Source organism: Elgaria multicarinata, chromosome 10, assembly GCF_023053635.1.
Source record: "Elgaria multicarinata webbii isolate HBS135686 ecotype San Diego chromosome 10, rElgMul1.1.pri, whole genome shotgun sequence".
Classification (NCBI taxonomy): Eukaryota; Metazoa; Chordata; class Lepidosauria; order Squamata; family Anguidae; genus Elgaria; species Elgaria multicarinata.
Window position 1 is genome coordinate 38,926,297 of NC_086180.1, and position 60,948 is coordinate 38,987,244.

Below are 60,948 nucleotides of genomic sequence, written 5' to 3' on the forward strand. Positions count from 1 at the left end.
TATCAGGAAAGCAGGTGAGTCATTTGGAGAAGCTTGCTTTGACCAAGATTCTACAACAGGCACAAGACAACTTGGATAAAGGTCATTGGAAGGTTTGGACTTTGTGGTTGTGGCAATGGCAGCTACTCATTATTATAAAGAAAATTAACTTACTTAAAAAGGAAATACTAGTGAAAGAACATAAGGCTAGCAGATTCTGCCTTTGAATGACCACTGAGCAGTCAGGATTTTTTTTTTTTTTTTTGTCTGTATCCTCTAGTCGACTCACAGTTCTGTATTGACAAGGAAATAAACAATTACTTGGAATTCATAGAGACCTTTTGAACTCTTGTTGAAATGAGAACCTTCACAATAAGGCAACTTTTAATGCTTGAGTTAGACCAGAGGATTCCCTCACTTCATACCTTCTGGAAGTTTCCACTGACATTTAAGAACCTTGTCATTTTCCAGTATTTTTCTAAATATCTGCTTATAGAAACATTTTCCACTCAAGTGACTAACTCTGGGGTGGACATCTTCCCAGATGGGTTGTGGGGGCACATTACCCCTCCACCACAATTGCTGCTTCTACCATCAAAATTGCTGCTGACTTTACATCCCAGCAAGAAACGCAACACTTTTGCAAGGAAACAAGGTGCAAGGTAAGCACACACCTTGTTTCCTTGCAAAATTGCTGCATTTAATCACTCATTCAAGTAGGGTTGCATTTTTCATCTCCTTATCTATGAATGAGAAGAAGCTGCAGTCAACGGTCCTTGAGAGTGAGCGACGCCACCAGTCAGCCTGGGATCCCAACCAATACCCTCAGAGCCCAGATCATTTCACCAACCATTTCATGGTGTCCTATACTTTGGCCTGACGAATCGTTCCCTTCCATTCTCCCAGCGTTGAAAATCAATCCTCAGCCCCTTCTGTGGAAACTTAAAAGGAACTTGTAATTTGGCTGTATTTTTTTAAAAAAAAAGTCTTTCAAGATTAAACTTGGCAAACATGCTCTTCGTTTTAGATACTTCTTTTCATGTGTGTAAGTGTGTACGTCATGTTTGTAATCGTATAAGCGATTACAACGTATATACGATTACATGCAGAGACACACTTGCAGCTCATTATACAGAGTACAAACAACATGCTGAACTCCCATCTTAAGGGAAGAAATTCAGCTGACCTCCACCTTCTTTATCCTTAAGATGGCCATTTGTTTGTTTATTTGTTTGTTTTGCTTGTTTGTTTTGTGTATTTGTTTGTTTTGTTTATTTGTTTGCTTTGTTCTGGGGGTGATGTTTAGGCTCCATCACATCAACACAGGATCATCAACTGTGGACGCAGAGTGGGAAGCAAATCATCCCTCCAGCACTTTAAGTGGAAGAGCCTAGAGAAGTGGTGAAGTGGAAGCAGACTGGGTGGGCTGGCTGCTGATTGGAGAACAGCTGCCTGTTTAAAATGTTGTGTCTTCTTTGCTGTTTCAGCCCTGTCCTGTTAAGCTGGAGGTAGGAGAACACGTGATCAAACTGCTCTTGTGTAGGACCGGGCTGCAATGAAAGGGGGAGTCTACACCAGCCATTTATTGCAGGATTGTATCACCCTCATCGCTAACAGGGCACACGACATTCACCTGCTCCCATGGTGATCAATTTTCCCAGTATATCCCTGATTGCTTTTGTCACGTTTTTTCCAGCTCTCTCGCTTCCATTCCAAAGAAAGTGTGCAGTGTGCCCTCCACCTTTGTGATGTCATTGCTGTTGGCCAAAAGTTCCAGGCTCAGCAAACAGCTGAGCCTGCCAAGTGTGTGTGGTTTTTAATACAAACATATCTCTGTGAAGGAGTGCATATTTGACAGAGTTCCTATCCCCCCTATGTATGTATGTATTACATTTATATCCCGTCTTTTTTCCTCCAATGAACCCAAGGCGGCGTACATAATCCTCCTCTCCATGTTATCCTCACAACAACAACCCTCTGAGGTATTATTTTATTTATTTATTTATTTATTTATTGCATTTATATACCACCCCATAGCCGAAGCTCTCTGGTAGAAAGAGGTAGGTTGGGGTGAGAGTACATGACTGGCCCAAAGTCACCCAGTGGGTTTCCATGGCCGAGTGGAGACTAGAACCCAGATCTCTTGACTCCCAGTCCAACACCTTAGCCACTACACCACTCTGGCTCTCATGTATTGTTGCTGTGCATCTGCATTCATGCGCATGCCTCACGAGCCATGAAAAAAATCTCTGCCCCGTAGCTGCATCATCTGCCCAGCACCGCCCACTTCTGCCAACCCACATGCGCAAGCAGCGTAATGGAGCACACGTGCTCCTGCAACAGCACTCCTGAAATTGTGGTACGCAGCAGTGCTGCGTGCACCGTGAGTGCCAATTGCGGAACCGGGGGGCATTCGGAAGCATCTCTCTTCCGTACCAAAATGCCTTCAGGTGGAGATTAACCCAAAGAGAGCTCTGGAAAGGTATAAGTGAAGTGAGAGAGAAATCAGATTTTTTTTCTTTATTGGTGGGGAGAAGAATTGGGGGAAGTTTGTGTTTAGGGTAGATGAACTGAGGGGTGGGAAGAGAAGAGAAGATCTGGTGCCCACAGACATGGTGGGAGGCATGCCGGGGTGGGGGGTGGCTTGAAAATCCGGAGCTGATCTTGATATGGAGTACTGTGACACTGCCATGTGAGTAAAATTCATCCCCTGTTAAATCTGCTAAAATAAATAGAACCAGCACTTGAGGGAATGTTGCCCAACCAATGAATAATTCTGAGCTCACTGGGATTCCACTAACATGAGTGGTTCCACTTCTTTAAAGACCACTGGCCATGATCCAATGCAAAATTAGGCACACTTAATCCCACTGTGTGTTGGATTCAGAGCACAACTCAGGAATACCATTCAAAGAAAGTTAAGCATGCTTAAGTCCCATTGAACTCAAGGAAACCTGAGCACTTCACTGCACACTGAAATTGTATAGATTTCAATAGGACTAAATCAGACTTATTTGCCGGGCTATGATTTGTGTGTTTACACCCAGCCACAAACTAAACACTGTAATTAGACAGTGTAATGAAGTGGCTTACACAAATGGGTGATATTATCAAAAAGGTCCAAATGCCTACTGAATGGAACTAGAATGTGAATATCTGCTAATGAGCTCTTGGTGTACGAAAGTCTTCCTGGCAAAGCACAAAAGTAATCTCCAAAAGTAAAGAGACTTGGAGGCATTGCGTAGTGTCAGTCAATTGAACCTAGCAAAGCCAAGGAGGAATGACAGGGCAACACTGAACAACCCAGAAAAACAGGGTATCTTTTTAAAACAGCTTGTTGCACAAAGCTCCTGCTGTGTTTGATTCCACAAAACAAAATACAATAGCAGAAGATGTTTGTGTGTGTGCTGCAGGCTTTTCAAACCTCCAAGGCCAGATCTACACCTTGTATCTTATCGACACAATCCCATTATATCCCTCTTGAGCATTTATATCTCGTTGCACACAAAGTGGTATGGAATGTGTATTGTGCCCCAGTAGTTATCAGTGCACGTCAATGCTGATAAAAAGCACTAGTGTAGATCTAGCCCAGATGTGTTGTACTATAGCTCCCATTGTCCCCAGTGCCTCAGGGTTGTGGGGGTTATAGCCTAACACATCTGGAGGGTATCAAATTGGAGATAGTTGGCATGTGGAGTGCGCATATATGCGAGCACACCCACGCACACCCACACCCTTGTGATAGTAAAGAAATATGGAAACATATCACATACACAGATTTCAGGACATAGAATCATAGAATAGTAGAGTTGGAAGGGGCCAATAAGGCCATCGAGTCCAACCCCCTGCTCATTGCAGGAATCTTTGTTAAAGCATCGCTGACAGATGGCTGTCCAGCTGCCTCTTGAAGGCATCTAGTGTGGGAGAGCCCATGACCTCCCTAGGTCACTGGTTCCATTGTCGAACTGCTCTAACAGTCAGGAAGTTTTTTCTGATGTCCATCCAGAATCTTGCTTCCTGTAACTTGAGCCCATTATTCCGTGTCCTGCACTCTGGGATGATTGAGAAGAGTACTATATGTGATATTATATGTAAACTACATGTATATTGTAACAGCAGCTGATCCAATAAATGCTAACTCCTGTTGCATTTTGCACCTCACATAAAATTGGTTTTTAAAAAAATATTCTTAGAAATAAAATTAAAAATCCCCTTGGAAGGATCCCAGAGGCTTCTGTGTATCCAATGTCCTGCCATGCTGCTTCCAGCAGGGTGGGTGGAGCAACAGAGCCAATGTTCACCTCTCCATCCTCCTTTTGTTTTATTTCCCCCCAGGTGGGCCTTTGAACTCTTCTGGATAGGCTGTGCTATCAGCCTGTGCTGGAGAGGCCATAGGATTTCTCATGTCCTGGCTTGTCCTTTCCCCACCCACTAGAATGCCCCCTTTTCCTTCCCTCCACGGCCACATTTGCAGCCTCAGGAAGCAGCCAATGACGTTCTTTCTGCAGGGACTCTGAGGGGGTCAGAATGCAAAGTCTCCCTCCCAAGGTCGTGGCAGAGGCTGTGGCCTTGGAAGGGGGACTCCGGACAATCCTGTGACCCCTGAGGTGCTCTCCCAAGGCCCTAGGATTGCTCTCTTAACTTGCTTAGCTTACATTTTGTACATTGTGATTTAATCTTTATCAGCCCAGCAGCCTATGGAATGTAGTAGTTAAGGAGTTTCCATGAAGGCATACTGGACAACAAATTGTCTCAAGAAATGCATATTCCATAGGGTCAGGGGAAATATTTTCACTTGTAAAAAGTTATTTTGAAAGTGTCTGTGTCACCTTTCTGGAATTTGGTCTGTTTTGTTCGTAAAGATACTTATCTTGTAACTTTTGATAAATAAGAGATTAGGAATAGTCTATATTTATTTGTACTCTAATGATTATCTTTATTTCTCCCTCTTTCTTTGAAATTCGAAGACTCTCAGGATTAAAAAAAGACTTTTGTTCCTGGCAACTACCGGCATTTGAAGAATTTAAATTACCAGAGTGCCCTCCAGTGGTGGAACTTTCTGTTCCCTTCCGCAAGAGGACGAAAGGAACAGTACTGATGTTTTCTACTACATGTCGCATTATTACCTTAGCACACATTTAACCTTCTTGAGGCTACAAAAATATTTAATGTACTGAAAATGCTAAGTCTTTCCAGATACATTCGGTTGCTTCACAGTTAAAGAACATAATTCTTAAAGTGCCATCAAAATATTTGGACTGTTCAGAACCCATCTTCCACCTTTGCTGGATCTTTGTCCTCCAGCAAAGATGTGGCGAGGGGGGGGGGGTTTGCTGAGAATGCTTTTATCATGCAAGCATCCTGCTTCATTCGTGGAATTTTATGGGGGGTTCAGATGACATTTTCCATTCATAACCTTCCTGTGTTTTCCCCACCACTTCTTAGTATCATAGAATAGTAGAGTTAGAAGAGGCCTATAAGGCCATCGAATCCAACCCCCTACTCAGGGCAGGAATCTTCTTTTCCTTACTGCAGAAAATCCATTAAAGAAGAGGAGATGGAATAGCTGCACAATGACTTCTAAATGCTAATGTTAAAAGGAACTGTTGCAGGGTTTCTGTGAATATTGCAACCCACTTGATTGGGTAGGGTGCTCACTTTATGACAAGCAATGGTGTAGTGATAAATTTTGAAGTGCATGTGCTCATCATGACAATCTCCATAGCACATTTCCAAGGAGAGTCTACAAATTCAAGCAGCTGTGTAAGTCCATAAGAACACAAGAAGAACCGTGATGGATCAGACCAAGGGTCCATCTAGTCCAGCATTCTGTTCACACAGTGGCCAATCAGCTGCCCACGGAAAACCCACAAGCAGGACATGAATTCAACAGCATCCTCCCACCCATGTTCCTACCAACTGCTGTACACAGGCATACTGCCTCTGATACTGGAGGTAGCCTATAGCTATTGATTGCCTTCTCCTCCAGGAATTCGTCTAACCCCATTTAAAGCCATCCAAACTAGCCACCACTACATCTTATGGTAGCGAATTCCATTGTTTGCCTATGCGTTGTGTGAAGAAATCCTTCCTTTTATTTGTCCCAAATCTCCCACCAATCAGCTTCATGGGATGACTCTGGGCTCTAGTATTATGAAAGAGGGAGCATAATGTCCCTTTTGCCACACCATGCATAATTTTGTCCAGCTGTCTCCACTCTAAATAGCCCTAAATGTTGTAACTTTTCCTCATAGAGGAATTCCTCCAGCCCCTTGATCCTTTTAATTTACTGCCACTCAGTGTCAACGGTACTGGGTGAGATGGGCCAGTGGTCTGGCTCCATAAAAGGCAGCTTCTTATGAGGTTTTTGCTCTTGTTATTCACATGTCATAAATGGAAGCCAGATTTCAATCAAATCATCATATTTCACCATCCCTCTCAACAGTCTACTGTGTTGTTTAAGGCATCCATCTGGAAAGATCTGACACAGAAGACACAAGAAGGCAAAGGCTAGAGGAAAGTCTCAGACTGAGAATCCAATATGAATGCTACCAGAGTTGCCTGCTGTGTGCCATTTAACTTAAAGAGCCTGTAAGCAGCATGTATTGTCTATTGCTTTCTCAACCAATCCATAGTTACAAGGAGTCACTGTAACGCCATTGGCCTGCTGTTATAGTTTCCTATGCCATGCTCATTACCTCAGTTTATTTTCACATACAATGCTCATGATCTCACAATTTCATTTGTAATGTCCCCAGTTTTCCGCTAAGCAGCTAATTACCCTACCGTTAGGCAGAGCAAAGCAGACACCTCAGGCAACTGAGTTTGTGTATCCTGAGAGGGCAGCAAACCTTTGGTTATTTAGGTGCAATCCTATCCCGTTTCCTGCATGTATGCCCCAGTGACCTCAATGGGACTTATTTCTGAGATGTCATATATCAGATTGTGTTGTTGTTTTTGTTGTTGTTGTTGTTGTTATTTTACTGCCAGGGATGGCAAGAGGCCATCCCTTGTGGGATTTTCTGCTTAAGCATCAAAATAATTTGACAGCATTAGGTACTGTGTTCCTTGACTTGTGGGAGAAGGAACCATTTGCTGTTCTGTCTCAGAAACTAAAATGTCCTAGGCCAACCCTGTTACCCAGGCCAATGCAGCCTAGAGTCTCCATAATATAAGAACAGCTAAACCAGTGGCGGTCAGAGGAGCCATAACCCCCTTGCCAATACAGGCTTGCTGGGATATCTAAGCCAATTCAGCTAATGGTATGGCGAGAGGAAGGGCAAGCACAAAACACAGAGACCAAAGAGAAGACTCAAACATGAGGATAGATAGGGGAGTAAAGGGCGAGATACCGGGGGGGCCAAGTGTCCTCTTTTACAAATCACTGCCTTTTTCGGAGATTCATAAGTGGCCAACCCTTCTAAACACTCATAGCCCATCTTATTGTGAGAGTATTTCTTATTTTATGAACAGCATTTATAGGCTGACCTGGAATGGTGTTCCTAGGGCAGCTCACAGTGCAGAGTAAAAGCAAAATGCAATAACAATAAAACCAGATAACAGTAAAAGATGACTCAGCCTAAAAAAAAACAAGTGGCAGAGAGCAAAGAGAATTTAAAGCTACAACAGATTTACAAGGCTTGGGGAAAACAAAAAGATCTCCCTCAGAAAAGAGTTGAGTGTCTGGGGCAGGGGGAGAGGGGATACCAGCTTGCTGTCTGGTTAACATCAGTGGGACTATCACCATAATGCATTCAGTTGTACCACTTCACATGTCAAAAGCTGTCATGTCCCTGCTAGAGGAATCCTCCTCAGGGGAGGAAGCAGGGACCCCAGAAACCAGGGAGACACATCAAGTACTGGCACCAGACCAGGAGGAGCCTGGGCCTTTGGGGGAGATGACTCCAGGGCCTTCCCTGACAGGAGGAGGGCACTCTGACTCTGGAGCAGAGGCCGAGCAACCCCCTGACCCTCAGAAGCGCTGTCACCTCAAGCAACAAGCCAGTAGGCGTCCTCTAAGAAAGAGTGCTCAGTTGCAAAAACAGTCTCCTTGCAGAAAGCAACACCTCCTGAGTAGGGCTCTAGCCAGAGAGCTCTCATGGACAGCAGCTGTGCCTGGGTGGGGTTCAGGAGCCTTTGTGAATAAAAGTCAGCAATGACAGCTTGTTGGTTGCTGGAGGAGATCTACACTACTCAAGTTAGAATGTGTGTTACCGATTTTAAGTGCGTGTTTTGTAGTATTATGCCACATGATGTATAGTTTGTGATGTTTATGTTTTATTGTTGTCTGTTCTCTGGTTTTTATTTTGAACTTCTCTGAAATAAGTTGTTCTATTTGGTATGATGTGGCTGATTTCATTGTATTAAATGGGTTTCCTGTATTTCTTAATTAGCCAATCACATTCCTGGGGGTGGGAGGGTTATGCAATTTCTGTGCCCAAAGTTGGAGCTGTTTTTTTTTTCTTTTCTTTCAAGCCTCTTTTTTGCAGCCACTTCCAGTTTCACTTTTGGGAGGCATCTTGGTGGATTGTTTGTAGGTGGAGGGGCAATTGAAGTGGGGAGAAGAGGAAGTGGGAGGGGAAACTGGCAGATGGGGAAACAGAACAAATGGATTTATTTTCTTAGTGTGGCCAAAAAGAATGCATTCCCACGGAAAGAAAAAATGTAAGTAAATGTTTTAAAAACTACTACATTTTAAATTGTTCAAAAACAAAATGTTCAATGACTGCAAAAGCAATGTTTCATATACTAGCGTAGATCCCCTCCTGGAAACAATGTCTCACTAGCTTCTCTTGCCTCCTGACCTGGCCTTGTACATGGACCTCTGTGCTATGACATGGGACCTCTGCTACCACATTATGTATGTATCGGACTACCTGACTGTGTTTGACCCTTTGCCTGTTTGACCCCTCCTGCTTTGCCTGACTCTATATATTGGACTGATTTCCTGTGCCTTGACCTTGTTTCTATTACCTGGACTACTTCTGCATTTGCCTGAATTTTAGAGCTGGAACATCGATCTGGGGGTATTACTTGGCTGTATAACCAAGAATGCTACAGCCAGTGCAGGACAAAAAACACTTGAGGGAATAACAGGACTGAACAACCTAGCTCTAGTGACCAGGCATAGACACTACTGGTCATACATTTGCCAAGCATGTGAAGCAGTCCTGTGTGCATACCAACCTAAATGCATAGAGCACTTCCATGCCAGGAGAAATCCTGAACCCACTTTATAAGATTTCCTTAAAGCACAGGCATAGAACCTGAGGCCTGTAGGCCAAACCCAGCCCTGAGGTGTCTCCCAGATGGCCATGTTCTATTCCCTAGATCCCTCTCCTTTTCCCAAACTACCGTTTGTTCAGTGGTCTCCTAACATTCTCCATGACTCTCCTGGAGTTAGGGAGGAATCTTCCCAGGCACTTATCGAACAGGATGCCCAGGCTCAGAGATAGTCTTCCCCCTCCCCTGGGAACTCAGTCTTTGTTAGAGGGGGAGGGAGCATCAAAATTGGCAGATCCCAAAGTCTGCTGCAAGAATCGAGCAAGAGGAGTTCAGAGGTGGTTTGCCAGATTAGCTGCATAACAGAAGTTACGTGATGAGGATTTCGGTAAAAGCCTGTCGGGCATGGTGGGAAATCATCCATTTAGTTAATATGGAACTGCCTTGCTTTGTTAGACTAATTAAGCTTAGAGGATAGTCCCTACCATTCACATGTCCTTCAGGTGTGAAGAGGTGTGTTTTTTACTGAACAAAGTTTTTGTGGCTTGCACAGTGGACCTCTTTGTTGTCTACATCTCGGTGGGAGGGTTTGGAATCACAACTCGTCCCATTCTAGAAGATTGAAATGCTTCTCCTAAGGTTTAGTTCTCCTAAGGTTTAGTCAGAGTTTTAAGCTAAGATATACTGACATTTGTCATACTTTGGCTCTGCCCCTTTTCCTTTGACCCTGCTGCTTTTCACTTCAGGCCCACCCACCACCAAAATGTGAACCCTGACAGCTTCTCCAAAATGCCATTTGGCCCACGGGCTGAAAGAAGTTCTGTGCCCCTGCCATAAAGCCTGGTCACATTTTGGGCCTTGACAAAAAGAATGTTGGTGTCTTTTAATGGTCCAAGATTGCCAGGTGATGACACTCTGTGGGCGCTAATTGTTAGTAGATGTTTCTTGATCCAGAAATCTCTCTAGGATGTTGGAAATGAAAAGAATTTTGGGAAAGATGTGTGTGCAAAATAACACAAGAAGCCATTTTTTGTGTCACACAGAGCCTGGGTGGAATTCTAACTCAAGAAGAAGGTAGGCTTCCACATATTGTATGAAACTACACTATTACTCTACCATAAACCATACCAATCTAATATGGCACAGGTACAAAACAAGATCTGGAAATATGCACAGAGCCAATAATTCATTAAGCATTATCCATAGACGACACATCAAGACAATAAAAAAAACATGCATATAGATAGTATATTGCCAAGGAATGAAGCATTTGCAAAATGAGTAAAACAAAAATCTAGCTGCAGAAAAACATTTATTTTACAATATTTATATACCACTCCCCATCCAAAAGATTTTGGAATGGTGAACAACAAACAGAATAAAAGAATAAAAACACAATTTTAAAAATTACATTTTTAAAGAACAATTACATTTTTTAAAAGAACACAGTTCTGGTCATTCAAGGAAACCTTCCTGAAACAACAATGTTTTCAGGAGGTGCCAGAAGCATTACAAGGCAGGGAATTCCACAGGAAGGGAGCCACCATACTGAAGGTTGTTCTCCTGGTGGACTCCAGTCGGACCATAGGTCCACATGGAACCACTAGAAACATGCCCTCGGATGACCTCAGTGACCGGGCAGGTTGGTAAGGGAGAAAGCGCTTTCTCAGGATAAAAATAGCCATTTTAGAGAGGTGAAATGCAATGTTCTAAATGTTGGTTTTGTTTTCTGTTAACCTAAAGCAACTAAAGGGTTAAACCCTAAGACCCTGACATAATAGTTGGAAAATTGGATCTAAACCAAGGGTGCAGAACCCCAGGCCCATGGACCAAATCTGGCCAATGTGGGGTCCCAATCCAGCTCCTGGGGTACCCCGGAAGGCCACATTCCTTTTCCATTGACTACTGGTGGATTGGTGGTTTCCCAGCTTTTGCACAGTGTTCACCCCTTTTCTAAAAGGTTGAAATGCCTCTCCTAAGCCTCAATTACTAGCAGTAAGAGCTTTAAACTAAAATAGGCTGCTATTTTTATATCTTGGCCCCACTCCATTTTGCCACCGGCCTTCACCACCACCGGAATGTGGTCCCTGAGAGTTTCTCTGGAACTGAATTTGGCCCTTGGGTGGAAAGTGTTTCAACAGCCCTGCTTTAAAACAACAAAGAAGACTGGCCCCACCCACCCCTCCCCACTGAATCCCACCCCTGACAATCAGAAAGCCAAAAGAGAACGCTGTGAGCAAAACGGCTCGAGGCATCTTGGAAGCAGCACTGAGCCTCTCTCTAGAGGTATGAGATAGCACATCTGCAACCTGACAGGAGCACACTGATGCTTGGCTCTACTTGTATAGAAACCAAATATTACGAAATACCGTCTGTCTCCAGTGCTCTCGCTTCCAAAGGAAGCCAAACCAAGGTAGGGCTGCTCCTGGGACATCTCTCTGTTCAGGAAATGGGGAGCATGTAACAATACTGTGATGGACCTTCACTATCGTCTGTCTAATAGCCCAGCACCATTATATGCTGGTATCCAGTGGTGTAGTGGAGCCAGGACTCTTAGGGGCAAAATGGCAGGGTGTTACGACTAGCAGGGGTGAAGTATTTTGAGGTGGATTGGGGGGTGTCCATACACTGTATTAACCCATGGTGGCTGCATAGTGGTGCTGCATTGTTTATATGATGCCATCATGCAGCCACACGCATCAGGCCTTTCCCTTCCCCCCACCCAAAACTGCACGTTTTCAAAGTCTTGATGTACTGTGACTTTTACCTTTGCTCCGAGGTTACCACATTGTTTCCCGGCTTTGGTTCTGGTTATCCATTGGGTGTAGGTCTGTAAGCGCAGGAACACAGGGCAGGGGGCGGGCTTGACAAATGAATGGCTACCAGCACTGCGGTTTTTCCTGGCCAGATGGCCCATGCTCCCTCCTGCCCCATCTAACTTTTTCAATTTTGCTTCACAGCAGCGATGCTGCAGGCTTTCGAGCCAATCACCTTCCAACGCTGCAACATATAGACACCCCCTTGGTCTTGAAAGGCAGTTCAGACCCAGTAGCTTTGGAAAAACCCTGCTCCTGGTGAAGGTGAGAGCTGGGTTATTTCTGGGGAAAACAGCTGCCTGCGTGGCTATGAGAATGTCATGATGAGCTCCTGCACTTCAAAGATTACCACTACACCACTGCTGGTAGCAAAAATCTGAACTAAAACAACTTTCCTTTCAAGGCAATTTATTCTGCCCCTATCCCCAATATCCATCTATAAAGAAAGCACTTTCATTAACATGTCCCTGAGCTTTTGCCTACAACATGCCACATATTCTTCATATTCTAGAGGAGGCGGCATTAAGGGTAAACACGATTGGGCACTTGCCAAGGCCCCCACACACCACCAGGACCCACTGACAACAGCCTCCTGGGCTTGCTTCTCCCCTTCACCATTACAACCTGCTTGTTCACCTGCTTCCCACTCTGGCTCAGACAGCAGTAGTGAGAAGGAGAAGACGGAGCTGCCACTGCCTATCTACTCCGTGGTTCTCTGCCTGTCAGCAATGATGAGAACGAGGATGAGAAGCAACAGCAGCCGGTGACAATGGGTGTGGGAAGGTAGCCTCACTGAGGAAAGGGGGCCATTGAGGGTGTCTGCTCAGGGGACCTCCAAAACCTGGAGCAGGCACTGATGATAACTTTCAAGCACTGTAAGTCCATTTCCACCAAATATAAAGAAACACGATCCTGAAACCAGCAAGGAGTTACAAATAAAACCTCCTCCTGGACGAAGGGGAAATTCAAATGAAATGTAAAACTGAATCTGACTTTAGGGAACAACACTGTCTGAACCTCAAACCTTCCAGTCCCAAGTGACCTTTCCAGTGGAATTACAAACCACTGATTTCATATGTCATCTATTGCCAATACTTTTTCAGGGGGAAAGGATAAAAATACCTTCTTGAGGTAATTTGTGTGCAAGTGGAACAGCTTATTAGAGATTCTTTCACTGAAAAGACGTAAACAAGGGTCTTGGCCACATAGAAAAAATTTTTTCCCAGGGCAAACTTTATGGTCTAGTTTCTCAGAAATATACTGGAAACTTAACAACAACCCAAAAAGGAGGGCAGTGCCTCACAATGCTTTGTTTGCAGTCAGGAAATACAATACAGGACCACGCCCAGCAAATATTTAACCAGACTGCCACATATTCCTCCAAAGAGAACATTCAGATCCCCAGTGTAAAGAGAGCAAATTTAATAACATCTAAGAACAAGCAAGCAAGAGTACGAGTCCTTCACGTACATGTGTCAACTTTTACTCAAGATTGTTTCTAATAGTGTAATCCTATACATGTCGGCTCAGAAAGAAGTCCCATTGAGTTTAATGGAACTTATTTCCAGGTAAGTGTGTATAGGACTGCAGCCATATTCATTTACTTTTGATAGAATTCAGACTCAAACACCTCTGTTCTACATTTTTAACCCTCACTTCCTCTAAGGAGCTCAGAGCTTCTCCATTATCTCCTTGCAACAAGGCTACAATATAGTTTAGGCTAAGAGATAGTGGCTAGCCCAAGATGAGCTGTGAGCTTCACACATGAGTGGAGATGTCAACAAGGGTTTTCCTTGTCCTAGGCCAGAATGCTAACCACTAAACCACTCAAGCTTTATATGAAATGTTCTGTATCAGCCTGGTGTTTTGCACTACAACTCCCATCAGCACCCTAATCATGCTGGCAGGGCTTCAGATTCATTGGAAGCTCTGCTGTCAGAGCTCTCCACAATGAAAAGTGGGATTGGTCTCCCCAAGACATAAATTGTTTAAAAGCCCTGGGTTAACAAGAAGGTTTTTACCTGGAGGAATTTGCAGTCCAGAATAAGTAAGGGCATGGTTAGAGAGAACTTTAATGAATTCAAGTCTCAAGGGCCAGATGAATGACATCTCTGGGTAGTGAAGTAGCTTGAGGACATTATTTCAGGGTTGCTGTCTGTTATCTTTGAGAAGTCCTGGAGGTGCCAGAAGACTGGAGACAGGCAAATATTGTCCCAATCTTCAAGAAAAAGGAAAAGATAGATCCAGGAAACTACAGGGGGCGGAGCCGGACGTCATGACGGGTAAGATCTCTGTTTGAAAACTCCCGAGAGGGGGGGATCTGGAAAGCTTATTATCTCACTTAATGAGGCGTGGATTATTAATCAAAGTGATGGACGATGCTTATGAGTATTGAGTGAAGATGAAAATCCTGTTTTTTGTGAAAGAAATCACAGATTAAGGGGTGAAAATTAGCCTGTTCCTGGCTGTTCTCTGACTGTAAGCAGACGGAAGGAGGGGGGAGCAAAGCAAGTTTGGAATGTTTGGAATGTTGGAGCTCTCCTGTTTTCCAGTCTGATAAATGCTGATTTATATACCCCTAATCTGAGAGAGATGTTTTGGCAGTAAATTCACCCTTCTTAAGGAAAAAAAAAGTATTGAAAAGCAGGACTTTATTGGATAAGAAGGGGGAGACGCGGTGGATTGAAGCGGGACTTTGACGAAACGTAAACATAATCCATGCCGTATATTAGAAAGAAAAAAACCCCGGGAAAGGCTGCATGGCAAAGAGCACACCCTTCTAATCATAATTTGGCCCGTCTTGAGAAAGTGCCTGTCGGAAAAGATTTACAATCCTCGGGAAGCGATTCAGCTTCAGGCTCTGACGAGTCGGTGAAAATGGCGGAAGGTTCTGGCAAGGTGCCAGCTTCTTCTGTTACAATGGATGAACTTAAAAAGCTGATTCTGGAAACCAGGGCTGCTCTCAGCAAGCAGATCGCTGATAATGAAAAGAAGGCAGAGGCACGGATGGGGGCGCTAGCTGACAGGCTGGCTGAGAATGAGAAAGAGATAAAGGAAGTTGGGGTTGAAGTTAAAGCTCTTGCAAAAAAACAAGAAGTATTTGAAAAATGTTCTGAGGCAAAGTCAAAAGATCAAGATCTACAGCTGATTCGGCTTCAGGACGAGCTTCGACGTTGTAACATACGCATCAAGCAATTTGCTGAAGAACCAGGAGAAGATTTGAGGAAAGTAGTTCTGAAGTGGTTCAACGACATGATGCCAGACGCGGATATAAACGACAGCGATTTCGAAAGAATTCATAGAGTGGGAGGAGCAAAGTATAAGGGATCATCTAGAGACTTGCTTGTGAAATTTGGCAGTTATTATAAGAAGGAGTTAGTAATGAAGAAGCTGAGGGCCATGGCTATGATCAAATATAAAGGCAAAGCAGTGCAAGTTTACAACGATCTTTGTCAGCAAACACTCCAATGGAGACGCAGCATCAAGCAAATAACTGAGACATTAACAAAAAATGTAGTGAAATATGCTTGGGGTTACCCGGTTTTCTTAAAGTTTTTCCATGCTGGGAGTGAATATAGAGTAACCTCTTTGGAGCAAGGAAGGGAGCTGCTGAAGAGATTGGGGTTAATGAAGAATGGAAGTGTTGGGGCTGGGGAAGAGAATGGAGCAGTAGCAGGAGCATCTGGGACGGGGTAAAGAGAAATGTTTTATGAGATAATTGATATGATAACAAATTAATACAGAGATTGGGTCGTCGTGGCGGGGCACCGCCTCCCCCCTCTCCCCTAATTAGGTGGCCGGAGTAATAGACTCGCGGGGATATGGGGAGGGGGAAAGTAGGGGGGGGAGAGGGGGTGGGGGGGAGGGAGGGAGATGATGGGGGGGTTAGGGTTTATTGTTATAATTGTTGTTGTATTTGTTTATGAGTCACAGAGCACGCGGGATCAGAAGGAAAATCAAAAGGGAGATTATGGATAAGAATATTAAAGTATCAACGCTCAATGTTAAAGGTCTGGGGGCAGTCGTGAAAAGGAGGAGAATAGAACAAATGTTAAATAAAGAAAGATCAGATATTATTATGTTGCAAGAAACACACCAAAAATCTGATGGAGTAAATGAAATCCGGACAAGATGGTCTGTTTATTATGAAAAGTCATTGGGGACGTCAAAGAAAAATGGAGTAGCAATTTTGATTTCAAAAAAAAGTGGATTTATACTGAAAACTGTTAAAAAGGATGATAATGGTAGATATCTTATGATAAAGGGGCAAATAGAAAGTGAACAATATACATTAGTAAATGTTTATGCTCCTAATGAGAAACATAGAGAGTTTTTTATGAAATTATTTAGTGAAATAGAGGAGTTTAGGGAAGGATATTTAATTTTGGCAGGGGATTTTAATATGGTAATGGACAATAGAGTGGACAGATCAAACCCCACAAACGTGGAAAAAAGAAATAACATTACTATATTGAATAAATTAGTAAGAGAAAAAGACTATGTGGATTGTTGGCGTTTACTGAATGGCGTGAATCCGGGATTTTCTTTTTACTCCCCAGTTCATCAGACATATTCTAGAATAGATTATATATTGATTTCAAAAGAGTTTGCAAGTAAGGTGTGTAAAATGGAAATGGGAGTAATAAAGGTAACGGACCATGCAATGTTAAATTTAGAATTTACAGTTAAAAAAAATTACAAGGAAGCGTTTAGGTGGAAATTAAACACAAAACTTTTAAAATATAATAAAGTGGTAGAAAAAATACAAAGTGAATTGACGGAGGCTTGGGAAATTAATGAGAAAGGAGGAACATCAAGGGCAGTAGTTTGGGATACCATGAAGGCAGTATCGAGAGGGATATTTATTAGAGAAATGTGTAATTTGAGAAGACAACAAGTAGCAGAGCAAGAACAATTGGAGGAAGAGATTAAGAAAATGGAGAAAGATTATTGGCAAAATAAAAATAAGCATAAATTAATAGAAATACAGGCAAAGAAAAAGCAATTAGAAAATTTAAATTTAGAGGAGGTCCAAAAGAATCTAATATATATGAAAAGGGAGTATTTCGAAAACAGTAACAGGAATTCTAAATTGCTAGCCAGACTCACACAAAAGGAAAAAGCAAGGAATGGGATAGGGATTTTGAAAGATAAACAAGGGAAGTATTGTCATACAATGAAGGATAAAATAAAGATATTTCAGGAGTTTTACCAGGATTTGTATAAGGGAAAGGATACTCAAGAACAAAAGTTGGAAGCTTATATAGAAAAATATACAATGAAGAGAATAAAAATAGAGCATAAAGAGTTAATGGAGAAGGTAATAACTCAAGGAGAAGTTGAAGAAGTAATTGGGAATTTGAAGCCGGGTAAATCACCGGGGGTAGATGGTTTAGGACCAGAATATTATAAGGTTTTTAAAGGAATTTTAATACCAAAATTAATAAATTTGTATAATTCCATATTGGAAGGGGATAAAACGCCAGAATCATGGGAGCATTCATTAATAATTTTAATACCAAAACCAGATAAAGATTTGACTGTTCCTGATTCATATAGACCGATTTCATTAATAAATCAGGATGCTAAGCTTTTTTCAACTATCTTAGCAAGGAGGTTGAATAAATTTATAGAGGAATATATAGGGGAGGATCAATGTGGATTTGTGGTAGGTAGACAGATGCCTAATTTGGTGGGAAGAGTATTAAATGTAATTCAGGTGATAAATAAGTCGAGGGTTAAAGCGGGAATTCTGGCATTGGATATTTTCAAGGCTTTTGATTGTGTGAGCTGGCAAGCCTTAAAGATGGTTTTAAATAAAATGGGATTTGGAAATAAATTTAAAGCGATAATAGAACAGTTATACTCTCAGAATACAGCCGTAGTGGTAGTGAATGATGGTGTGACAGATAAGATACGACTAGCCAGAGGGACAAGACAAGGATGTCCGCTCTCACCAGTCCTATTTGTAATGGTAATGGAATTATTGGCGAACGCAATACGAGAGGATGAGGAGATTGAAGGAATTGGTAGTATAAAAAAAATTAAATTGCATATGTTTGCAGATGATACGTTGTTGACGATTAAGAATCCAATAGAGAAGATGGGGAGAATTAAACAACATTTGAGAGAATTTGAGGCTGTTATGGGGTTAAAAATAAATTGGTCTAAATCAGAATTGATGTTATTTAATTATACTAAAAAAGAAGAGAAAGATTGGGAAGAAAAGGGAAGAGAAATGAGAGTTAAGACTCAGATTAGATATTTGGGAATAAAAATTACGCAGAAGTTAGAGAATCTAGAGAAAGAAAATTTAAATGTTTTAAAAAAAGAGATTTTAGTAAAATTGGAAAAATATAAAAGGTTAAATTTATCCTGGTTTGGAAGAATAGCATTAATAAAAATGAAGATTTTAGCAAGGATAAATTTTGTGTTTAGGATGCTACCAATAAAAATTTCAGAATTAGAGTTAAAAAGTTGGCAAAGGATCATAAATAATTTTTGTAATGGTGATAAGAAAGCGAGGGTAAATAAAAGTAAATGGTATTTGAGTCAAAAAAAGGGAGGATTGGGTCTCCCGAATATTATATTATATTATGCAGCCAATAGATTAAGATATATAATGGAGGCAATTTTAGGATTAGGGAACTTAGATTGGATGGAAGAAAAAAACATGAGTAATATAGAGACTAAATTAGAAAATGTTTTTTTTATGGAAGGGAAAAAAAAATGGGTGGAAGGTATAAATAACCCACTTTTGAGGACTCACTGGGAAATTTGGAGTAAATATAAAGGGGCGCTGCTTCCGAGCAGCTCTCCCTTGTCACCGGTAATATTGTTGAAGAATTTCCCGGAGGAATTAAAAAGTAGATTAAGTAAAGTTTTAATAGAGAGAAATAAAATGAAATTAAGAGATTGGTTAAGAGGAATGGGTACAAGAGAGGATATAGAAGAAGTCTTGAAGGATAAAAAGTTAACTTGGTTAAACTATACGCAATTAGAACAATGGACTAAAAAGTGGGTAAGAGATAATGGAGAGTGTAGAGAATTAACAAGGTTTGAAGAATTAATAGATAAAAAAGATAAGGAAAGGGGGAAAAGAACAGTGTTAAAAGGGTTGATGAGCGAAATATACAGAATATTGGTGGAGAAAGGGACAGTGGATAACTCGGGTAAAATGGTTTGGGAGACAGATTTGAAGGTACAAATAGGACAACAGGGTTGGGAGGGATTATGGAGGCAAAGAGCGTTGAGAAATATGTCAGTAAGAATAAAAGAGAATTATTATAAAATTGTATGGAGGTGGTACCTAACTCCGGTTAGATTGAATAAGATAAACAAGCAGCAATCGGCAAATTGTTGGAGAGGTTGTGGGGTTAAAGGAACGTATATGCATATGTGGTGGGAATGTAACTATGTTCAGAATTTGTGGAAGATGGTGTTTCTGGAGATTGAAGAAATTGTTGAAATGAAGATAGAAAGAACACCAAAAGTTGCATTGCTGTCGCTATTTGAAGAAGATTTTAAATGTAAAAAGGAAATTAAGGAACTGATAACGAATTTGTTGATTGCAGCAAGACTAATTATAGCTAGGAACTGGAAGATACAAGGGGAATATTCTATTGAAGAATGGTATAAAGAAGTGTGGGATATAGCTATTAATGATAAATTAACAAGTAATATTAAATGGAGAAGAGGTATAGCTAAATCAAATGATTTTGAAGGAATTTGGAAACAGTTCCTAATATTTGTTTTTTCTAGAGGGAGTGGGAATCCACCAGCAGAAGAAAGTATGAGATTTTGGAAGCAGGAATGAGATCCCGTGGTGGGGGGTGCACTGTAGGTGTATTGATTATGTTATTAAGATTATGTTATTAAGATAAGATATTGTATTCAGCTGAAAATTATGTAGTATGTTGTGTGTTTTTTTCTTATGTGATGTATGTATATGTTTAGTATTGTAGAAAATAAAAAAATTAAAAAAAAAAAAAAGATCCAGGAAACTACAGACCAGTCTGCCTGATGTTAATACTGGACAAAATTCTTGAACAGATGATTAAGTGGACAGTCTGTGGGATCTACAAAACGATGCATTGATTACCAGGAATCAATATGGATTTGTCAGGAATAATTCATGCCAGACCAACCTTATCTCCTTTTTTGATAGAGTTAGTAGTGTGGTAGTTCATGGGAATGCTGTGGACATAGTAAATCCTGATTTCAGTAAGCATTTGACAAGGTTTTCCATGATATCCTTATTGACAAGATGGCAAAATTTGAGTTGGATGATACTACAGTTAGGTGGATCCACAGCTAGTTGAGCAATCAAACTCTGCGAGTGCTAATTAAGGGTTCAGCAGCATCCTGGAAGGAGGTCTCAAATGGAATGTCATGGCACTTCATCCTGGGCTCTGGGCTGTTCAACATTTTTATAAATTACTTGAATGAGGGTGTAGAGGGGTTGCTTATCAGATTTGCAGATGACACAAAGCTAGGAGAGATAGCCAACACCATGGAAGACAGGAGCAAGTTTCAAAAGTATCTAGAAAGGCTAGAATACTTGGCTGAATCTAACGAGATAAGATTCAACAGAGATAAACATAGCCTTCGACTAAGAAATAATAAATCACGGGTGCAAGAATAGGATGGGAGAGACCTGACTTGGCAGCAGTACATGTAAAAAGGACCTACTGTAGGTGTCTCAGTGATCACAATCTGAATGTGAGCCAGCAATGTAAACTGGCAGCTAAGAAAGCTAATGCAATCACAGGCCATAGCTAGACCTAAGGTTTATCCCTGGATCATCCAGGGGTCAAACCTGTTCATCTAGGTGACACACAGGGGATCCAGTGCTCAGGCAGGGGTGAACCCTGGATGATCCCAGGATAAACCTTAGGTCTAACTGTGGCCTTAGTCTGCATTAACAAAAACACAGTGTCCAGATCACAGGAAGTAATAGTTCCGCTCTATTCTGAGTTAGTCAGGTGACATTTGGAGTACTGTGTTCAGTTCTGAGCCACACATTTTAAGAACGACATTGACAAGTTGGAGCACATCTAGAGAAGACCAATCAAGATGGTGGGGAGTTTGGAAACCAAATCCTACAAGGAACAGTTGAAAGAGCTGAGTATGTTTAGCTTGGATCAAGGGAGACGTGATAGTGGCATTCAAATATCTGAAAGGCTGTCATGCAGAAGATGGAGCAGACTTGTTTTGAACTTACCTAATCACTGCAAGATGGCCAAGGGTACAGACAGTGTATTTTCTTTCTATTACACAGCTCTCCATTGCTCTGCAGCTTCCCAGGCTGTGCCTGAGCTTCCTGAGATTATTATTTTTAAAAAGCCCACTGGGTGGAATTACCTCCTGATGTCTTCCCCTGGACTTTAATTGAAGTATGAGAAGCCAAGGAGTATGAGAAGCCAGAAAAATGATTGTACAATGAGAGAAAGGACACTTGCACACACTCCTTGCTCATCCCTGAAGTAAGGCAAGCACAAGAAACCCACACCCAACCATAGAAAACGTCTCCAAAACTTTCTTCACAATCAAATTTATTTTCAAAAGCAATTGAATGAGAATGGTTGGGAAAATGTGGGAGAAATTTTTGGCACAGCTCTAGGCAGTGCACTTGCTTGCTACCATATGGCCATGCCAATTCCTGAGTTATTTAACTCAGGAATTGGGTGTTACATGCCAACCAGGCCTATGATTCTATAAACAAGATGACATCAGTCGAGCCTCTCTGGGAAGGCTGTTCCATAACACCACCAAAAAGGCCCTCTCCTCACTGGCCACAAACCTCACCTCATTTATTTATTTATTTATTTATTTATTTATTTATTTATTTATTTCAATGTTATACTGCCCAATAGCCGAGGCTCTCTGGGCACTACACAATTAAAACCATAAAATACAATAAATTTAAAACATTAAAAGTTTAAAAAGGCAATATAAAACTGTAAAGGAAGTCAGGATTCACCTGACAACCCTGCAAGGTAGGCTCCTGGACCAAACGTCCTGAACTCCCCAGTTGCCCACCTCCCTGCCCTATCCACAACCGGAACGAGCCAGATGTTCACAGGAATAAACCACAGACACACATTTAGGGACCAAAGCAACTTTATTGCAATCACTAAAACTAACACGTAAGGCCTTGGTGGTAAAACAGCCCCTTAAAAGATAGGAAGGGGAAGAATAAGAGAAGGGGGAGGAAAAGGGGATGTGGACAAGGAAGAGTGAGGAAAGAAGTGAAGAAAAGCTCTAATACTTAGCCATTACCCCAAGAAGCATTCATATGACCCTACACCCAGCCAAAATCCGGCTAGCCTTCTCTAGAATACCCACACATGTTAAAACATAAAAAAACCTTTCTAACTCTGGGCAACCTCCATGGTTGCCAAAGACCTGACCTTCCCACTTAACGTACGCACGCACCACCAAAGAAGATGAAGGAACTTCATCATAAAGCTTTTTATCCCTTTTTGGGACCCCTGATCCCATGACCTGAGTAAACCAACCAGTGCCCTTCCCTGGCTATAGCCCACCCCCCTCCCATAGGGGCCAAGCCACCTCTTTTTCCCACAGCTGAATCCCGTTAGTTTGTCCAACGCCCTGATAATCTCCAGGTGCCAGTGGGCGTTGGACTGGCTCGAGACAGGAATGACCTTGGCTGGCGGCCACCAAAGCCTGGCACAGCCAGTTTGAACAATAGACCATAGATCCTACCTAGGGACAGATCTTACACCCTCATAGCAACAGCAAGTTAAAGGTACAGATTTGCACCCCTGTCTTTCACAAAAACCAGATAAGTTACAGTCCAGGGAAAGCCTGTGTGAAAAGGTATGTTTTCAGGAGGTGTTTGAAGGATGGTACATTTTTCTGCCTCTTGAACCGCACGAGGGAGGGTTCTCCAGAGGGTGGTTGCTGCCACAGAGAAAGCCTGGCGCCGAGGTTCTTCATGGTGACATTCCGTTCATTTTGGAACAGATGGCAGGACCATTTTATGGGGGCACTCAGAGCAGGGACTCTGAAGAAAATTTTAATGTTTCGATAGGTACATATGGGAGTATATCGTCTTGCAGGTAATCTGGTCCCAAGCCATTCTGGACTTAAAAGGTTAAAACCAGCATTTTACTTTGTGCCCAGAAATGGTCTAGGAGTCAGTGTAGTTGAACAGCATAAACTGTTCAAAATGCCCATTCCCAGTAAATAATCCTGCAGCTCTATTCTGGACCAAGTGCAGCTTTTGAACAATTTTTAAAAGCAACCCCACATATACAATGCATTGCAATTATCTATATATATATAAATATAGATAATTGTTTATTATAACAATACAGAAATAATATCCATAGACATGTATGATTTCCCTTTTTTTACATTGTTTCACACCTTCTCTTTCTATTACAAACAAAATTATTTAAATTAACAGCAGTTTGATGTAACTAGTCAATCAAACTAGTCATTGTGCAAAAACAAAAAACTAAAAAAATGTAAAATTCCCTCTCAGTGTCTTATGACATCGATATTACACAGAACACCTTTCTGGAATCTAATCATATATGTCAAATTCATTTCCCATATTTTTATTAGCCACAAATGTACAGGGAGGTGATTGAGTTTGTGTTTGCCAACTAATCTTTTTGCCACTGCCAATAAATAACATCACACATGTCTTTAACATAAAGAAGTAATTGTTTAAATAATAGGCAAGGTAATTAATGTCCTCATTAATGTCACTGTGAATGCAGTCCACAGCAATGTAGAGCTATTATTTGTTATGCTAAAATAACAAGGTACTGTGGAACACATAATTTTAAATGTATTTTTGGTATTTTTCTTAAATCCAGAGTTGGTTGACTTTAATGCAGAACATTTTATTACTAGACTCCACATGGTCCCCCATTGTGTTTTACATTTACAAAGCAAGAGTGCATAGTCAGGATCTCTTAATAGTTAAAATATAACTACTCTGCAGAAGGACACGTTTGAAGACATCTTGCCCCAGGAACCCCTAAAACCTAGGGTGCTTGGAAATCACAACTAGATACATCAGGTTAACAGCCTCATCTAGAAAAGCATGTAGACATTTATTAGAGAACTTCAGATCAATAAGATACTGAGACACTGAGGTAAAGCATGAACAGGAAAAGCAGTCAGGGGGAAGGAAAAGTTGGTCACTGAGCCCTGTTCTAGAAATTTCTTTGCAAAGTAATTATTTAATTAAGTCAAAATATATTACATTTTAATGAGGTTTCACTCATGTGCAGACGTTTACTGGTAAAAGTCTGTCTTCAGCTCTGTTTTAAATGGTGACAGATAACAAATCATTTGAATGTGCTTGTGTTAAAACAAGGTATGAATACATATACTTCCTATATTTTATGTGCCAAACAAGTATTCATCATTTATGGAAGCCCTCTTGTTGATGTTTCTTCTGAGTGAAAGCCAGGTGGCAGATTTATAGCTTTTCTCCTTTACTAAAAATGGATTGGACAGGAAGGGGAGAATATTTTTGTGGCTTTTTCAAGAATAAATGAGAGAAAGCAAAATGTTCATATCATGTCACACTTCAGTTCCAAGTGGCATGAAGTTCTGAGGACTGCACTACAAGGTTAATAACCTTTAGATAAAGGAGGATTTGAGACTTCAGGCAGTTTTATATACAAATATACAAACACCATGGAGAAGGGAAATAGACTCTTATAAGTAAACAGCACGGTCTACTTTAAATCACCAAAGGGCAACTTGTACACTTATAGGGCCCAGCCCTACAATAAGGCAAAATGAAGCATCTGTCTCAGACAACTGATTTGTGGTGTCATGAAAGGGCAGCAAATTATTAGTTATTTAACTCCTGATTATTGTGCTTTTACTGCTAGGAAGGAGGAGAGGTGCTTGTGAGATTTCCTGCCATCAGGTGCCAAAATAACTTGACCAGCCTTCAGCATAATGCACCTTGACTTGTGGGGTGGTGCTGTGCCACCTCCACGCTTTATTCCCACATGAGTTCTTTGAATAGGGCTCAGATCAGATGTATCTTGGAAGATCTCAGCTGCTGGATTCTATAAGCTGATGGCACAGTTCTACATGGAGCATGGAGTAAACATGGATTGCAAACAGATGCGCCTAACCATAGAGAAGGGCTCAACTCAAACATACTGTCTTCGCTTGCATGCCTAGCTGGCCCTAGTACCTTCTTCCCATATGACCAATCCAAACAGAAGAATTACAGCTTGCCTGGATTTAATTTTAGCTGCTTCCTAGGTATACAGACTTGAATGCTAGCCATGTGCTCCTTTAGGAGTCAAGAAAGAAACAAACCAGATTTTTCCTCAGGGCAACATATTTTCATAGCCTGAAATTTTGAACTTTACCTTGTTTTTCATTAGCGCAGAGTCCCGACTGGAGGCATTTCTAACACCTCCTGTTACTTTTGCGGGAGGAGGTGACTTTTATTTAACAGAGAAATATCAATAGGTCTTGATTGCCATCATACGCAACCCCTCACATACACTCCTTTCCGAAATACAGCATCAAGGAGATGATGCGACGTGAACTTGTCATGCAGATTTAAGATTTCATTCTTTGTAACTATGAAAACATTTTATTTTATTTTATTTTATTTAAATCTAGAAACTTCCAAAAGCCAACATTGTCTTCTAAGGATACTTCTTAGGGCACAAATATTTCCTATATTTAGCTTGCAGGTGAAAGTCCGAGGGTGCAGGAACTACTGTATTCCTCTGGAGAGTAGTGAATGTTTATTACTGACTCCGCTGTCAGAGTGAGTTTCTGTACATGTCTTGACAAGGAGTTTACTCTTCCGGTGATTGCCTTCAGAGGAGGAGAAACCTGAACCACACACTGGAAGTAACTGTAATAGCAATCTTGCTTGGCAGGAAGCCTGAAGCCATATATTGCTTCTCAGCCGGCTCCGGTCCACCACCACAGATGTCATAGTGGTTTGTCAGTACAGACAAGGAAGGAAGGAAGGGTTAGGCTATAAAAAGGAAGAAAGTCTGTGAAAAGAATGTCTGAATAAATATGTATGTGGGTGTAGGCGAATACAAGGCAACTGGGATCAAGCTAAATGTAAATGAGCTTGCATTTCCCTACCGACTCTCCTCATATGGCGACTGATCACACCATTGGCAGCTACATTATATCATCAGTGGTTGTGTTACATGCTGTCAAGTAGTGCATTTTCAGCATAAAGGACAAACGTTCCCAAAAGTCAAGGGATCACAGTCTTTAGTTTCTTTCAGCTCCACAAATCGTGCTAGAGAATTCGGCCAGCAAGGAACACCTTCATATGTGTGATTTTTCTGTCAGTTCATACTTCCCTTTTCTGTACGCTGTCTGAAAATATATATGTGCAATCGATGTAGCGAGGCATGTTGTAAAGGGAGATGGAACAGATGCAATAATCAATCAAATGTATAGCATATATTTTATTTCTTGAGAAGATAATTCTGTTCCTTGACCATTTTTTCCAGACACTATAGACCACTAAGTTAAGCTTCTCCAATATCAGATAGCCAAATTTTCACTCATTGGTGGCCTGGTCAGAAAATGTCACCTGGATGCAAATTTCCTAGCAACTATTATGTGGCATCCCTGGTTCCTTTTGGGGTGAAATTGTCCAGCATGTCATAATCAAGTTTCAGGTACATCTTAGTACCATCCATTTCCTGGATACCTACCAGTTTAGGCTTTAGTCTGGCATGGGACCACAGCTGAATTGTATTTATTTATTTATTTATTTATTTATTTATTTATTTATTTATTTTCTATACTGCCCAATAGCCAAAGCTCTCTTGGCTAGATCTACGCTACTGCTTTATAGCAGTATTGAAGTGCAGTGATAACTGTTGGAACACAGGACACATTCCATATATCGCTTTCATGGTGTTATTTTCTGATTTTTATTCCACGTTTGTAGAGATTTCTCACAAAGTGTAGACCTGGCCCTTGGCTAATGCTCTCCACCAAAAACATTTATATCCTACTTACACACTCATATATACATTAATATATAATAAATTAATATCTAATTACTAAATAATAATTATGATAATAATAATAATAATAATAATAATAATATTACTGAAAACAGTGGATTAAAAAGATAGAAAATAAAAGCAGCATTTACAAGCAATTTGGTCAGACACATTAAAATAATTCTTCAAATAGATTTTAATTAAAAAAAAAAAGCTTTAAAATTACTCATGGCCCATCCAAATATCTTCCTAAAAAGGAAAGTTTTAACAGCCCAGTAGAAAGCCATTAATGAGGGAGCAAGATGAGCCTCCCTTATAAGCGAGTTCCAGAAATACATTGGGACAGTTTTATCCTAGTTATCCAATTAGATTTGATCATGGGATACTGATGTTCTTGCAACCTGTGAAATTTAGATAGGGCTGCTGTGATGATAGCCAGACATTTCAGCTGCTGCAAAACAAGACAGACCACTTTTTGGCAAAGTGAGTCTCCATCGGTATTCCAGCATTGGTCCTGGCTCCTCATTATGTCTGGGTGCAATTCAGTGGCTTTATTATGACCCAGGCCATTGCTAGATGAGGATTTAGCCCGGTGCGAGGCCCAGGCAACCTGCTGTGCGTGAGGACAACGCACAGGGGATCCCGGGGTCAGGCCGGGCTAAATCCTCCCTTGACACGGGATAACCGGATCCGCTTGTGGCCCGGTTTTTCCGCAGCCCCGGGCTCAGCCCAGGGCTGCGGAAGGTCTAGCTACTTCCATGGCTTTTCCCAGCTGCTCGCTTACTCGCGAGAAGCCGGGAGAAGCCGCGCACTGGGCACAGCACTCCATAGGAGCGCTGTGCCCATTGGGCCGGGGGAGAATCACAGGGGGGAGATGGGGGCCGGGGGGGGAAGAGCGGACCCGGCAGTAGAGATGGGGGAAAAGAGCGGAGCCAGGGTGGGGAGATCATGGGGGGGCGGAGGGGGCATCGGACATGGCAGGTGGGTGATTGAGCAGGCATGGCGAGTGGGCTGGCGAGCGGGCAGGGGGGGCATCAGACATGGTGGACTGGGGGGAGAAGAACGGGGCCAGGGCAAGGACATCGGGGACGGGCAAGTGAGCGGGGGCCAGGGCAAGGAGATCGGGGACGGGCAAGTGAGCGGGGGCCAGGGCAAGGACATCGGGGACGGGCAAGTGAGCAGGGGCCAGGGCAAGGAGGTCGGGGACGGGCGAGTGAGCGGGGGGCAGGGCAAGGAGGTCGGGGACGGGCGAGTGAGCGGGGGCCAGGGCAAGGAGATCAGGGACAGGTGAGCAAGTGGAGGGCAGACATGGTGAGCGGGGGGAGGACATGGCGAGATTCAGGGGAGGGACGGGCGAGCGAGCGGGCAGGGGGGGCATCAGACATTGTGGGGGAAATCAGGGTCAGGGGGAGCAGGGAACCCTTTATTTTTTTAAAAAAAAAAGCCTTACCTTTCCGTTGGTGCGCTCCTGCACACATGGCCCCTTTAATTAAAAAAAATGGCTGACACGACGGGGCTTTCCCTTACCCCGTCGTGTGTTACGTCTAGCTAGGGGTGACGGCCCGTGCTAGCTGCAGCGCGGTCTCACCCCGACTCCCCACCGGATTATCAGGTAGGTCTAGCAAGGCCCCCAGAGTGCTTAAATGGTTGCTCTCCTGTATATACCTTAAAGATGGCTTCTTCCTTGTATTTAATAACATTTTTTAAAAAATTCAATCAAGAGTGCTCTTTTGATTGGATCATCCATGTACCAGAGATAAGATCAGAAATACTCAGTATGGAAGTTTGGGTGAAAGTTGAAATACCCCGGAATTTTTTGTTTGTAGGTATTATCTCAGGTTAACAATAATAATACAATATTTGTATAGCAAGTATTCCAAATACTTCACATACATTAACTAATTGTAATCCCTGTAAGACAGACTTCCCCAACCTGGTGTTTAGGGCTTCAACTCCTATTAGCTCTACCCATTATGGCCAATAGGTGGATTAATGGGAGATATAGTCCAAAACATCTGGAAGGCACTAGGTTGGGGAAGCCTGTCATTAGGTAACACAGAATTATTATATCCCATATTGCAGGTGGGGAACGAAGCTGAGAGAAAGTACCGTGCCTTGAGTTCCATGACAGAGGTAAGATTTGAACCAGAGACTTCCAGTCTCAACCCTACACTGGAATAAAAAACTTTGACCCTTGACTGAACATCACCTGTTTATGTTAGTATGATGTAGTGCTAAGCTAGTTGCATTTTTAATGAGTATATAATTTATTTAACACAAAAAAGAGGGAAATGAGGCATGTCAATGGGATGACTGCCTGTCTACTTTAGAATTTTTCTGACCATTCTTCTGATCATTTTTCTCCTGGCATGGTGAGGTTGCTGAACACATGCTTGTGCAACATGTTAAATACATTACAGGGCGCCTGGAGGTTTGGATCTGAACCAACTAAGATCTAAATCTCACCCCCACCTTGTTGCTGAGGTGCAGACATTTTGTCAGCTCCCTTTGGCTGCAGTGTCTAGATTGACCAGTATGAAATGCAAGTGTGGCAGCTTATTTCATTATGTTAAAGCTCCAGCCAAAAAAAGCAAACCCCACCTTGATATTCCTGCAAACTGCAGCCAGTTTTACTGCATCTGCACATCATCATCCCAATAGACACACAAATACTGATACTCATTAACCATAAATCCTGGCCAAGGCAAGAAACTACTTCTATTCACTCTGATGACACATTAAATTCTCCAAGCAAGCCTATTGGAGAGATATCAGGGCAGTAAATGCACAGGGTGTACCATTTTTCATATTGAAACATTTTGAAACTTTGACAAATACAAGGATGGAGAGAATGAACAGAAATTCAATGGGGGAGGTGCTGAGCATACACCCTATATACCCCCATGGTGGCTGCTCAGTGAAACTTCATAGTTTATACAACGCAGCCACTAACTCACAGGCTTTCCCCCGAAACGGCACACTTAAAAAGTCACTGGCTTATCATGACTTTTTGGTGAAGAGGATCGCCTCCATTCAGAGCGCCAGACGCAGGTAAGTGGGGGAGGGGACTCATCTGGCGCTGCCGCCACTGCCGCAGTCCCTGCAGTGATGGCAATGGAGCCAGGTAAGGGGACAGGGAGGAGAGAGGCTTACCTGTGTCCGTCGCGGTCCGTCGTGGGCTTCAATTGAGACCCCGGCTTCAAGCATCACCTTCTTTGCTCTGCTGTCGGAAATCACCTCACTTCGCACAGAGGCTGGGGGCGTTCCGGGGCTGGATGGACGCCCGCAGGAGGCAGACTCAATGAGCTGAATGGCCGCCGGCCCTGTCCGGAAAGCCCGTGCTCTTTCCTGCCTTGGGGATTTGCCATTCCACCCTGCAGCTGCGATGCTGTGGGGTTTTGAATGAAGCAGCAGCAAAGCAATGCTGTCAAGACACCCCCAGAGAGCTATTTTCCTCCCTCTCTCATAGTACTAGAACCTGGAGCCATCCAGTGAAGCTGAATGCTGGGACATTCAGGACAGACAAAAGGAAGTACTTCTTCACAAAGCACAGCATTCGATTGTGGAATTCATTCCTGCAGAATGTGGTAATGGGCATCAACAGAATGGGCTTAAAAAGCGGATAAAACAAATCTATGACGAATAAGGCTACCAATACCTACTGCTTATGATGGCTATATATTATCTCCAAAATCAGAAGCATTATGTTTCTGAATACCAGGGAACAAGAAGGGGAGACAGCTATTGACCTCACGTTCTGCTTGTGGGTTTCCCTTAGGCACCCGATTGGTCCCTATAGGAAGTAGGCCTTCGGTTGGATCCTGCAGAGCTCTTCTTATGTTCCAGTATATTTTTCAGTTTGAGTTGGTTCAGCCACAGTTAAAAACCTGCCATGGTGCACATCATAGTGCATTTTGACCATTTGGACTTTATGCTGCAAGACCGATTACATTCATAAGTCTTACAGCATAGCAGTCTGCTATGCATTCCATATTTACATGTAGTTTAGCCCTTAGACATAATTACAGTGGAGTATGAGAACTTAATTAAAATAAAGTAAGTTGATGGGCTTTGTAACCACAGCTGGTGCTATAACATTGAGGAGGGGGTATTAAACCCAACTTCTATTATTTATTATTTATTTATTTAGAATATTTATATACCGCTCCTCATTGAAAAAATTTCGGAAAAATGAAAATAAAAATGAAAATAAAAACAGAATAAAACAGTTAAAACAAAATTTAAAAAGAAGCAAAACAACAACACAGAAATCCAAGGCTGCATGTTAAAGAAAGGCTTCTTGGAATAAAGATGTTTTCAGGAGGCGCCGAAAGGAGTACAAGGTTGGCGCCTGCCTGACCTCCAGAGACAGGGAATTCCACAGGAGGGGGGCCACCATGCTGAAGTTTCTTCCCCTGGTGGATTCCAATTGGAGGATGGATCTATGTGGAACCACCAGGAGCAGGCCCTCGGATGACCTCAGTGACCGGGCAGGTTGGTAAGGGAGAAGGTGCTCTCTCAGGTATCCTGGTCCCAAGTTGTTTAGGGCTTTGTACACAAGTACAAGAACCTTAAACCTGGCCCGGTAGCGAATAGGCAGCCAGTGCAGTTCCCTCAGCAGAGGAGTTACATGCTGGAAAGGGGCAGCTCCAGACAACAGCCGAGCTGCAGCATTCTGCACTAGCTCCAGCTTCCGGAGCAGCTTCAAGGGCAGCCCCACATAGAGCGCATTGCAGTAATCCAATCTTGAGATTATCAATGCCTGAACCACCGTGGTCAAGCTATCCCTGTCCAGGAGAGGCCGTAGTTGGTGAACCAACCGAAGATGGTAAAAGGCACTCCGAGCCGTGGCAGCTACTTGAGCCTCCAATGACAGAAACGGGTCTAAGAGTACCCCCAAACTACGAACCTGTTCTTTCAGAGGCAGAGCAACCCCATCTAGAACAGGCAATGAGCCTGTCTCCCAGACTCGGGAACCACTCACCCACAGGGCTTCCATCTTGCCAGGATTTAGTCTCAGTTTATTGGCCCTCATCCAGCCCATTACTGAGTCTAGGCACTGGTCCAGGACTTGCACAGCCTCACCTGATTCAGTTGTCACAGGGAGATAGAGCTGCGCGTCATCAGCGTATTGATGATTAATTAACTTCTACCCAACGAATACCCTGTTCAGCATTTGTTGTGTGTCAAGCATGTCACTTCATTGCTGCGCTTTCTGCCACACTTGTTGCTGTACTTGCAAATGCACATATTGGGTTTTTCCTCTCCTTCTCCATTGCTCCATGGCTTTAGGGGCTAATACTGAGTATGTGTGCTTGGTGCACAGCTCAGTACATGCTTCAGCCCACCATCCACTCACTATCTTGCCATGCTTTCTATTCTTTGGTCATTTAATATAGACTGACAACTATCTAGGCAGGAATTATGAAATTTCTGTGTTCTGTACAATCTACATAGTCCCTACATTAGTGTTTAATCTTGGCCACAATGGCCTTCTACCAGGCCAATCCAGGGCTAATTTCATTATATATGATGAACCATCCACTGTCTTTAAAGGACATTTCTCATCATTTCTGTGTCATAGATTGGGTTTCGTGATTCTTACCTTGGGTTCTCTGAAGAAGCTAATGAAACAAATTAAAGGCTACATTAAACAATTTTAAAAATATATATGTAGGGCTTGATGGCAATGAGATTGTGATTTGATTTTACATAAGAACACAAAAAGAGCCATGCTGGATCAGACAAGGGTCCATAGAGTCCAGTACTCTGTTCACACAGTGGCCAACAAGCTGTGGACCAGGGACTCACAAGCAGGACATGGTGAAATAGCACCTTCCCATCCATATTCCCCAGCATCTGGACTAGTAGCAATTGATAGCCTTCTCCCCCAGGAATTTATCCAACCCCCTTTGAAAGACATACAAATTGGTGGCCATCACAACATCCTGTGGTAGTGAATGCCATAGTTTAACTATTCACTGTGCGAAGAAGTACATATCAGATTTGTTCTCCTTTGTCTCTGTCTGTGGCAATCTAAAGAAAATAAAACTTCTCACTTCAATATCTCAGTCTCAATAGTTAGAACTAGGGCTGTGCTCCGCTTCTCTTCAGGTCGGAGAAGCAATAGCGAGGAGGCCTGATTCGCCTCTGGAAAAGGCAGAGGAGAAGCGAGTCAGGGGGGCTGCAGATCGAGGTGAAGAGGATCGCCTCAATCCGGAGTGCCAGACGGAGATAAGTGGGGGAGGGGACTCATCTGGCGCTGCCGCAGTCCCTGCAGCGATGGCAATGGAGCCAGGTAAGGGGACAGGGAGGCTTACCTGTGTCCATCGCAGGCTTCAATTGAGACCCCAGCTTCAAGCATCCATGCAGCGGCAACAGCGGTGGAGCCAGGTAAGGGGGCAGGGAGGAGGGAGGCTTACCTCTGTCCGTCGCAGGCTTCAGTTGAGGCCCTGGTTGAAGCCAGAAGAGAAGGCCAAGGCCTCTTCCAGCTTCAAGCCGGGGCCTCAATTGAAGCCTGTGACGACAGACACAGGTAAGTGGGGGGGGCTGGCTTACATGGCGCCGGTGGCGCCGGCTATGTGGCGCCGGCGGCAGAGCCATATCTCGCTCTGCAGAGTGGAGCAGGGGACAGGCGGATTGGCCCAAAGAGGATTGGCCATGATCCCGAAGTTTCAGATCGGGCCACGAAGCAGATCGGGGGGTCCGTGCACAGCCCTAGTTAGAACCACTGTCATTTAGGCTTCCTTGTTAGACCCTACCCATTGACCTGGAAGACAAAGTGACTTAGGGCACAATCCTATACATGCTAATGGGGGCGTGCTGGGAGTTTTAGGGCATTTTTCCTATCTAAACATGTTCAGGATTGTGCCCTTATTCTCTCATCCCCAAGCCCATTTAGCAGGAATGCCTGTGGTCTGGCAATCTTCCCCGTAAGGCTTCTATGACCTACTGGTGTGTACCAAGTGGCCATTTTTAATCACTGCCTTGCCTCACTGAATTAAGTGAGGATATTTAGACAAAAGCCAACAGCTAATGCTGTGCAACAAATGTTAATAGGACTGGGAGAAAAACCAAGCACTGGAAATATTTGTCCTGCTGCTGAGAAAAGCACTCTCTATTTTCAGTGGTTATTCTGCAGACTTAGATGCAAACAGGAATGATAAACGTGGCAATGCAGAGATTTGTGTATTGGTCAAACACTACACAGGTGTCCTTCATAAATGTCAGCTATGTAATGATGGCTCCCAGGAGACGGGAGTTTTACAAACCTGAACATTCTATATGCATTCATCACTGAAGCAGGCGGAATGCCATTACTGTAGGCCAAAACAAAGCCAAGTGTTCTCAGCCAGACTCTATAGCACATCCAGCAATCACCTATCCTAAAATGGAAAGCAGAATGTTTGTTTTAAAATTATCATGGGAAGTTAAAGCACAGAGTCCTAAAGACTGGCCTGCAGATCTCAGTCAGAACCTCATTCTTTTTCCTCAGCATTTTCCAAGGAAGAAAGTAATAACAGGAATTACATCGGGGGGATGCTGTGGCTTCCCCAAAGGACAGCATGCTTTGCTGTCTCTTACTGTGTTTTATTAGGGTTCTGTGGAGGGAGGGGGAGACCTAGGTAGCCAGACATTAAAACAAATCATCTAGTAATTTAACAATAATACATTTTGCTCTTCTAAATAAACATACCACTTGGACCCAGCTTCTGTTTAGATAAAGAAACAGTAGGAAGCTTTGGGAACAGCAATATCAAAGTCTAAGGATAAATTTATTTAATTATGATAGATTGGATTATTGATCAGTCTGCTAGACCCTTTATAATATTAACTAGAGGGCTCGGAAATCAGGTATGTTTCTTTAATATTATTTATTTGGCTTATAATGCTAGTGGAAACTACAAGAATAGATTGAGGAGCTGGAACATTGGTATATTCGTGTTGCATGCTTTTGTAACAAAGGCCTGGTTTCATCTGGTAACCATTAAACAAGCAAGTTCGTCAGTGGAGCTTGATTTAAAGTTTCAACAAATTTCTCCTCAATTTTTTTAAGCTTATATGAACTGTGCCATTTAACAGCCTTTATAGTAGGACTGGGAAATGCGTAACAGCAATGCTTGGGATATTGGCAGCACATGCTATTCTTGTGATCAACCTTCCTAAATCATAGTGGGAGGTACAGTTAGCAAAGCGACATCTCTCTGGTCTGCAAAATCTTACACTCCTCATCACGGTTCAGTATGGCAAACCTCATGAGGAAAAATAGCAAGAAGTGTTGTACCTGTTAAATTGTGCAATGAGTCTCCCTGTGCCTTTTTATTATGGCTTAATTTGAGCCTAGCTCAACTCACCCCAGGAACTGTTTACAATAGCAGGATTGAGTCCTGAACTTATGAAAGAATAATAAAGGACTGGACCTTTGAGCATAGACTACAATCAATAAAACTGTAGTCTGCATTATACGAGTGCTAGCTGCCTATGTGTGCTATAAGCACAAACAATATTGGGACAACAGCCAGATTGGAACATGCCGTTTTCCCCTCTTCCCTCCCCATCCCCTTTTCCTCATGTGTCATGTCTTTTTTGTTTGTTTGTTTGTTTTTAGAATGTAAGCCTGAGGGCAGGGACTGTCTTCTGTACTGATTTATTGTAAGCTGCTCCGGGAGGCTTTTTGGCTGAGGTGCGGGATAAAAATACTCAAATAAATATTTCCAACTGCTTGGACTCAAGATGACCATGCACACCCAGACACCAGGGGGGAAAATGTAAATCAGGCTGAATAATGTGTATTTCACCAAGCTAAGTGCATCCCATCAATCATGTACTGGTGGCACTACCAAAGCCTTGATAAACTTCCGGGGTTTTTTACCCTCCCCCCAAAAAGGAAGGGCTGTCCCTCAGGGAATCTACCTTCCCACTGTCATTGTTATCATCCTCTTTCTCATCATTGCTTCTACCTACTTGCTTGCCAGGCAGACAACCAATGAACAAGTGGCATCTACTGCGCCTCCTTCTCACCACCGCTGTTGTCTAGGTCAGAGCAAGAGGCGGATGAGCCAGCAGGTTTGCAATGGAAAAAAGGAGGATCTGGTCCAGTGGTGGGGTTGTCTTGTCAGAGCAGGTCCCCAATCATCCCTACCCTTGATACCGGTCCTGCGTAACATACATAGTATACTTGATAAAGCTGTAAATTTTAAAAGTAGAACTTTTAGACGAATAGATACGTTGTTGTAAAAATAATATGAAGAGTTTATTTTTTAATCTGTTATAATTATCAACATACAAGTTGTTATAGGCACTTTGGGGGCATTGTGCACTTGGTTAATGGATATGTGATATCCTTCTCTTGTCTTTTTAGTATTTCACCTGTGGAACTAGAATAAAATGTTACTTTTTAAAAAGGTGGTTGGTCTTTCTCAGATATCTGAAAGGCTCTCTACCTCTGCCTTGTTGATGAATAGTCTCTCTTCTTGTTCTCTGACTATGGCAGGATCTACACTGCTGGTTTATAATGGCATTGACAACTGTTGGGGCCCATGACACATTCCACATACTGTTTCCAAGCTGCTTTCAAAGTGTTATATCCTGCTTGGTGTAGATCCTGCCATAAACAATGGGCAGATAGTTACAGTATGGTTAGTAGCAACATACCATATCTCCTGGTTTACAGAGGACAGTCCAATCTTTGCAGAGCTCTTATGGGACAGTCCTCTATTTAAAAGGCTCCTCCGTTTGAAGGACTGTCCAGTCAAAGTCTGGTTTAAAGATAAAGAAGGAAGAGCAGTGGCCTTGAAGTTGTCTATCAACAATTAGCCCGAGTCAACAGTAGACTGAGGAGGCACACAGGAAGTGTTTATGATGGGATGTATGCTACGATGAAAGAAATTGCACCTGCCAAACTTCTGCTGAGTAGCTATTAAAAGCCCATGCACTCACTTGGGGTCAGGAGTTGGCAATGCTAATGTGTATGTATATCTGCAGCAAGGAAAAAGCAGCAACAGCTATGTATCCAAGAAGGAAGCTGAAGTATCTGATTGCCACCAATCTCTCTTCAATAACATTCTTATAAAAATGCATGTCGCTGCCCACAGGCTTACAGTCTAAAAATACCCTCTCCCCATCTACACCCAACAAGAGAGAGAGATATGTGGAAATGTTGTCCTATTGCACTGGGGCTGATAATACTAGAATTAACATTTATTGGATTTTATGTAATTATAATAAATGCAGGCAAACAGCCCCCACAAAGACGCTTCCAATATAGCCAAACTGATATAAATACATTTTAAAAAAAACTCATAATCAATCATCATACACACAATTTAAAATATAAAACACTTCTGAAATACATTAAATTCAGGCCTGCCAGGCACCAAAATTATCACTTTTCAGTGCTAGATTAAAACTGCCCTCTACTCCAGGCATTTAATATTATTTAATGGCATATGGTGTGGCATTTATGCCAGTCATCTAAACAGGTCTAGTATTTCATTGAAACTGTTTTTAGTTGTCTAAACTGTTTTACATTTTGTATGTCTAAATATTTTTGCTGTATTTTTATTATTTTATGAATTGTTGCAAACCACCCAGAGAGCTTCAGTATTGGGCAGTATAGGAATAATAAGAATAAGAATAAGAATAAGAATAAGAATAATATCAGTCACCAGCATTACATCAAATTTTTTTACAAAAAACCTTCTGAAAGTAGGGGGCCTTGCTAGACGAGGCCTTAGCGCGCTGTGAGGCCTGGTTTCCCTGCTGTGCGTCCAGATGACGCACAGGGGAATCCGGGGTCAGGCCGCGCTGAAACCTCCCTTAACGCTCCATAAGCGAATTCGCTTATGGTGCGCCTTTTCCACAGCCCCGGCCTGAGGCCGGGGCTGCGGAACATCTAGCAAGCTTACTCGCGAGTAGCCGGGAAAAGCCACGGACTGGGCACAGCGCTCATACAAACACTGTGCCCATCGGGCCGGGGGGGGGAGGCCGGACCTGACAGGAGGGGGGGTAGAAGGCCGGGCACTGGGATGGCATCGGGGAGAGGGAGGGAGGGAGGGCGGCACGGGTATCGGGGACAGGGAGGGCGGGCACCGGGATGGCATCGGGGACAGGAAGGGAGGGTGGCACAGGCATCGGGGACAGGGAGGGCGGGCAGGGAAAGAGTGGGCAGGGAGGCATCGGGGATGGCAGGGAGGGATCAGGAGCGGGGGGGCTTAATTTTTAAAAAAAGGCACTTACCTTGTCCGGAGGCTTCGGGGCGCACATGGCCCCTTTAACAACAACAAAAAATGGCCGACGCTACAGGGCTTCCGGAGTTCCTGCGCGTCGTGCATGTAGGAGGCGAGGCGGCGCGCGCTAAAGTTAGCGCGCCGTCGCCCCGCCTTCCTGCCGGCTTATCCGGCATGGTCTAGTAAGGCCCTAGGTCTACCAAAATACAGCCACACCAACATCCAGAAAGCAGTCATACTTTTTTTTTTTTAAAAAAAAAAAAAAAAAGCTCAATAGTCAGGAAATTCCTGAATCAGTAAAAGACAGCATGACTTGGCAAAGCCGGTCATGTTCATCTAGAAAAAATGCCATGAACGAGATAAGAGAGAAAATAATGATGAATAAACGTAAGAAAGCAATATGACAGTGCTTCCATTGGACTGCACCAGGCACCGTGGCATCTGGGCCAGCAGAGGGAGCAGAAACAGCAATTCTGCTCTAACATACTGCCACTTGTCATTCTAATCAATCTGCAAATGGAGCTACAAACTCCCAATGTCCTTCAGGCAAACACACATGGAAACAGTCCAGCCAGTTATGCGCAGGTAAGATAAAGACTCAAGTTACAAAGCAAACTGCATCAGTTATAATGCTGTATTCCTAAATCTCCGAGAGTTTAAGATTATGGTAGGTAAGAATTAAGGGAGAGAGTGAATGAATGGTAAAGAAAGTTGTAGTTATCTGGTTTAACTGTTTTTATTCATGTATTTGCAGCTGTTCATGGATTTTATTCTGAAAATCAGATATGCTGGGAATCTTACATAGAATCACATCAGAAATTGTAACAAAGGGTCTGAACTTTCAAGCTGTGTGACCCTTTTAGATTTAAACATTACAGTTTGGCTTTTATTACCTTTATATCACTTGGTCGTATAATTATGTTTTCAGAGCAAATTAATATCATAGTTTGTTTAATTCTCATCTGGGTATTTAAAAACAAGGAAGTTTGTGTGGGTTTTTTTCATAGATTGTAAAAGAGCTTTTTGAAAAACAACATTTAAATGTAGCAAAACATTCAAATTTGGAATTCATGAGCAGAAATCCTGATTAACAAAAAAATAAGGACAGTGGTGTTTTGGTTTGTGTGAAAATGCAATGGCTATTCCAGAGCTATGCAAGGAAGAGCAGTACAGAAAAATGTTGTTGTTTTGAGCTGCTTTGGTTGTGGTTCCAGAAAAATAGGCAAGGCATCTGAGCCAGGGCTGACATGGGTTTACCCAATGTCCAGTAATGGAAGAAGTGTGATAGAGCTGGATGCCTTATATAAGCGCCCTTGGACATGTGCCTTTACTACTCCATTTACTATTGGTCTTCTACTGTCTTTGTAAACGTGGCTGATAAGTATTGCAGAGCAAGAACACCACTTTAGATGCATTAATTCTCTGTTGAGCCCAAAGGACGATCCCAGCTGACCTATATCAATAAGACCTTGGCCAAACCCTGAACTTCATGGTCTTATGGTGGTGGGTGGAAGACAGCCTTGCATTTGTTTGTCAACCCTGACTTTAAAATTAAAAAATCAGATCATGTGCAGTTTTGCATTTTAAACTCACTTAAATTAGTATTAATATTAGTATTTATTTCATTTCTATAGCTGAAGCGCTCTAGGTAATTCACAACAACTCATAGCCCCTTACTATAAAAATGGAATTTTCTGCTACTGCCTAGATCACCTGCTGCTCTCTGGGTAGCCCTTTGGGGCCCCAAAGCCCAGCCCTAGCTGCTATGAGCAGTAGCAGCAGAATCTTGACCTCTCTACCTTCTGCGAATTTGGCCCAGCCCCGACTTCCCCTCTGCCTTTTCTGGGCTCTCAGGCCCAAATCGGCTTGCTCCCTCATCAAACTTGCCTGTTTCGGCCATGCACGATCACTGAGTGCATACCGCTACCAAGGCCTAACACCGTGGCAAAGAATCCAACCCAGAAAACCAGTTCTTAAAGGCAGCTAGGGGTATCACATAGAGAGCCAGGATAGAGCAAGCCAGATATTTCAGAGCTGGAAATCAGGCAAGGCAGGAACTGGGGGAGGAACAAAGCTAAAATCCAGCAGACTTGGCAGAAATTTTTAAATTGGTTGTAAACATGAAGCCCAATAGGATGTGCATCATAAAGCAGATGGCTTTTTGCATTAATATTGAGCCTTAATGTGCTAATCCAAGGTTCTCAGAAACCCTAGACGCAAATCATCTTCCCTTTAACTTCCTCTTGACCCTTTCTCTGGCATGCTCCCTTCAGTTATCCCCTTCTCCAAACAAACTTTGTTTTCCCTTGATTCATGTCCAAAAATATTCTGGTTTTGATCTTTGTCAGCAACAAACAGTCCTCTGCACACACTTTTGTGTTATCTTTTCAAAAAGATCAAAAAGCTGCACAGGATTCAGCACCCCAAAACCACATGTGGTTCCTGCTGAGACATGGCCAAGTCTAGGATGGTATTCATTGAGGCCCATAATAATTGGGGCCTAGAACAGAAAGGTGTGGGGAGACACAAATTAAAACCTATTCCTCAGCCTAAATACATTTATTCAAGACCAAGCTTTACTGAATTCAGTCGTACTTGCTTCTTCACATGCCTAGACGCATAGCCTTGGAGTTGTTGTACAGCCAATCTGGAGACAGTTTGGCGTTAGATTGTAGTCTGAGATTTTTCAAACTGAATCAGATCCCTGAATGAATGCAACATGCAAATCTGTGTGAAGAACATTTTCAGTATCATTGCATCATTATCTCAATAACATTTTCCACTTCCCCTTGGGTGTTGGGTGCTATTGGCTTTGTATTGGAGGGAATTATATATGTGTGCTTTCAAATCAGTGAACCCCCTACTGGACTAAGGTGATATAGGCCCAAGTATTAATCTTACAATTTGAAATTTTATGCAGGAGAAACAGAGTGGTGGGTGGAGGGAGGCAGTGGTAAATAGTGCAACAATATATAGTTTCAGTTGCATATGCTTAGATTTAGTTATAGGCTGACAGTAAGGCATCGCAACTAGGAGGTTGTACCAAAGGTTTTACAGGAAAGGTGGGTTTTGATGAGGAATTTGAAAGGAGGGAGGTGGCATCACACAGGCATTTGGGAAGGCAGTTCCAGCAAGGGAGAAAGGGCAGAATTCTGAGGAAACAAATGACCTTAAGCTGGTGGAGGATGAAGGAGCTTTACCTCTATGGGAGGTAACAGCAGGCCCTGCCCAGCATCAATTAAGTACTACTGAGCTATCCTGCCTCCCTCCCCACTCTCAAGTAAACACAAGAGTCCCTGTGGCGCTCTCCTGTTCCTCACCTAAACTAAAGCTCAGGAGCCTCTCTCAAATTCTTAGGGTGACCAGATGACCTGGAAAACCCCGGAGACATCCGGAAAAATGGAGATCTCTGGGGCAACCGGGACTGGCCCCCATTTACCGGGGAAAAGGGCTGAAAGATGCGTTCCTGGACTTCCGGAAACACATCCTCCAGCCCCCGCCTGGAGAAGGCCGAAATTGGCCCTGGGGGGTGGGAGAGCTGGAAGACAGGTTCCCAAACTTCTGGGAACATGTCTCCCAGCCCCCGCCCCGGGCCACTCTAGCCTCCTCCTGCGCTGGAGCGATCGCGCCACTAGACTACAGAATCTCCTCCATTCACTGACCCACCAGCAACTTCTGGCAAGATGCAAGCTGACCAGTCCATCAGAAAGCCCCACTGCCAGAGAAAAACACCCGAGGGAAGATGAAAAGTGGGGCACATTCAGGTCAATCAATCCCAGTTTGAAAAGTCTTTTCTGCCCCCTAAAGGACAACTTACTATCATCTACAGTGACCCCTAAGCAGAAGGGCAGGGGAATAAGGGGCAACAGCTCTTCCCATGGCAGGATGGGGCTTATATATGTCGCTTTTCCTCCTCTCGTTTAAACTCTTGCAATGGCCAGAAAAAGCCCATCATCACAATGTTTCACACCCATTGTGCAGGAAAGAATAGGGTAAAACAGGACCAAGGGTAACCCAAAGCAGGGAGATGTATACCAAAAAAGAGGTTTAAAATAGGGGCTAAAATGTCACCCAAGCCACAGTGCTTTACAATCGTATTTGCATTATAGCCCTTCCATTTACAGTCCATTTTATACTTGTAATCACTGTTCTCTGCACACAAAAACTATCAACTCAGTGAAGGCCATTAAAAAGTGCCTCAAAAGCTGCTCCAGCCAAATAGTATGAAAGCATTACAGCTTTCAGTACTTGCTTTGGTGGGGAGAGGGGGAGGGTGTCTTTGATGGGATACAAAGCTTATGTTGGGTGGGTGGGTGTTTTTATGGTCCTAGAGATCCTACAAGAGGCTGAGTGACAGCACGGAGAATATGAACAAGCAAAGTAGAAGAAAATCTCTCTGTTTTCAAAGGGAAAATATGGTGCTTATATTTCATTATAATGGCCTTACAAGCATAAACCAAGCAATATATTAGTAACAGAGCAGAGTTGCCTTCTCAAGTGCGGGGAGAAAGGAGTCTGCTGTAACAGGGAGATTAATCACTGGGAAATATTAAGAGATTATGAGGAGAGATTAAAAGATTAAAGGGAAAGACGAAAGGAATCTAAATTTATACATTGTGTCCAGATGACAATATATAAGAGAGGAGAAATAGGTTTTCTGTGCACATAAATCACATGGCTGTGCAAACCAAGTAGTATTAACTATACAAAATCATACGAGGGACTATTAAATAGAAATGCAAGGCGTCATCATTCATTTGGATGTCTGAATGGAGCTTGAGGCATGAATGGCCCATTGAGTGAAGTGCTGAAAGATGTAATTAGCTCCTCTTTTCTTTACTTTGCAAGTAACTGGAGGTCCCAAATCCACTTGCTAGCTCACCACTAGGAAGTAAATCTTTTAATCTGTGGAGACAAGCCCAGCATGAGGTCAGAGAGAGCCTTCACCTTTCTTCAGCCTCAGGAGAAGGCCCAGAGCTCTCCCTGACCTTGCAACGAGCCACAGATGCTTTCCAAGAGTCTCCAAAGCTTTTGGAGTGTCCCAAGAACAACGTTTGGTCAAATTTGGATCCGAAGTTGTGGACCTAGTCTAGACATAACGACATGGAAATTAAGAAGGAAAGAAATGATGGTTAACCATACATCCAAAGTAGAAATTTTTAGCAAGTCTATTCACATAACTCAGCACATAAAAACATCAGTCCATTTTGGAATATGTCCAAAATAGCCGTCATGTGAATCGACCTCAAGGGTGTCTTTACATACCACAGTTTCCTAATGGATATAACTTTTGGGTCAAGAAATCACATGTATGCTGCTTGCATACTTTTATGTCTATTTAGCTGTGTGTACAGACATTGGGAAACTGTACCAATCGCAGCTAATGTGTGCCCTGAATGTGTCAAAATAGACACCTGATTACCCAACATGCTCAGTCCTCACATGTGACAATATAAAAGCTGACTTCCAACACAGAAATGTTATCCGTGCTCTTCTTTAGCTCCTGGTCATTTGGGGCTTTGCACAGGAGGACTTCCTAACAGGTTTTGCTGTTCAACTCCCATCTGTTTCCCACATTTCTAAATGGTTTGGGGCTCACAAGGATGCAGCACTGGCACTTTGTAATTAGCATGGATGCTGATGTCATTAGTACCACCTTCCCCTCATAATTCCCTATTCCCTCTGAGCTTAGCTGCGATCCTTCCAGTTGCTGGGAAGAAATGAATTTTCCCAGCAACAATATATTGCTCCCTGTTGTGATGTAAACTATTTTGAACTATTTTAATTAGACCCATTTGCTTTACAAAAGACCTGCTACTGGTGGAGATAAAACTACCAGAACTGGTTTGTTGATATGGCTCACAGCTGCCTGAATTTTGGGACTCTCCTTGAAGGCATAACTACAGAGAAGGTCAGGATGAACGCCACCATTTTAAAATTGAGCCCTACGCCACTGGTGTTTTGTTTTGCTTTGTTGAAATTTCACAATTGCTCTTTGAAGGTATCATTGTGAACCCCAAATGATTCTATGTGAGACCATAAGCCAGGCAACAAGTGGGTTTATGTGCAGCCTTCCCAATGTAGTGCCCTCCAGATGTGTTGGACTACAACTCCCATCATTCCCATGGGTGGGGATGATGAAAGTTGGAGTGCAACACATCTGAAGAGCACCAGGTTGGGAAAGGCTAGATTAGTGTTTCTTTTATAAGGTTTTAGTGGGGATAATTGTTTTCAAGCTGAAGGAAATCCCATATCTTTCCATGGGCATCATTATGCTTTTCTCTGCTGTTGCCTCTGTTGAATTATTAAATTGAACTTTATTGTTGGAGATAGCATTTCACCACAGTTGTTTAGCACCACACTATAAATTTTTTTGTCAGTAGCCGGTAAGTGCTCTGTGGCCACCTGACTACAAATACCAACAGAAAGAAAATGAAGCTCTGGCAAAAATGGCCTTGAATTTGGGCACATCCTGGAAATTCACATTATAAAATAAACATTTCTTTTTTTCAAGACTGCATGAGGCTTCCAAAGGAATGAGGGGAAAGGAGTCTTAGAACGGATGCTTTGAGTCATAAAATACAATACAAATAATTACATAGAAAACGGCTGTAGTTCAAATCACAAGATCTACCACTGCTGTGTTGTTTTTATTATTCCTAATTGTGCTGCTTTGATGGAGTTAGAATTTCTGCGAGTGAAGAAAATAATATGCTGAGTGGCCTTTTTCTTGTTTAGATAATGGTCCTAAGCTCTAAAGATGTAGATGGAACCAACCACACAACCACCAATATTCCAGCAACACAGTTTTAGGATATCCTTTCAGACCAGCAAATACCCATGACCTAACCAATAAGCTTCACATTTAATTTGAAGTAAATATTTTGCAAATTCTTCACACACATACACACAGGAAAAAATAATCTTTGGGGGAAGGAGATCTGTCATATTCCCAGATTCCCCATTCATTTTGCAAAGCCTTCAATAGCAGCACACTTAAAACTTATGGCACCATTCTATGGGTTGCGCCCTTTATGACTGTAAGCCCCCAAACTTGGGGGCTCACAAGCATCCTATGCAGGCCATGAGGGCCAGTGTAAGTGTCCTCCCACCTGCATTTTTCGCAAGATGGGCTTTTTTTTTTTTTTGCCTATCTAGTGAGGGGGAGAGAAGGAGACTGGCAGAGGCTCAGGGTAGCTTGGATCCTGGCTTCTCCGGTCTCCTCCCCTCCCTGCCCACTGAAATGCCCCTTCCCCCCCTCTCTGAGGTTGACTTCCTGGCCTCGGAAACCAGCCAGCATGGTTCTTTCCACGCTGGCTACAAGGGAGATGGGGAAAGTGGCTCAGTTCTCCGATTCCCACCCCCACCCCACCCTGTGTCCAGAGTGTTGTCTCCAGACTCAGATAGGGGAACCCAAACTATCCTATGTCCCCTCAGATGCTGTCTCGGGGCCATAGGCTTACTCCCTCCACGTCAAACTAGATAGGGCTAGATAAGACATGAAGGTGGCAGGTCATGTATTTAAACACAGAGCTGCTCCAAGCTCAAAGAATGAGGGGAGTCCGAGTGCCAAACTACATGGGACAATAATTGTGTGAATGCAATTAATCTGCAGGGATTTGTTTGTTTTTCTTAAATGTAACTAGCAGCTACAGGGATCCTGAGTAGGATCAGGACAGCAGGAGGTTTAGAAGGAGAGCTTAAACCCTTTTCCCCCTGCCATGGCCCGGACAAAAAGTATCCGCCTTCCCTCCACACATACATACATACACACACAGCTGTGATTTCATACAATCATAGAACAGTAGAGTTGGAAGGGGCCTATAAGGCCATTGAGTCCAACCCTTAAAGGCCAATCCACCTTAAAGCATTGGCATTGAGAGAGAACCCTTCCTGGCTTCCATCCAGTGATACAGCTATGTAAGTTTAGACCTTGGACTTAATGGTCTTACGGTTCCCTCTCCTTTTTATGGCCATGTGTATTATTTTTGTTGTAAAGCACACAGCTAACATTTCTCTTCCCCCACTCTGCCCAGCCACCATTCCATGCTTTACAAATGCTTCTACATTCCACATATGTTAAAATGTTTGCCAGCCCTAATAAAAGAAATACTCTGAGCAAGTGCATCTTAGCATTTTAAGCTCACTTAAATCATAGTATCACCCATGACTACAAGAATAAAAAAGTGTCAAGAATAAAAAAAGTGTTTGCTTCTGTATCAGCTGCCCTAAACTGTGGTGCCTGGAAGTCCAGTCCTAGATGCACCACTGCTTCCAGCTATTAGGAGCATTTGTTGTTTTGTGCTTTTGTTAAGCAAGCTTCTAGTCCTGAAAGCTATAAAGATATGCAAGAAGGCATGTGCTGCAATCTCAGGAACCAGAAGGACATCTGAATAAGGATCCCAGTGGTTGAGGATAGGACTTCAATACTCTTTAGTGCCCAGCCCTTTTGACTCACAAAGTCAAAATAAAGCAACATTACAGATTATACAAAAACAAGAGAAATTACATGTTTTTGCCTAACTCATACAGGAGCAGAAATCAGTTTTTCTGGGTGAAGAATATGAATTGCCTGGCACAAAATTGTATTTTAATTATGTTTTATTTATTTTTAGCACACACAGATCTCTGGATTATGAGTATGTCTCCATATACATACTCACTTTTAGTGGGCCTCGTGCTAGTTGTAAAATTGTTCTAAGATTTGTTTATTGGAGTAAGATTTTATGTATATGTATGGCTGTGTGATTGAGACACTTCGGCCCATTTTCAATTATGGTTTTCTTATCTTGTTTCATTTTCAGAACACTGATGTTTCACCCTCCTGGTGAATCGAAGACAGCCATTCTTTTCTTTTATGCGTGTACACTTCTCTGGGGTTACCCAACTTATGTCTTTTGGGTAAGGGCATCACAATGTGGTTCAAAGTGTGAATCTTTCGTGTCCAGAGTACCAGAACAAATCAAAATGGTTATCTTCTATGAAAGTCTTGAATCATATGCCAATATGTCAGTGCTATATATTTAACAGATTGACTTTTTCTTGCAAGGGAGGCAGTAAAATATGTGACTACTGCAATCACTTTTACATACATCTTTTGTTGAATCAAAATAAGAGCCTCTCTACATAAAATGTGGTGCAACCATATTTTCTCTCAGGAACTTAGAATGCAATACATTAAAGATGCATGGCGTCTTCCTAGCTTTTGGTGTTTCATGACTGAGCAAAGGATTTCTTTCACTGGATTGGAATAAGGGCACCATCCCACAAAAATGCAGTACATGCACATTTGTTCTCAGGAAGCTAGAATGCAATTGCGCAGATTCATGGTGTTCTTGTAGCTTCCTATGGCTCATCGTTGAACAAAATGCATTTTGGAATAGCCATTAACCTCCTCCTTTCAGACTGGGAAATATATTAGCAGGGGCATGCTGGGAATTGTACAGAGTGGCAAAGTAATATGGACACAGAAGAAGAGATATGTATTTTGTATTTTTAATTAAGTTGTAATTTGTGAAGGATTTTACTCTGAAAATCAGGGTATAGAGATGATTTGTTTATTTATTATTTATTGATTTACAATATTTCTATACTGCTCCCCATTCAAAATTTTGGAGTGGTGTACAAGATAAAATAAAATAAAAACAGAATAAAACACTTTAAAATAGTGTTTAAAAGAAGCAAAATGTACAGTGAACCGTGGCTGGTCATTAAGGAAAGGCTTCCTGGAATCATGACGTTTTCAGGAGGTGCCGAAAGGAATATAAAGTTGGTGCCTGCCTGACCTCCAGAGGCAGGGAATTCCATAGGAGGGGGGCTACCACCCTGAAGGCTCTTCCCCTGGTATACTCCAATTGGAGGATGGGTCTATGTGGAACCACCAAGAGCATGCCCTCGGACGACCTCAGTGACCAGGCAGGTTGGTAGGGGAGAAGGCGCTCTCTCAGGTATCCTGGTCCCAAGTTGTTTAGGACTTTGTACACAAGTACAAGAACCTTAAACCTGGCCCGGTAGCGAATAGGCAGCCAGTGCAGTTCCCTCAGCAGAGGAGTTACATGCTGGAAAGGGGCAGCTCCAGGCAACAACCAAGCTGCAGCATTCTGCACTAGCTCCCGCTTCTGGAGCAGCTTTAAGGGCAGCCCCACATAGAGCGCATTACAATGATGATGATGATGATGATATATACCACTAGCTATGGAAGTTAAAGAACTATGACAACAGGAAAATGTCACAATTATTCCATTAGTCATATCACCACATCAAAAACTATACAGAAAACTTTCAGAAACTATGCCTACCAAAATACATCCACACCAACATTCAGAAAGCAGCCATAATTAAAACATGTTCAATAGTCAGGAAATTTCTGAATCAGTAAAAGAAAGCATGATTTGGCAAAGCCCATCATGTCTGTCTAGAAAAACCACCACGAGTAAGAAAAGAGATGATGATGATGATGATGATGATGATGATGATGATGATGATGATAGCAGTATTTCTGGAAAAGAAAGGCAGAAATTGATATAATGTTACACCCTGATCCTAAACCTATCACTAAGAAGCAAGTCCCGTTGATTTCTGTGAACCATCCAAGTAACAGCACTTAAGAGTGAGATATGGTTGCTATGAGTGTGATAATAAAGTTGAATTATTGTGTGCATCACATCAATGCTGCATAATAAAGAAGAAAATGGTTATTTCAGGCCAATATATGTCAACTGTTAATTGGCCAACTTCCCAGATTATAGGCAATTCCCTTTGGTTTATAGAGAAGAAAGGAATATACAAAAAGAAATCTTTTATCTCAACTCATTCCCTGAAATGTAACCTCTCTTAGAAAGTTAATGGTGCTTATTATCTAGTGTGACATCAGATTGTTGCATTTCATCAATATCATGTTTATATTTAAATAAGCGATAGACATCTTTTAAAAGCTCATTTTAGTCATGGTCACATCATGGTGGATATCAGTTTCTCAGTGACCTTGGATGGTAGAAGCCTCTGTGTGTTCTGGCCTTTAATCAATACAATATGCATATAGTACACTATTGCGTTTAACATTACTGTTGCCTTTTTTATGGAAGGGGCCTGGCTTCATTGTTCAATCCTTGGTTCCATTTAAGTCAAAGGCACTTCTGTCATTGCCATCATTGGATCAGGATTGCATCTTTAATTCCTTAATCTGAACATAATTTTTAGTCGGCTGGCAGGAAGGTCACTGAACAAATGGAGGCATTTTATCCACACCAAACTAAACTGACAAACGAAACAGAAAACAGAGTTTAGAACATGGAGTTAGGAAAGGATTTTAGAATATTACTTCAAGTATTGTATTAACATTTTACTTTATCATATTTCATGAAAAGAGAAAAGGGAACATATTTGCATTTAATTACATTGACAAATACAGTTGCTTTAGTATAGGATAGATTTCCACACTGAGGTTTTTATATCATCAAGGCATTGAAATCTATATAATGATAATGATAATCCTATTTCTCATTAAATGAAATGTTTAAAATCCTTTGCATCCAGATTGAGAAGTTGCCTTTTTCCACAGAAAGTAGGAATATACTAGTAATCTCCCCTAAATGCCTCTGTACTGGCTTCCTGACTTGATTCTGCTTCTAGTCCCTGCTCCAGGGGTTGGCAACTCGAAGGCCAAAACATCTGGAGGGCCACAATGCCTATCAGCCCTAGCCAGCATAGCCAATGGTGAAGGATGGTGGGAGTTTTAGGCCTAAACATCTGAAGAACCACAAATTGTCCACCCTGCCTTACTCTTAAAGGTCTCCAACTCTCTTCCCCAAATAATCACCTGATTAACACTACTTGATGACAAGGTACTACCAATTTGACATGATGACTAAGGGTCAATTTAGCAGCAGGAGATCCCATGCAACTGGATCCCATGTTGTTTTGGTAATATCGGTAGAAAGGAAATAAATGGGATGGATGAATTATGCAACCACTAGCAACAATGATAGGAGAAGGAACCATATAAGTTTCCCAACCCATGTGATTCCCTCTGAGAAACATTACTGGAGCAGCTCTGTGGAAGCAGCTCATATCCACTTCAATAACATATGAATTGTACCTTTGTCATTTGAAGAGCTAGCATCCCAAACTGAACCTTAGTTTGAAAGGGAACTATATCTGCCACCTTTCAGTCCTAAGCAAAGTTGGACAGCTGCTGGACTCTTTGGACCCAACAGCCAACCACAAAACCAGCACTACCATCTTTGTTAGGGGAAGGCTATCAATGGCTACTAACCCTGATGGTTATGTGCTACCTCCAGTATCCGAGGCAGTAAGCCTGTGTGCACCAGTTGCTGGGGAACATGGGTGGGAGGGTGCTGTTGCACCTTCTCCTTCTTTTTTGGTCCCTGGTCGACAGCTGGGAGGCCACTATGTGAACACAGTGCTGGACTAAGTGGACTCTCAGTCTGATCCAGCATGGCTTTTCTTATGTTCTTATGTTCATATGAACATGTTTGGCCATAAAGCTACATTGTTCTCTATGGCCCCAGGAGCAGCTGGCTTGGTGGGAAACAAGCAAGCTGCTTCCTTCCTCAGAACCTGCTCATTTCTCAGAAACCTGCTGGTTCAGCAGAAGTGAACCACTACCACAGCTGCCCCTATTGTCATTCCCTCTCCTGTTGCTGCAAATACTACCAGTGGAGAGGACATGAGGAGTGATCCATGCAGCAGCTTCCTCAATAGACACCCTGAGGCCCAGGCTGCTGCTGCTCCCTACCCCCAGCACTGCCAAGGGAGAGGAGAGCTGAGAAGGAAAGAGCCCCAGGTCAGCCAGCCAGCCTAGCTCTGCAGTAGCCTTTTCTAACACATTTAAACCAGTTCATCCACCAGAAGGAGCTTGGTGGCGAACAGCTTAGTTTGTGTGTGCACATGTGTGCTTGTGTGAGAGAGCGTCATGCACGGCCAGCATGGTTGGGCATCTGTGGAAGGCCCACACTCCCTACAGGGATCCACAGACAAGAGCCCTCTGGATTCACCATTGCAACCTGTTTGTTCACCACTGACCCAGAAAATGGTGGTGATGAGAAGCAGCAGCAGCAGATGCCACATTGACTCTCTGCCAATCTAGCAAACAAGTGATAGCAATGGTGAGGAAGAGGACGAGAAGCAATAACAGCTGTTGACAAAGGCTGTGAGAAGGCAGATTCACTGAGGGAGGGGGCCTATTGAGAGTGTTTTGCCCAATGGTCCACAACAACTTGGAGATGACACTGGTGTCATGTGAGTTGTCTGTTCTGCATAAGCCTAAGCCGATAGGAGCCTTTTGCCTCCTCACACTCACCTTCTACTAAATAACTTTCCACCTCTTCAGCCTCTCTTTTTGTCAAGTCTCAATAGCCGCTCCTTCAGTTCTATCTCTCCCTTCACATCCACGATTGTGGTCTGGTCCCTAGTTGTTTTGCCCATCAAATGTAAATCGTACACCTAGGCAGAAACCAACGCGAGAACCAATGTTTTGTACAATCATTGGGATGATGTTTCAAAGTGAATGCCAGTGTATTAGATTGCACATTTTTATAATAGTTTTCTGTTTCAAAGGCACACATCTATTTTCATTTCACAGATTATGCCGTTATCTTTTAACACCTTGTGGAATGTTCATGCTACCTTCCTGCTTGGCAATGCACTGATGTGGTTGCTCTTCTTAAAAGCTTCTGTGATGAATCCCGGTTTCCTTCCTCAAGATACTGATGAATATTACAAGGCCATCAAACAGGTATATTCCTCATATATTTAACAACACACAAACACACACACACAGAGGCATAATCTACATGAAGCAGGATATTGTGCTATGAAAGCGGTATATAAAAGGCAGGAGCCACACTACTGCTTTATAGTGGTATTGAAGTGCACTGATAACTGTTAGGGCCCATTGGCACATACCATTTACCGCTTTCATACCACTTTCATACCACTATATCCTGCTTGGTGTGGCGTTTTATATATCGCTTTCATGCCACTTTAATAGTGAAATATCCTGCTTGGTGTAGATTAGGCCACACAGTACCAATCAATTCTGCCACTGAAGTGAAATCACACTTCTTTTATTGGCATTTTGATGCATGCCTAACTTTGCACGATAAGAAAATCCAGTTAAATCACAGTTAAATTAGCGAAGAAGTGCCTGGAAACTGAGGCTGCAATCCAACTCAGCAAGACTTCCTTCTGAGTAGACATGTATAGGATTGCATCACTCCGATCTGGTGTTTCACACATCTAAGGAGTCATATTTTGATAAACTGTAAACAGAGAAATGAGTGGTAAAAATCATTTTGATGATCATGGTATGTATGAACTCTCCTTCTTTGCTGGCCATAGTGGGGTTGGAAGGCAATTTGTTTGGATCCCAAAGCCATGTATTGGATGACCACTGCTAAATTGCTTTCTTAATTTGAGTAAATAAATAGTAAATACTCCATCATTTTGATTCAGTTAATTGACCACAGTAGTACAGCTGCAGTCACGAGAGATGAGAGGTTGCCATTCAACAACTTACAAGTTCAGCCTTAGGGTCTGAATGAACTAATAACTTATTCCAGAAAGTGCATTACTAGATGATTCATACCTTGAGCATCACCCCATGAATTGCCAACTTTTAGTTATATATTCAATCTATTACTATTTTTATTGGGCTTCTTTAGTTTAATGAGAAATCGCATTGCCTTATTGTGGCTTTGCTTCCCGCTTCCCTTGTGCAATTGCAGTGGGCTGCATTACACAGGCAGAGAGGGGAGACCACATGGTCTATAATTGAAAACTTCCCTTCCTCTCAGTGCTCATAGCACAATGGAACAGTGCCCTCTAGTGAGTACTTTGTATCACAACTTTGGCTGCACACAGTAGGAAATCCCACAATATTTCAGAAGAATCGGGATATCCAAGGGTTTTTTTAGAACGGAATAACCAGGAGAATGTGCAGGAGACCTGCATTGTTGTCAAAAGGACTCGCAAACTTCCATAAGTGGCCAGTCATGAGCGTGCTTTATTTCTTTCATGTAAAGAGATTCTATCAGCCTAGACTGGTTGTGTAGTTGGTGACGCAAACTTCTGTGCATTCCACAACTAATTATCTTTCAGACGTGCTGGTAAGTGCACAGTAAGTCTATGTAAGAGTTAATCTAGTAAAGCGCTCACTACTTGCTTGCACAACTTCCTGATACATTTATCCTGGATAGGGATAGAACTTGTGCAAGTTCCCCTTCAAACATTACACTGAGAGCAAGAACAGGACCTACATCGCCTGGCTGTCCAAAATGATGCTGTAACCCAAAGCACATTCCCAAAAGTAGTCCTTAGATTCTGTCCTTGCATTTTAGATTCCATCCTGGGTATATCTTTTTTTAAAAAAACACAGGTGGATTACCTTAATTACTGGGAAGAGGGCAAAATCCTGTTGAACAGATTATGTCATATGTGTCATCTTGTGAAGCCTCTTCGAGCTAAGCATTGTCATGTCATCAACCGCTGTGTGGCTGGTTTTGATCACTATTGTCCTTTTATCTACAACAGCGTGGGATACAGGAACAGGTACTACAAGATGCTATTTTTTGCAATATCTAAAATCCTTGCTTGTCTTTTTAGAAGTCATTTGTAACTAGAGTTCTTTTTCATGCATGGCAACAACATCATCAGAATGCAATGCTGATATCTCTCACCATAAACATGTGGCTCAACACATACATATCAGATATGGAATGACATACTTAAATACTGTATGGGGTTGGACTCGATGGCCTTATTGGCCCCTTCCAACTCTACTATTCTATGATTCTATGATACTGGAATTTTGTTTGTAGTTTTATCATAAATACCAATTCTGGCACTTAAACGGATTTAAATTTTAAACATTACAGATACAACTGTAATGGTTCCCTCCCCCATGTATTTCTGTAGATGAGAAAATTGTCAGTAGCATACTAGAGGTCCAAGAATTCAATGAGGAAACCATGACAGATAGCATAAAACCAGGCTAAGGGTCTATTGATAGCCTATATTGTCAATCTGTATACTTTGCCATGGGAGCTGGCCTTCAGTTCTTAGTGTATGTGCATCCTGTGTCACGCAAATGACATTTCCTCAGAGAATAGGAATTCCCATCCTGTACCACCTGTGCTACACCCCACCCTTCTTAAGGGCCCATGGATGAAAGGTGGCTCTGAACACTGCTAGGGTGGCCATGTGTCCTATATTATTTGAATGGACGCTCTTTGGACTGTCCAGGGACAGTTCTCTATTTTGAACATGTCTTCTATTTGAAGGTTTGTCCAGTCCAGGCCCAGTTTACAGATAAAGAATTCTAAGAAGGGAAAACAAGGTTCTCGAAGTTGCCATCAATATTTAGCATCTGGATGGCAGACTGAGCACAGGCACTCAACTCACCTGGTCACAGTCTTCCCTGTTATGGTGAGATATGTTTAATTACTATTTAAATTATAGCAATCCTTTCTAAATTTACATGTCTCCATATAAATTAGCACATGCACACACTATGCAAACATGTCCTCTTTTCAGCGGTGGAGAAGGTAAGGCAATTCCTCTTTTATGGCAATGTGTAAGTGGCCAACCTAGAGCATACTCTGCTTGCTTATTGTGAGGTGCGGGGGGGGGGGGATTCTGATGAATAAAAAACCAAATTGTGATATAGCAGGAACTAAGGGACTAAACTAACATAGAAACTGAGTGAATTCATCACATTCCTTGCATGTATGAGAGGCTGTACCAAGTCTTGACTAAATTCTGTAAAGCAAGGATGGGCATCTTGTGGCCCTCCAGATGTTTTGGCCTAAAACTCCCATCATCCCTCACCATCAGCTATACTAGTTATGGCTGATGGGAGTCGTGAGCCGAATCATCTGGACAGTCACAAGTTGCCCATCTCTGGTGCAAAGGCTTATAAGACTCGTTAGCTTGCAGAAGCATTGGGTTTTTTTCTGTTTTGTTTTATTCTAGGCCATATTTTGTAGGATTCATCGCTACTATGTGCCTGAACTCTGTAGCTGGGATATATCTATGCTGGAATTGGTTTAATGTCATGGGGCATAGCATTTTCATTGGGATCGGATTTCTCTTTCTCTGTGTCATTGCAGTGATTTCAGGAATGATGTCTTCAATGTGCGTATGTATCTTTGGGCAAGCGGGGGGGTGGGGAGTTTAGCCTTTTTTATATCAGGGTTTCTCAAGTATTGCCAAACTGTACTTAAGACCAAAATTGTTTTTTAGTACCAGCTACTATACTAAAGACCATTGGGTGCATATATTCAAAAGATCATTGGGTGCATGTAGGTCCTTCAAAATCATATAGAGACCAGCTGCTAGTCTGTGGCCAGCTAGTCAGGTGCATATGCTGTCCTGCTGTAAATGTCTTTCTAAATATTTGACAGTTCAGACTGAAAATGTAGTTCTGTGTATTGAGGGCTGTGGCCGCTGCACACAACCATCTGGCAACACCTGAGGTTCCAAGGGCAGAATTTCCAAGAAGATTTCGCATGGGGTTCTCGTAACCGAGAAAAAGCAAAGGCAATGACCGCCAAGGTCAGGGGTTGGCAACGTGGCACCTGTTGGCACCAGTGTGCCCTCAGACAGCTTCCTTGGCCTAACCTCTCACACTTATTTTAATTAACAAATTTTCTTACCAGCCATTGGGATTGTTTCAAAGCAAAGTGAGGGCCTCCAACTGCTGCCGTTTTCATTTCCCACGAATGCCTCTGGGCCAGATGTGGGGCTCAGAGACACCCTTAGGAAATGGAGAGGTCAGGGGGCTGCAGGCTGATGCTTTCACCTGCAGTGCTCCCATTTTGTGGTGGCACCCAGGACAGTTTCTCAAATTGTCAAATGTGCCCATGGGTCCAAAAAGGTTGTTTACCTCTGGCCAAGGTGGTAACACAGCACTTACCCTTATCCCAGACTGCATATAGGCAAAGCAAAAGAAACCACTGTGAAGTATGCTTTAAGGCCCTCACAAGGACGACTACAAAAAACCAAAACTACTTTGCGGGGGTGGGTAGAAAAAGAAGGGTATTTCGTTGGCCTTTGGCACTTCCAATTAATACAAATATGGCAGGAAACATAGTCACTTCTACTGTACACAATGCATATAGCATACTGTCTAGGGTAGTTATTGTGGGAAGCAGCTACTCAGGGGTGCCCATATCTCACACTGAGAACCTCAAGGTTGTGGTAGTTCAAAAGCTAGTGTTCATTTACGAACTATTTATGAATTACCCCAAGAATCTAACCTATCGGCACCATTGGTGCTTCCAGACAGATAGATCCTAGCACTACCAATCAAATTGTATCGTGCAGTTATTCTGGCATTTCTTGACAATTTTTTTCTGGTAAGTAAATTGTGAGTGAAGGAGGTGAGACAATAAAGAGACGACAGTATGGATTGAAAATCAGGCCACATTTATTAAATTTCACGTGCAAAGGGGGATTCCTGGAGCGGCCACTCCACTATGCCAGCACTAGTTAGTCAATGTAATCAGGCAAAACATTCTTTGCTTGCTGGATGGGATTTACACAGTGGGACTTACTTCTGAGCAAGTATGCATCAGATTACACTACACAAATGTGTATATAATACTGCTTATTAAATGGTTATTGTTTTTAACACATCAGTTGACAGCACAATCCTGTCTACTCAGAAGTAAGTCTCTTTGAGTTCCCTGGAGCTTACTCCCAGGTAAGTGCGTATAGGACTGCATCTTTAGTAATTTAAAATAAAAAGAAATTTAAGCAGAAAGGAGTGTTGTACTCTTTTCTGCCCTCCAGTGGACATATCAGGTTGGATTCTTATATATGCATTACATCTATTATATGCATTACATCTATGTTTCTTTAGAGTTTCTACGTACTGCCTGAGACAATAACTTCCACTTATTATTTACTTATTATAGAAATGCCAGAAGTGCTCATTAACCTCACTAGCTTTGTCATGGAGATGGTGATTTTCTCCCTCCCTTCTTGTCAATAACACAGGATGCTGATGTGAGAAAGGCTATACTGGGACCAGGAGCTGAATTTGTACAGAACTGTTAATGCCCTCTAGCGTCTCTTTACTGAAAATCCAACAAGTTAAAAATAGTTTCGTCAACGAGATTTTAGTGCACTATTTTTAACTGGCTGATTTCAAGTGGGAATTTGAATCCCACAGTCTGCATTAATATGAGTCATACAGCAAATAAAACAATAGCAGACTTGCTGGGAAATACAATCCAATTGCATAAGAGTAAGTTTCAATGGAAATTTGACAAACTCACTGGATATATGGTATTTTATAGTCTGGTATCAGAGATTCCAAGTCCCTGTGCCTTGATAAGCAGATATTAACATGGTGCTAGAATCCAAAGTAATATTGAACATGACGTAAATAGTACAACTGATGATAGAAAGCATTAAGATGTGTATATATCATTTTAAACTAGTAAACAGACTTGGTTTTTCTGGGTGGGAAGAACCCTTACATAGATACAGCAGCTGTCAAACAGCTGAACACATTGCACCCGCCCTGTCTGACTGGCATCAGGTGCATCCTTCTAGCCTCTTAACAGAGCGGTCTCTTCACTCTGTTCCCTGAAAAGGGTTGCCCCACAGCAGTTTGGAGGGGGCAGGCTCTTCCAGCTTCAAACTGTATGGCCTGCAAATCTGTGCTGATTTGGGAGGTCTGCTCCTCGTGGCTGAAGATGTTACTGCAGTCTTCAACCACATGGACATATCCAGCACATTAAAATGTATTAAAATTAATTAGTGTGCTTTAAAAACAAAATAATCCCTAGGTGCATGCCCCTAGGCTCCCTTTAGTATGCACGCCAAGTTTCACAGCCATGGAGCTATGGCGGTGATGGATGGACAGATCTGACAGATAGATGGACAGACACACATCCTCTTTTATTATTATTGATAAGGAGTGTTAGGATTTCTATCACCTGATGACAGGATATTTAGATATTGTAGAATGTATGCTCAGTGGTAGAGGATACATTCTACTACTAAGCTAGGATCTTTGCCCAAACCTACCGCTCTCAGCCCATATTGTAGAACTGCAGGGTCCAGAACTAGGAGCTTAGATGTCTGTATGCTGCTGCCCCATAGGATAGAATCATAGAATAGTAGAGTTGGAAGGGGCCTATAAGGCCATTGAGTCCAACCCCCTGCTCAATGCAGGAATCCACCCAAAAGCATACCTGACAAATGGTTGTCCAGCTGCCTCTTGAATGCCTCTAGTGCGGGAGAACTCACAACCTCCCTAGGTAACTGGTCCCATTGTCGTACTGCTCTAACAGTCAGGAAGTTTTGCCTGTTGTCCAGCCAGAATCTGGCTTCCTGTAACTTCAGCCTGTTATTCCGTGTCCACTAGACCACTAGTTTCCAGATGCTGGCATACTGATAGGAAAATTACAAATAATTTGCATTCATGCTTCCAAGAGATCATCCACAATCATGAGCACTAGAATGCACAGGAAGGGAGGTTGATATAAAACATGGGCATTGAACCTCCTTGAGCCTGAGAGCCCAATTCAACTTCAGAGAAGCTTTCAGGGGCTGCATTCCAGTGGGGGGCATGGCCAAGGGTAAATAATGTGGAGCAGTATTACCATAATACTGGCATGTTTTAGCTTAAAGCTCTTATTGCCATTAACCGAGCCTTAGGGGAGACAGTTCAGCTTTTCACATGGGGAAAATAACATGCAAATGCTGGGGAACCACCAAAGTGGAAGGGGAGTGAGACCAGGAGAAGAGGATTGCCTTCTGGGGAACTCCAGAGAGCCAGATTGGGACTCCAAGCATGCTGAATTTTGCCCATGGGCCTGTGGTTCAACACCCTTAATGTAAAGCATAGGCCCTAAATTGATTTCAAAGGCATGTGGTTCAATACATAACACAAAACAAAGAGAACTAAAGAATATTGAAACACTTGTTTGTGAGATTCCTATAGGCATAGTTCCTCATGGACTGAACCCAGAACTTCGACTACTCTCTTCATCCTTCCTGAACCATTGCTTGTCTACACTTGATAGATGATCAGTGGTCAGGTTTGTTTGTTTGTTTTTGCTAGTGTCCCAACTATCTCAAGCTTGCTTCTGCAAAACTTGCCAAATTGTCTCTGAACTGCTCATATCTGGTACACTCAGCCCAGTCCACGCTCCTTATTCTAGTGCAGTCCTGGATCTACCTTCACTAGCTTTCTCAATTCATTGATTAATAGCTGAGTTCATATTGTTCCTTGGCGTAGACATAACCTTTCTGTCACTGATCCTTCTTTGCTATTAACTATCTTGAGTGACCTTAAATTCTACAGATGTGATCCTTAATCCAGTACACTGAAACACTCAGGCCTAATCTACACCAAGCAGGATATTGCACTATGAAAGCAGTATGAAAGCAATATATGAAAGGCAGGAGCCACACTACTGCTTTATGGTGGTATTGAAGTGCACTGACAACTGTTAAGGCCCATTGACACATACCATATACCGCTTTCATACTGCTATATCCTGCTTGGTGTGGCTCCTGCCTTTTATATATCGCTTCCATAGTGCAATATCCTGCTTGGTGTAGATTAGGCCTCAGTCTTCTGTTGCCGCTGATCCCAGGACCTCAAGTAGAGTTGAAGAGGTTATATGCAAATCATGTGTTTCTAATAATAATGAATTAGAATCATAGAATTGTTGAGTTGGAAAGGACTACAAGGGTCATCTAGCCCCTTCTGCAATGTGCAGGAAAACCAATTAAATGATCCATGAGAGGTGGCTGTCCAGCCTCTGTTACAAACCTCCAGTGATGCTTTCGTAACAATGCGGCTTTTGATGGTAATCATAATTGCAATGCGAACAGATTATATGAGAAATTAAACAAAGGATTTTTTCTCTTTAAAGGTATATATGGCAGCAGTCAACTTAACTACCACTGAGTGTCTCAAACCCACAAAATACACTTATCTCTTCAACAATCAAGGGGAGTTCTTCAATCCATTTGATAGAGGAATTATACTAAACTTTATGGAATTCTTCCATGTCATCAGGCCTCTAACTGAAAATGAACTGAAAACAGCAGAGCTGACTTTAGTCTAAAGACTACAGAAGATTTCTGTGTACTATACCAAGACATCAAGACCTCACTTACTTGGGACTTATCAAATTGTTAGCATTTGGTGGATAACCTGTCCCCAGCCATCCTTGCATCTGGTGGGAAAGAATCTAACATGCTGTATTGCTTGATGGAAACCTTTTCAAGTGCATAGAATGTGACTGGCCTTTGAGCATGTACACATTGACTGGGTTTGGATGACACAATAATCAACTGTAGGTTAAATAGTCAAGGGTTGGTTATTGTGTCATCTGTTGGGACTTTTTTCACACCACGGCTAGTTATTCGGCCAAAATAACCAATACAAATAACCAAGGCTGTCCAGAGTTAATTATTTGAACAACCGTTGGTTATTGTGTCATGTGTTGGACACCGTTGACGATTTCGTCAGACATAATTCATTATTTTTGGCGACTACAGAGTCCCCTGGCAAGAGTGACCAAGCAACAGCTGCCGCTCTAGTCCAGCCGCCAGAACTCACAGTTGCAGATGGGATACCAGCGGGAGGACTGGGGCGGAGAAAGAATGCAGGGCATGTGTCAGTCAAACACAACATTGACAAATAGTCAA

The 60,948-nt window shown here is 42.5% G+C and overlaps 1 protein-coding gene across 1 annotated transcript; it reads left to right on the forward strand.

Moving 5' to 3' along the window:
- The first annotated feature begins 14,735 nt into the window (after nucleotides 1-14,735).
- On the forward strand, nucleotides 14,736-60,362 carry LOC134405049 (uncharacterized). The gene is made up of 6 exons (XM_063136113.1): nucleotides 14,736-15,391; nucleotides 47,055-47,151; nucleotides 51,854-52,006; nucleotides 53,648-53,820; nucleotides 55,243-55,408; nucleotides 60,168-60,362. The coding sequence occupies exons 1-6, from the start codon at nucleotides 14,736-14,738 to the stop codon at nucleotides 60,360-60,362; spliced, it is 1,440 nt and encodes a 479-aa protein (XP_062992183.1).
- The last annotated feature ends 586 nt before the right edge of the window (nucleotides 60,363-60,948 follow it).

Bases quoted from the DNA above. Each gene is read 5' to 3' on its own strand.
- LOC134405049 (XM_063136113.1), top strand. From the start codon at position 14,736: ATGCCGTATATTAGAAAGAAAAAAACCCCGGGAAAGGCTGCATGGCAA. The intron at 52,007-53,647 runs GTATATTCCTCA...AAAAAAACACAG, and splicing joins ATTACAAGGCCATCAAACAG to GTGGATTACCTTAATTACTG. The intron at 55,409-60,167 runs GTATGTATCTTT...TTCTCTTTAAAG, and splicing joins GAATGATGTCTTCAATGTGC to GTATATATGGCAGCAGTCAA.